At 38.6% G+C, this 55,951-nt stretch overlaps 3 protein-coding genes across 3 annotated transcripts; 1 reads left to right on the forward strand and 2 right to left on the reverse strand.

The window, feature by feature from the left end:
• Positions 1-3,427: 3,427 nt before the first annotated feature.
• On the reverse strand, positions 3,428-13,498 carry eef1g (eukaryotic translation elongation factor 1 gamma). The gene is made up of 10 exons (XM_066649714.1): positions 13,388-13,498; positions 11,977-12,135; positions 11,830-11,893; positions 11,477-11,619; positions 11,232-11,375; positions 9,830-9,959; positions 6,442-6,664; positions 4,297-4,469; positions 3,929-4,053; positions 3,428-3,765 (listed from the first exon to the last, which is right to left on the reverse strand). The coding sequence occupies exons 1-10, from the start codon at positions 13,397-13,399 to the stop codon at positions 3,607-3,609; spliced, it is 1,332 nt and encodes a 443-aa protein (XP_066505811.1). The 5' UTR covers positions 13,400-13,498; the 3' UTR covers positions 3,428-3,606.
• A 1,713-nt stretch (positions 13,499-15,211) lies between these two features.
• On the reverse strand, positions 15,212-18,779 carry polr2g (RNA polymerase II subunit G). Its single transcript, XM_066649523.1, has 8 exons — positions 18,653-18,779; positions 18,136-18,245; positions 17,880-18,039; positions 17,652-17,702; positions 16,899-16,964; positions 16,706-16,777; positions 16,546-16,579; positions 15,212-15,670 (listed from the first exon to the last, which is right to left on the reverse strand). Exons 1-8 carry the CDS (start codon positions 18,662-18,664, stop codon positions 15,657-15,659), a joined length of 519 nt encoding a protein of 172 aa, XP_066505620.1. The 5' UTR covers positions 18,665-18,779; the 3' UTR covers positions 15,212-15,656.
• Positions 18,780-32,359: 13,580 nt separating this feature from the next.
• Positions 32,360-33,001, forward strand: neurog1 (neurogenin 1). Its single transcript, XM_066648529.1, has one exon. The coding sequence runs from the start codon at positions 32,360-32,362 to the stop codon at positions 32,999-33,001; it is 642 nt and encodes a 213-aa protein (XP_066504626.1).
• Positions 33,002-55,951: the final 22,950 nt, after the last annotated feature.

The following is a 55,951-nucleotide window of genomic DNA, read 5'->3' on the forward strand; positions in this document are numbered from 1 at the left end:
TCATAGTGCTTTGTACTCATTAGGTTCAGGACATGTGATTTACCACAATAATCATCATCACATACGGCTGACATATTTTACACTGTTTAGCCTATATGTATTGAGGCATTATAAGTACATAACTGACTAACAATGTGGGTGGCGTGGTAGTGCAGCAGGTAGTGTCGCAGTCACAAAGCTCCAGTTGACTGTGTTTTGGTGAGTTTGGTGTTTGGTTACCGTGTGGGTTTCCGCCAGGTGCTCTAGTTTTGTCCCACGTTCTTTAAATATTTAGCACACTTAACTAACGTGAGGTTTTTAAAATTGTAGTCCAATGGATAGAGAAAACACTTATGTGTGAAATATGTGCATGTGCACTATCTACAGACCACTCAGATATTATTTATTTGTACTGACTTTAAATGCTAAAATTCAGTTTACCTGCTGCTGTGCATGGGGTAAAAAATCTTGCTCCATTTGGGGGTGGGGTGGACATGGCTAGGTTCCAGAGCACCTGTCAATCAGTGATTAATATAGATTCAAGGTGAATATCTTCTTCTAACCCACCCTGTGCCAAAATGCAGAAGCAAATGAGAGAATCCAAAAGCAAAAGGCCTTATCAGCAAAATCCACAAAATCAACATGAAGCAAAGACTGGCAAAGTCCAAAGAGTAATAAAATAATCAAGTATCTTTTAAAATTTGATTTGATATTTTTCCTGTTTTGAGTGCTTTTCCTCTTGATTTTGATTTTTTTTTTTTGTGTAGAACTGTTCATACATATGGTACTTTTAAGATAAATTTTTACAATATCCAGAGCCTACACAGAACCACTGGGCACAAGGCAGGAAACACACCCTGGAGGGGCACCATACCCTCGCAGGGTGACACACTCACTCACACCTATGGATACTTTTGAGTCGCAAATCTACCTAACCGTGTGTGTTTTTGTACCGTGGGAGGAAACTGGAGCACCCTGAGGAAACCCACATGGACACAGGGAGAACACACCAAACTTTTGACACAGAGTCACCCAGAGCGGGACTCGAACCCACAACCCCAGGACCCTGGAGCTGTGTGACTGCAACACTGTTGCACAACCATGCTGTCCCAGAGTTTCAGTGCAATGTTTTCAGTCCTGCAAGAAAACTAAAAACACACACTTAACTCAAAATATTCACAAATGTATTTACTAAAATATTTTTTCTATATTACAGACACATGGGTGTGGACGTGGAGCACAGCATTGGCCAAAACTACAATAATAAAAAACATCATTCCTGATTTTGCACAGTATAGTAGACTTAAATACAAGGCTGTGTTTAGTGTTGTGATAATTTTGGGATTGTGGTCACGAACCAGGTGAATTCCCACCTGGAACCAAAGAACAGTAGGTTCTGTGTGTTTCTGCGGCTGTGACTGGCGCCACACCATGTGCATTGGCCAGAGCCTCAGCTCGCCATTGCTTATTTCACAAGCTCAGCAGAACCGTTCGGCAACATTTATGCACATATCTCACAGAGAAGAGGACTTCTGAGTTTGTCTTATTTCATGTGTGTCTCATTGGCTGAAATATTGTAAAGGGAAGTGGTGGGGAGATATTTTGTGGCATGAGTGAGTTTATAAAAATCCATATAACTACGCACAGCCTCCTTCACTTCCTTTAACCTGTTACATTGAATAAATGAGTAATTATAATTCTTAAAATAAACAAAATATTCTTGGCCTTCTTTGTTCTTTTGGTGGTAGATCTAGTATTTATTTTGAAATAAAATTAACAAGAAAAACACTGATGCCGGTGTTATATATTATGAACAAAGCTTTCAGTAACACAATCACATAATACCACATGTAAACAAAGATACTAATATGAATCACCAAAGCTTCTCCAGACCTTCCAATAACAAGGGTATGTATTTTGGGCTTTACTCTTTTTAAAATGGCAGAAACACCTTGATGTCAGATTTGTGACAACAGGTATATGGCGGTCTGGCAAAAATAAGCTTGCATGGTTTCTTTTATAGGATGACCAACACCACAGACACTCTTGAACATGGCCATTGTCATCAAGGGAGCAGTGGTAATGGTAATGGTCTTTGAATTCACCAGTCTTCATGATGCTTTTTGAACTGTTGTATACACATAGTTTGAAATATCCAAAGGGACCAAAATAAATATTTAAGGCATCTTTGCTGGACTAAGAGACAAGTGCACCAATGGAGTTCAGCTCTGAATGTTTCCTCATAGTCCTATAAGAACGTCACCTGTAACATTTAGTCGACCCTACAAACCATCCATGGGACGTATACAATGTTGGTTCTGGGGATGTCCTTGGGACCTTACATTTTATCTGCTGGGACCTTCCAAGCTAACCACAATTCCTTTTCAAGTGGCGTGTTCACCAGTTGCCTACATTACATTAAAAGGTGTTAACGAACTAAAATCTTTGAACAAAGGGAGCAGACAAAAATAAAACTGCCTCACTTTTAGCTCATGCTAAAGGGGAAGTATTGAAAGCATGTGCCACAGGCATACAATGAGGCAACACCTGTTTCTGCCGACCCCTAGTATTTTGGCATATTCAGAACATGCCTAACTACACTTTAACAAAACATAGGACCACATTCTACAGCACAACAGAGCAGTCTAACCTTAAAATCCTGACTTTGACACTTTCAGAGAGAAAACACAACAGAACATTTGGGACCTCAACCTACTAGAACACCCTGTTTCTAACCAGACACTTTATGAAATGAAAGGTTACTTTGCATTTAACACAACCATCAAATGACTTCATTTGTTCCAATAGCAACTTTCTTACCAAATCCACACCAAACATCCTCACCAGATTTTTACTTCCTACCCAAAATGGCCTGGCATTTGTTCAATATTCACAAGAATGAAATGAATATGCCTGCACATGAATGACTAAAAGGAACATGGTTTTTAAGGAATTATTAAAGGTCTGGATATCACAGCAATGCAATCCATTTCATGATCGTCATCCTCAGTAACTAAGTTTTTGGAAGTCTCCATTTTAGGAGCAGCAATAACTGCTTGTATCTGTTGCGTTGACTGCCCTCTGGTGGATGAGAAAAACATTACTACTTACATAAGTCCATGTGAAATTAGATTAAAAGTCCCACATTAAATATAAAAGCAACCATCTTGTCTCAAAAGCAACCAGTTCCAGATTTAGGAAACACTGTTGTCTGTTAGTGCTGTTTGGCCTACTACAGCCTTATTCACTGTGGAATAAATACCTTTGTAGGCCTCCAAGAAATTGTTAAATATATGAACTTACTGACATCCTTAAGTATATGTTGACGAGCCCACAAGTTCAACTTTTATTTTATAAAATGGATGAGTTCATTTTTCCTTTCACTAATAGGAATAAAAATGTATAAATGGGATAAGATTTCTCACAAAAAATAAAACAAAAATAAACTGAAAACACCATGTGAGACTGTGAAAAACCATTTTATTCATTCTCAACTCAAAACCTCTTCATACCATTTCAGCACGCAACCTTCTCCAACACAGGATTGAAGTTTGTTTGTTTTTTTCCCCCCACACAGTGATCGCATGTCCTTAAGATTTTGAGGCTCATAGTTTTAAGTGCCAATGCTCACTTGAAGATCTTGCCCTGGTTAAAAGGTTTGCCTACATGCTTGAATTCACCCTCCCATGCAAAGTACTCCTTCACCATGGTTTTGCATTCCTCGCTGTCCACATCCAGTTTACGCCAACTGTAGGACTCGTAGTCAATCTGCCAGTCCTCAGAGAGCTGAAAACCAAAGTAAAGAATTAACTGTACAAACTGATAACCATCTTACCCCAATTACTTTGTCCATTAGTTAAATAATAAATGCCAAACAAAAATGCACTTAAGCCCACTAACAATAATAGTTGTAGTAATAATTAAAATCAGCAAATCTGAAGGAACTTACAGTAAATGCTAGATCCTGCCCTCTGAAGACCCAGATGCCAGAGATGGAGCTAGCATTGTTTGTGCCGAAAAGGATGACACTAGCAAATGCATTTTTGCGTAGTTTGTCAAGTCGTTGGAACATACCTAAAGCGAAAGTGAAAGCACAATAAGAATCATTACCTTCAACTTTTGAGATATGATTTTTTTTTAAAAGAAAGACGAACATACACAGGAAAATATTTACCACAACTGTCTAAATAAAAGGTAGAAACGTCTAAATCATATGATCACTTAAGTGTTACTAACTTAATAAAAGCAAAAACCTCATGCTTCAAATTATGGACATCATGAAAACATTTAATTGATGTCAGTATGGCCTGCTCTTACCTGTGATAAGATTACAGCTCATGAAGGTCATGGTCAGTTCCTCTGGAAAGCGGTATTCACCATACCAGATAGAGTAGCCTTCACGGTCAAAGTTTTCCCAGAAGTAGGGGACAGCCACAGTCAGTGTGTCCTCATTAGAATATTTTCTCTTGAACTCATCCAAAACAAATGAACTGAGGGTAAAGTTTAAACAAAAAATAAATTATCAAGTCAGTCTAGCAGACATCTTCATATTAAACACATAGCATGGAGGTTCTATAGGTTGAAGACTAGCTGTATAAAAAGGAAATTTGCTGAATATCAGAAATGGGGGTAAGACAGAAATTATATATAGCATTTCATGCTGAACCTGAAGTCACTTGATAACACTGCACATGGACTCTGGAAATCTGCTCTGCTTAAATATTTATTTATTTATTTATTTTTAATGAACAACATATCTGGGCCAGCCTTTCCAATAGTTGTGACAATTCAAACTTGTTCTACTTCCCTGGCACACAAGTCTTTGAACCAAGCACCACCCCCACCTGAGGCAATATATTAATTGCCCCCTCCCAAGTCATTTCTTAAATATATTTTCTTTGGCACCAGAGGCTGTAGAAGTAGAATTAGCCTTGGAGTAAAAATGCCAGTGACTGAAAACAGGTTTTCAAGTTCAAATAAAGTGGTTACAAATCTAGCATCTTCCATAACATTGAATATAAAGTTTAATAGGAACAAAAAAACTCACTCAAATACAGGTGCACCTCAAATTAGAATTTCATCAAAAAGTAATTTCAGTAATTCCAATTCAAAAAGTGAAACTATTATATACATTCATTACCAACAGAGTGATCCATTTCTAGCATTTGTTGATGAGGTTACAGCCAATGAAAACCCAATTCATTATCTCAGAAAATTAGAATAATCAACACAACTCCTGCAAAGGTTTCCTAAGTCTTAAAATGGTCCCTTAGTCTGGTTCAGTAGGCTAAACAATCATGGGGGATGACTGCTAACTTGACAGATGTCCAGACAGCAGTCACTAACACCCTACTGCTGTATCCAAGCATATTAAAGGAAAGTTAAGTGGAAGGAAAAAGTGTGGTAGAAAAAGGTGCAAATGAAACCACAGCCTTGAAAGGATTGTCAAGAAAAGGCCATTAAAATATTTGGGGGAGATTCACAAGGAGTGGACTGCTGCTGGAGTCAGTGCTTCAAGACGTACCATACACAGACGTCTCCAGGACAGGGGCTACAACTGTGGCATTCCTTGTGTCAAGCCACTCATGTCCCAGAGACAACTCCAGAAGTGCCGTACCCAAGCCAAGTAGAAAAAGCACTGGACTTTTGCTCAGTCTTGTTTTCAGATAAAAGTATATTTTGAATTTCACTTGTAAATCAAGGACCCAGAGCCTGGAACAAGAGTGGAGAGGCACACAATCCAAGATGTTTGAGGTCTAGTGTGAAGTTTCCACAATCTGTGATGATTTGGGGAGCCATGTCATCTGCTGGTGTTGGTCCACTGTTATATCAAGTCCAAAATCAGCGCAGTCATCCACCAGGAAATTTTAGAGCACTCCATGCTTCTCTCTGCTGACAAGCTTAACGGAGATGCTGATTTCATTTTCCAGCAGGACTTGGCCCTTGCCCACACTGGTTATTAAACTAGGTATTGGTACTTTTGGCACAGTTTCACTGTGCTTGACTGGCCAGCACAAAAATGGAGACAAGCTGAAGGCCACTATCAAAGCAACCTGGGCTTCCATAACACCTCAGCAGTGCCACAAGCTGATCGTCTACATGCAATGCTGAAATTCGTGATGCTGTAATTCATGGAAAGGAGACCCGACCACGTACTGACTGCATATGCTGTACATACTTTTCAGCAGGCCAACATTTCTGTATTAATTATTATTGTTTATATATTTTATTTGTCTTATAAAATATTCAAATTTTCTGGGATAATGACTTAGGTTTTCACTGACTGTGAGCCATAATCATCAACATTAAAATAAATGCAACTTGAAATAGATCACGCTGCTTGTAATGCATCTATACGAGTTTCACTTTTTGAATTACTGAAATAAGTTAACTTTTTTGATTATATTCTGATTTATTGAGATGCATCTGTATTTGGACTATCCCTAATAATACTTTAAATACCTCTTTGGAAGGGGAGCAAATGGGTCCTTGGTTTTGGGTTCAGAGGCCAGAGCAGCTTCACACTCATCCATCTCCTCAGCTGGAGGAGCAGCCTTCTTTTCCTCCTTTTTCTTCTCTTTCTTCTCCTGCTGTTGCTGAGGCTGCTGCTTACCAGCATCTTTGCCACCTTTCTCTTTCTTGGCAGGTGCCTCCTTCTTGGGTTGGGTCTCTGCAAACTTCTTGGCTGCAACAGTAGCATAAACACTAATCAGAAAACAAATCAGTAAGGGCTCATAATACATCATGATTGGTGAAGATTCTGCAGGCTTGCTAAGTAAACCCTGTAAAATCAAACAAGCTTAAAACCAAACATCAGGCATTATATAAACACAGAAAATACAGATTAGTTAAGTGTAAAATTATAAGCTAAATTAGGATGAACCCAGTAACCCATCACAGTTGTGAGCTTGGGTTAAAAGAGGAAGAAAACTGAAAACAGAAGACACGCCCACGACTATGTCGCAGTGTAATAGTTTCCTTAAAATTGTCTGCTTTACACAATTGTATCCATGGTCACAAACATGCAAACCAAGCACTCTGATACCAAATATAGCTGAGCATATTAAACATATAAATGGCCTAATGGTTAGAGAAGGCGGCTTAGGGCTGAAGGGTCAGTGGTTCAATTCCTATGACCCACAAATGGCTGTGGTGCCCTTGAGCAAGGCACTGAACCCAGGGGCTGGGGCTGTCTGTCCTCTGCTCTGGGTGTTGGTTCATAGACCCTAGTGCACTTGGGCTTTGTGTGTTCACTGACACAGATGGGATAAATGGAAGAGACATTTCGATGTACAATGACAAATAACTGCACGTTATTATTACTGTAATATAATTCTAAAAAATACGTAATTTTGCTTGCCTTATATTATTAGGCAGTATATTGCTCTCTTATTAGGGTTGGGCGGTATAAACCCCGATGTATCACCCATGATGCACCTGAGTCTTGCAGAGTCTCGCTTATGACTGGATAGTTTTCCTTACAGTTTTGGCACTGTTAACAAACAAAAATTATAGAGTCTCACGTGACAGCAGGGAAAAGGCACAGCCAATCACAGTGATCATGTGTGTTATTGGGAGGTAGGACTCAAGTACAGAACCTGATTTAACCCTTTCTGCACCTCTAGATTAATGACACGTTGACAGATCTGGGGTTTTTTTTTGGAGGGGATCAAATTATTTGAGGTCAATTCAATAATCGCTAGATATCAGTGGGACGTCACCTCTGTCCATGCTAGTTCTATTATCTTGGGTGTGTCAAATTTATTTTCTGTGTCTTCAAATGCCAGCTAAAATGTTCATGCGCATTTAAGAGAGCCACAGGGAGGGAGCATTGTTGGAGGCCAAAGACTGCTGATGTCACAGGTGGAGAAGAACAAAAACCCAGTAGCCCACCACAGTTGTAAGTTTAGCGATGAGTTTGGGTTAAGAGAGGAAGATAGATGTTAACAGAAAATACTCAATTCTTCACTCGACTTTGTGCTCACAGGTATATGGCTTTATCCTCTCAATGTGTTTTGAGCCTCTGCTGTGGTGTGCTAAAACACAAGTGTGTTGTTAGCACAAGCTGTGCTTCTAAACAGTGTAGAACCATCTTATTTCGCTTATTTTCAAAGTTTTATGTTCCTTCAGCATCACTTGCTGAAACTTGCTCTCAGAAATGTTTGTTTTTTTTGCATCAGCACGTGTCTGTGTGCACTATCGGGCTGCGTTTAGCTAAATTCACTTGACTTTGTGCTCACAGATAAAAGGCTCAGCGCAGCCTGACATCATCCCCTCCTCACAGTAATTCTGTATATCGCAATAACATTTTAAGACAGTATGAAAAATGCCACCCATCCCTAAATTTTATTAGAAATTCACCCAGACAAGCATATAAAACTTAAATGGCAAAAAAAAAAAAAAAAAAAAAAAAAAACACTAACTGTCCAAGAACTTAGCATTTTAAGCCACATGGTCCTGAAAAGAGTTTTCAAAGAAACCTTAAAATATTCTACCAACTAAAGCGTCAAATATAAAACGTAACCTGATACCCAGCAGTCTGGACATATAGGAAATTCTGTACCAAATCTATTTTGAACATGGCTGCCCTCATTGGGTGGACCCACAAAGTATAAACTGAATTATTCAAGAACAACAAACCAATTGGATGCTCATCTTAGTGAACATTATGTTACATTTTAGAGAGAGAAGATAAGATGATGATAAGATACAGGTTCACTTTCAAATGTTACTACTATGATGCTACTTTTTGGGGGGGACTATAAAAACACTGATCCTTTAATGCAAATGTCCTCAAACATTTTAATCAAAGGGCGTTTGATGTTGGTTGTTTGTCGAGACTAAAGTAATAATACTTTGAAAATGTAAAGTCACTGTGTAGTACGTCATGGCAATTCATTCCGCTTGCACATCTAAATTGAGTTTTACAGTACACATGTAAGCGGGAAAACTTCTTGCTTACCATCGCAGATATTGAATCTCCAAAAAAAGCTGGATTTAATTGTGGATGGTGTCACTGTCCTTTAATAAATACAAGACACAATATGAACAGTGTCTCCCACACAGTCACTTGTTTACAGTGTTTTGTCTCCTTCCAGCCACAGCCTCTCACGCGTTAGAGAGAAACAGCAAATGCAATCCTGTTAGCGGTGTGGGCTCCAGAGGCGGGACTCGGAGTAGAGAATGAAACCTTAACTTCTTGTACGAAATACATTGACTAGACACCGATGGAGCACTGTATTGTGATTTTTCACCCAAAATGATTATGTGGGACAATGCAGTTGTTGCTGGATTGGTATAGAGGTGTCCATTCTGTCTCTACCCAAATCTATGCCCTTGGCCAAGCAACACGCTTTGCTGCTACAGTTAAACGGTCCAGCCAAATGAGAGCAGTGGGCTGTAGTTTGAAGACCCCTGCTTTAATGTGAAGTAAATGTAATGCAAGAAATTAACGCTTAATTGTAAGGCTACAGCCACAGTTCTTCATATATGAAAGGATTTGATTTGCATGCTAGCTAATCACAGACTATTGTTTAAGATGTTTAGAATGATTCAGTCATGTTACATCATTAATACGACATCACAGGCAGGAAAAATTAAACAAACCAGGTTTCCATCCAAAATCTTTGTAATTATGCAGAGGATTTTTTATATATAACAACAAATTATATACACATGAATTTTTTTATATGAAAAACCATTTCCACATCTATATCTCATTTTAAGTGCAATAAGTAATTCACTTAGCCACAATCCACTTATCCAAGGGAACACATTCTGTGAACTGGGGGCAAAATTCAGTCTGCCTAGACTCAAGGGCTCAAAATACTGAAATATAATCCCATCTTACCGTCAAACTGTGCCATCTTCTCACAGAGCTTGACCTCCCCAAGGACAGCCCTAAACTGCGGTTGGTTGATGCAGGTCACAAACCAACGATTGACATTGGGGTAGGGTTGACGGAAAGCAGGCTCAAGAACCTAAGTATAAGAAACATTGTTTATTTGTGGTACGGTAAAACATTGCAAAATTGTTCTCTGGGTCAGTTTTCGTTACAGAAAATTGTTTTTGTTTAGGAGCATTAACGCAATGCTCATTAATTAAGAAATATGAAGATGTTTCAATGTGTGAACTGTGAGCATGCTGCAATTTTCTTTAAGCTTGTGTCCGATATTAACTTTCCCCAAAATGTTTACTCAACAAATTGAGATAATCTATTATCATAAAAACTACACTGAAATGTTATAAAAGTAAAATCTAAAAGGACTTCCTCTAATAAGTTTGTTGTGCATATAATTACACTCAAATTCCTTCAAAAAAGATTGTATATCCCAGCAAGTAACTAAGTATACATCAGATTTTGAAATGTTTGAACATCACAAGTCTACATTATCTAATATTTATTTTCCAAATTTTTCTAGAAAGTTAATTTCTACATTTAGTACTATTTATTAATTTATTTGTTTTAAATTTACTTGTGGGAACTTTTCAGACCTGTGCAACAAATGGGAAGCATCAGGCCCAGCAGTAGTCCTTTTTAAGCCTTGTCCATAAAAACACTGAAAACGCCTACATAGACAGCTGAAAATTTATTGTATAAAAACCATTTCTTATGTTTACTGTATAAACTGTACAAAAATTTACAAGTTAATGATGTTAATTACTAGACAGCAATTCCTCATATGTACAATGGTTATAAATATAAATATAAAAAACATAGCACCTGGCACGTGATGTATTTAATAAAAAAAAAGCGCATAAACTCAAGCAGGTAAACCTATAACAAACATCCTCCCAGCTAATCAGACTATTAGTTTAATTTTGATCACAGTGAATTTAGTTTAAGTAAATGTTGTAATTTCTCCCCATAAAAGGCACAATCTCTCATCACTGCTGTAAGTGTACTGTTAATTTCCTTTGGAAACAAAGATTCTATGCAACTTGACCAAGCTACGCCCAGTTTCACCCATGAATTCTCCACCCAAAAATGCATATATATGTGAATATTTTTACATTTACATTTATGCATTTGGCAGACGCTTTTATCCAAAGCGATTTACAAAAGATATACTGCTGCGGTCAGAAAACATGTATATCCTCAAAATACATGTAAAGAGTAGTTTGATCTCATCTCACATTACAGCTACTTTTCTCAAAAAGTAGATCAATATGTGATTAACAAGCAAGCAAGGTCAGGCTCAGACACTCTGTAAATGAGATACCTTATGCTAAGGAATTCACTTTAAACTCACCTGCTTGTAAAGCCAGAGCAGAGAGCAGACCACCGTGATGTCAGCCAAACTGACTCTCTCTCCCACCAAGAAAGTACGAGTGTTTAAGTGCTGGTTGAGTAAAGTGAGCACACGCTTCACCTCCTCCTTAGCCTGCTCTGTGGCCTGGAACCAAACCCAACATCACAACCATGAAACTGATTCAAACATACAATGCATAACACTTATGATCAAGGATGTCACATGCCTGGGGCAAACCTACTGACCTGCTTGTTGAACTGCATAATTCCTAAGGTTGGGAAGACCCAGGCACTGGCAGGAGGGATGATCTCAGAGTCAGCAAAGTTGACCCACTGCAGCACCTGAGCGCTGGCTTGAGGGGTGCTGCCACGGAGGGCATCATTGCTCACTAGCATTGGAAGGGAAAAAACACATATGAAACTTCTACATTTTTAGTGCAGTGTAAATTAAGTGAAGACTGACAAAAAAAAATAAAAACATCAATCACATCCCCATAAGGATATTCTAGGATGCAATCATAATATGGTCTATCTAGGGTGTACATACAGACAGCCACAGGCAAACTTAGTCTTTGTACAAAAACAAAGATCATGCTTACGATAGTGAGCAATGGCATTGCTCTCGAACAGACAGAAGCCATCATCACCCTGGTAAGCAGGAACCTAATGAGAGGAGAAAGTGAAAGCAGTGAAGAAAAAAAAACATTTATTTTTATTTATTTATTTATTTTTAAGTATTTACCAACCTTGCCCAAGGGAAAGTTGCTAAGGAAAGCAGGGGAGCGGTTCGTCTGCCCAAAGGTGAAGGCAGGGGGGGTGCTCGCCACCTTCAGACGAGCACCACTGTACTGGGCTGCAATTTGAGCCTTGTAGGCCCTCCAGTTCTCTGCATATGTGTAGAGTGTCTGTGGAAAAACAAAATCAAGGAAATTTGAAAAGGGGGGAATCCTTGATGAAACACTCTTTTACAACATCAAAACATCCAACAAATGTCAAGTCAAAGCCAACAGCAGAAAATGCTGGAACTTTTTAAAGGAAAACATTTATCCAATCTTGCGACAAATCTAGCCTGAAACTGTATTTCTTCCTATGGGACGGTATAGTTGTTTTACATTATTGAACATGATAGGCTACTTTTAAATGCATGTCTGGGGTGATGCCTTCTAGCGGAAGGGCTCATTTTAAAATTACATTCATCAATACCAGTTGATTTTAAAATCTTTAATGGGGGTTTCTCAAAAAGGGATATTGTGCTATGTTTAACAGAACCTACAGCCTTCGCGTTTCCCTTAAAGATCATGATGCAGCATTTTACCTGAAATAATTTCCTATCAGCAGATAAACACACAGCAACTCAGAATTCAGGCAGTGTCTCATGTATGTGTGTGTGTATATATATATATATATATATATATATATACACACACACATATACATACATACACACGTACACTTTTTTTAATCTACTATAACGGTAAACCTACGTGACTCAAACTCAGAATGAACCAAAAACAAAAAAGGTTAAGTAAATGCTTTGTGTTGTGGTGTTTAAAATTTTAATAAAGAAACTGTAACCTGTGAAAGCCCTTTAAACAGCGTTCTTGCTGTAAAGGAGCAACAAACTTAGAAAGATTGACATAAAACAGAACCAGTTTCACGTGTCCCCCTTTTATTTATTAAAAGCGAGACATAAAGGCAAACAGAAGGGAATGTGTGCAGAATACATGGGTTCGGAATGGACGTACAAAGCCAGTATAGATTAAACTAAAAGAGCAGCTTCACAACAGCTGCCTCTGATGAAGCACTGGGGCTTTATCGCAGAATTTCTACTTCTAGAACCCTTAAAAGTCTCAGAAAATACCCCGAAAAACCACACAAAAAACTCAACGGTCACGACGGGACGTTCCCCGTTACACTAAAAAGTAAAACGTGGCACAAACGGAGCCCGAGCGCTGCTCCTACAGCGGCTCATTCAAACATAAATTATGGAGATTGATTTCTAATCAAATAAACATCAGAATGACTCCGACACAAGTCACAGAAGTATACAGTAGCAAAATAAACACAAAAACAACTCGGATTGCTACGATAAAGATGGATTGCCGGCAGAGAGACTTGACTGCGGTGAAAATCCATCCCTTCTTCCATCTTACTCACCCCTGTCGCCATCTTTAGGACGAGAGAAAGGAAGAGCACAGGCGCGCGCTGCTGTCGTAAAGAGGAGGGGTGTCGCACAATTACTGCGCCACAGAATGTCGTCCAAAATATTCCCTCACTCCCTACATAGTGCACACTCTTCATAGTGTCTTGTCAAAGCCAATTTGCTGTTCCCACTACACTCACTTTGACAACAAACTTAAACTTTGTTTACAATATTTCCTTTTCCAGAATTTTATTTAAAATAATTGTTGAAAGTTTCTTTTTGTTAGTGAACAATTTCGAGTCAGAGTACCCTGAACACTGTAACTCATTTTAGAATTATTGTAAACAATTTAAAACATGTCTAAACAGGTAGTGTCGCCGTCACACAACTCCAGGGACCTGGAGGTTGTGAGTTCAAATCCTGCTCCGGGTGTGTTCTTTGCGTGTCTGCATGGGTTACCTTCCACAGTCCAAAAACATACATTGGTAGGTTGATTGGCTACTCAAAAATGTCCGTAGGTGTGTGTCACCCTGTGAAGGACTTGTTCCACCTCCAGAGTGTGTTCCTGCTTTGCACCCAGTGATTCCGGGTAGGCTCCAGACCCACCGCAAGCCTGAACTGGATAAACAGATGCACACATTCATGAATGATGATCTGGGTGTTTTGTTTACATATCTGATTAAACTCATTAGCTTAATGAGTAAACCATCCATTTTAAACACCGCATTAAACCTGGTTATGGGTTATGGTTATGAGTTGAATCAGTTGTAGGAGGTAAGTCACCAAAACTAACAGAATTTAACCAGATAGAATTAGACAAAACAGTGAAAACACTAATCAAACAGGCTGCTACATTTTAGAGAAGTATTTATCCATCTAAAAAGTGTGCCAGAAACACATTACAAAAACAACTTATTCATTCATTCATCCATTATCTGTAACCCTTATCTAGTTCAGGCTCACGGTGGGTCCAGATCCTACCTGGAATCATTGGGCGCAAGGCATGAATACACCCTGGAGGGGGCGCCAGTCCTTCACAGGGCAACACACACACTCACACATACGGACACTTTTGAGTCACCAATCCACCTACCAACACATTTTTTTTTTTTTTGGACTGTGGGAGGAAACCGGAGCACCCGGAGGATACCCACACTGACACAGAGCGGGAATCGAACCCACAACATCCAAGCTGTGTGACTGCTGCACCACAAAATCAACTTATCATACACATATTCAAGACACCAAGAACCAATTTTTTATAAGCTTACACTTTATAGTTTGAAATCTGTGCTGCTGTATATTTCATTTGACATATTCTTTTATATGTTAATGTCTGTGGTTTTCTACCCTCTTTATAAAATCCATGCAAAATTTAATTTTGCATACACTTATGTACAAAGAATGACATTAAAGTTTGTCTAAGTTGAAAGTCACTTTGAATCAACAGGAGACAGAGCTGCATGGGCATCTACACTCTCTGATAAGGACATACATGCATGTAAAAGCAACCTAGACTGTAAATATTATACAAATATATGAATACATCGCTCAGTGTTAAGTGTGTGTTCACAAATGTGAAAGTTACCCCTGGCAGAACTGGACTTTTAAACTTCATACAGGTAACAATCTAAATGGTCTTTTTCTTGTTTGGCTTGGAGAATATAATCATTTGTTTAATAATCTGAAATGATGGATTAGTCTGACCACAGAATTCATTTCCTTTTAAAGTCAAATTCAGATTAATTTATATCACTGTATTTCTGTTGCTCAGCAATGAAACTGACATACACACATTAAATATTGTTTGTTTCTTTTACAAATTTATTTTTTTAAAAATGTATATACAACAATCTCTCTTTTTTTTCGTATGAATATCCACTACTGAAAAAAAAAAAAAGAAACTCAAACAGAACACCTGATGTCACAGCCAGCTGGTCAGTTTTGAAGAAGTTTTAATACTGACCAATTATATGGAGTCTTCAAATTGCACAGATATTTTGTAAACACAAATCTGATGCTCTCATAAAGACACTTAAAACAGCTTATATTTAGTTCCGTCTTCCTTACAGTTACACAACAAAAAAAACAATCATGTATATGTAGATAAAATACAGAAAGTATGGCAAGATGAAATGAACTCATTCTAAACATTAAATTGCAATATGTGTAGAAGGAGTAAATATTATATACAAAATCTTCCAAACAAAATATTCTGTGAGATGTGAGGATTTTTTTTCAAAGAAAATTTCCACAAGTCCTCTGGAAGCCTGCACAACTAGCTCAGCTAACAAGACCTGCAAGCATGAAAATAAAATTATTAATATTTTTAGAGGCATGTTTTTAAATGTTTGATAAAATACTATGTCAAATAATTTCAAGGATCAACTATTAAAATCTAAATTCTTGATTTGGCATTGATGGTGCAAAGCCAATTTTTCTATACACAGTTTACAATACAGTGATCCCTCGTTTTTCCTGGGGGATGCGTTCCAAAACCAACCGCGAAAAACAAATTTCCGCAAAGTAGAGGAAAGATATTTTTTTATGTATTTAATGGGTATTTGGACTTTTAAAACCCTCCCTGTACTGTTAACAACCCACCCTTTGCATTAAACAGTCATTCTATAATGTTTTTCAGCTGGAACTGCATGTGATATCCTACCAGTTTCTTTAATAGAGTAATTCCTAAACTGTATTTAGTATTAAATGTATTAAGTAAATTTCACTCAGATGTGGACGTGAAAAATACATGTAAGAAATACTTAAAAATGATATATTGTGTCACCTACAGGCCTAGTCTAATACATGTAAATAATTAAAACAAATATTGTATAGCGGCCATAAGCCCCCTTGAAAAAACCTGTGAAGTAGCGAATCCATGAAAGATGAACCGCAAAGTAGCGAGGGATTACTGTATATAAATTAATTTAATTATTTTTTTATATTTCTGGGTAGGATTATATTAGTTCAAATATACAGAGTCATTTCCCAGACAGGAAATTAAGCCTAGTCTTGCACTACACAGCATTTTGAATTGTGATTTTCCATTGAAAGGAGGATTACAGCCCAGGATTAGGCTTAATCCCTGTCTGGGAAACCATCTCTATGTCTTCTAGAAGCACTTCTATTAGCATGATTACTGAAAATTAAAAGACTATCAATAAGTTACCCAAGTAGTCATCCATGAGAGAGCCAATAGCGAACTGGGGGGGAGAGAAAAGATATCTTTATTAGATATTTGAATAAACAAATGTTAAGTATTTGACCAATTGTTTACTATGGTTGTGAACTGCACTAAAATATTTCAAAATCAAAAACCACAGACTTACAATATCATTCTTGTCCACCCGAGTACCCACAATCTTTAATCGAATTTCATCATCTTGTTGGATAACTATGTCCTGGGATGTAAAAGACATTAAACAAATAATATCTGTTTGCAATGTAAATGACATCACTGAAGTAACAATTATCTTTTACAACTATATACAATGAAACTGAAGGTCTGCTACATCACTATACCTCGTCCACTGTCTTGTAGCAGGGAGGATTGGAATTTGGGTCAAATTCCATTTCAGAAGGAATAGACTAAACAGCAAAACATAAAAGAAAGAACAAACCCATCAGCAAATGACAAGATTTTATAGGGCCCATTTCCAAGACGCAAATTACGCCTAAGGTAATACTACAGTTAATTCAGGTCTGGGAAACTGGCCTGTGATATTACTTTGGCATCTGGAACACTAACCATCTCAGAAACTGTGAGATAAACCAACCCAGTCAGTTTTTTAGTGATCTGACAACATGGGATAAAATAAGTCATTCTTGTGTTTTGCTGCATTATATGTAAACAACAAGCACTTTAGAAATGCCCCCCTCCTCGCCTGTGTCCCTCCGATCACAACATTGTATTTTGTGCTCTTTAGGTTAGACGGCAAGTATACAATTTAAAATCAAATACAAACACAACAAGTGCTGAAAAATAGGTTTACTGATTAATATGTTGAAAGTGGGAACAATAAGAGAACTAAACAAAAAATTAATAAAACCAGAATATCTGCTCTGCTGCATTTGGAGTTAAGAGGCTCATTCTCAACAGGCACGGTAACAGGTCCTTCTGTACATGGCTGTTTAAGCAAGTTAAGGAAAGTGCTGTCTTGCTTGATCTTTGTAGAGCAGCAACCACCACATGTAATATATGCTTTTTTAGATGTGACCAACTTGCATGGGACAATGGGACAGAGGCAGACACCATACACAGATTTATGAACTTACGTGACGAGAAATAAAGCAAGACATTGGTCCAATTTCTGTAAATAATCCAACCTGTAAAAAAAAAAAAAAAAAAAGTATTTAAAGGGTTAATAATCATATAACAAAGAGCAAAGATACACAATTAAAATCAAATAAAAAAAATAGAATAACTTAAAAGTCACACAAATGCCTAATAAGCACTAAAGCCCTAAATGTATATCTGACATCATTTACATATGGAGTTCATACCTTGTTAACCTGCGTCACAACTGCGTCCACTACCTCCCCTTTAAATGGTCGGAATACAATGGCCTTGTATTTGACAGGGTACAAAACGAAGCCCCTGCCAGGCTGTATAACACCTGCCCCTATATTGTCAATTGTGGTCACTGCAATAACAAAGCCATATCTACAAAGATAGGAAAGAGTGAAACATGTCAGCAATATTCAGCTTCATAGTTTGTTTGTTTTTTTAAATGGTACGGTGCTTTTGAGCTGAACATACTTTCCTGTGCAGGTGCCTTCAACCTCTGTGAACAGCTTCTGTTTAACTGTATTCAAAAGATTTGGTCCAAAGTATCGAGGATGAAGGAGAATCTCGTGTTCCAGGGAGATCTATAAAATAAACACAGTTATGAAATGAATCAAAGACTGGAGGGGAAACTAAACATATTATCTAATTATATAATCCTGTGAAGTAATCACAAAACGGCCAACGTTTCATTAGCCTGGCCTCTTGTCCTGACAGTGAAAAAATAAAGCCCTATATTGAGATATCCTGTTGATCCTGGTAAAATGATGTACCGTTAAAGTCAGCGTTAAAACCTGTTAAGAAGGAACCATTAGATACTTTTGTATGTCTGAATTGGACCCGAAAGCCGACATAGGCATTTACTGTTATTCAGAGCCTCCGTCTGAATCCAGAGTAAACAGTTTAAGGAGAATGAATGGGGTCGAAAACAGCAACAAATTAACGATCCATAAAACGCACTCAATTTACGATCACACAACAAGCAACTTACGTGATAAAACATATTCGTTGTTGTGGTTTATCTGCGTTTCAAACTAAATTTCACTAAAAGACCGTACTCGAGCCTCAGCGCCACACAAAGCTGACATCTAACATCCGGATCCGGGGGACATTCATTTTCAAATTAAGAGCATGTTACAAGAAATTAACTGTTACATTTAAATCACATTATAACATTGGGAAACTAATACAAATATGTATAATAATATTTCTTAAGGTGTAGGCGTGGTCATTATGCCTGTGACGTTTGCATTTTAATTACAAATACTGTCTAACCCAATAATTGCATATTCCTGTATATAATCCAGGGCATTTTCATTCATTTCTGGGTTAAAAAAAAAAAAAAAAAACATAATTGACGTAATTTAAAAACCTTGCATCTATTTTTTTTCTAATTCATCATTTTATAACAACACTTTACAATTCATAGTACAGTGATTAAAACAAAATTAAAACAAATATTTCTCAATTTTCATTTAATTAATCGAAATTTGACCTCATTCTTTAAGCTTACTGTTTCGATGACTTTATGCCGTTGCTGAAATTGTTCTTGAAAAAAATGACTGGTTTTCCTAGCTTGTATTACAGTTTATAACCAGCAGAGGGCAGTATAGTTTCAGGTGTATGATCAAAACATTCTCAGAATATGCACAGGCAATGTGGTCAAAGTGCTGTTATTTATTTTGTGCATGGGTTTTGATGCTTTCTGATTTGTTTAGGGTTTTTTCTTGTTTTGTGAAGTTGTTTTTGAAAATTCTGCTCCCATAGACAAAGTAAGGCAACATGTAAAGCACCTTTCGTACACAATGGCAATAAAAGTACATAAAAACTACAGAAGAACGGAAAAATATAATAATTAAAACTATTCAATAAAAGAAAATACACGGTAAAGTGGAAAAAAGCAGCTTTAATTCATAACGTCATCCCTTAAAAAAGTAGAATGATTAATATTTGGTTGTGCTGTAAGAATGTTATAGCATAATGATCAGCAACACCTGCTCTTGAATGTTTTTTTAAATTTTACTCCCAAAGTCACCATCATTAATAATAAAATGTTTTCGTGGTAAGGTCAGTAGGAGGCGGTATACGTTTTTTAAACACGCTTTGCTATTTTTATGAAGGTGACTAGTAAATCAGAAATATTCAGCAGCAAAATCACAGTAAATATTAAAGAATGTTTTTAATTTAAAAAAAATATCTAAAGATTTCATTTATAAAACACACTGCATGCAAAGGTGCTTTTTATGCAGCGTACACATTGAAAGCATTTCTACAATGCAAGAATCAAGATGAGTGTCAATATTTAATATTTTCTTTGTTATCATCCTACCATAACTGTTATAGCACTCCATTAATTCTCATGAATGTAAGAAAATGCCACCAGGTTACATAAACCAGCTGACAGAGCAAATACATTCCTAGAATGTTGATGGGAATTAAAATGACATGACACACTAACATTATAGGTTGCCGTGTGTACAAGAAAATCACTTTAATAAACAACATTTTTATTAAACTAGTGTGAGAATAACTCAGTTTTATCATTTTTTCTCAATATTTTAATATAGTGGCAACTTAATCAAAGTATTGTATGTATGTAGCTTAGTCCTTATAGAGAGAGAAAGAAGATAGACCAAAAAAACCTGTGCTTTGACAGAATCTCAAATTAATCATTTTTTTATGTTTCAGGTCGAGGTATGCACTCTAAAAATGTTTTGTTTTTGTTGTGGATTTAATATTCTGCTCTGCATTCTTTGTGGCAGGCAGTTTTGGCATTTAGTGATCGTTTTAACCTGAGCCACAATAACCATCAATTTGCCAAATGCATGTGTTGTAAACGGACCTCACACCTACAGCTCTGTTTGAGCAGGGCCTCGGCAGCCTGCTCTGCCCTTCACCCCAGACGTTACTCGCACTCGTCTATACACACTTCTCTTCACTGGGAGATGCTGACAAACAATGACAAAGAGAAATTGCATGTGGCAGAGTAAGAAAGAATCTAGAGAATAGGAGAGGAAACATGTTTCATTGCTGTAGCCCCTCTGAAATGGGCCCTTGTGGTTCTGTAGCTGTTTTTGTGGCTTTAAAGGCCATTTTTTAAAGCTCTTCTTTGACGGGGATATAAAGGCCGAAGCAGCGGTGTGCCATAGATCAGACTGCCTGACCATTGTTGCCCGGGCAGGTCAGATACCCCCAGACTGAGGCCATGCATGCTGATGAGACCAGGCAGATGTCCACAAATATCCGAGCACAGTGCATGGTGTTTGCATCAAAAAGACTCATCTAAACTGATGAAGGTCCTTGGGGACTTCCTCATTTTCTCCCTGCTGCATTCTTGCAGAGCTGCTGGCGCTCACATCATTAACCTTGATATCGGAATGGGGCCAGAGCAGGCATGCAGATGTCTTTGCAGCGACAAGTTCATGGTTCTTGTGGACTGCGCAGAGCACCCTTCATTTTGTTTCACCACCTTTTGTCTCAGCGCTGGTTTTGCTGCTTTTTCTTTCTTTCAAATGAGTTATAATTGATTTCTACATGAAGATTTAGTCTTATAAAATTGAACATCTGTTGTGGCTTTAGAATTTCAACTGGAGCTAATACAATATGCAATGTATGCAAATGTGATGGGTGTTATGACATCACATAACTGTGAATTCAAAATGAGCAATTTTTAGGGGACAAGCATCAAAGGTGCTTAGGCCTTCCTTGCTTTTGCTCTGATTTTTCTTCCTCTTCTTCTTCTTCTTCTTCTTCTTCTTCTTGTTCTTCTTCCTCTTCTTCTTCTTCTTCTAGGTTACAAAGGTTTGTGGAGCCCAAACCATAAGTCATCCAGACCTCACATTTGGAGGGTAGGGGCAGTTGGTTATCCACTCAGGCAAGTAAAATTACCCCAATCAGCCTGATGCTGGCACTGTAGAGCAAAGTTTTGCCTTTTGACCCATATCTCTTTAATTATGGCACCTAGACTGAAAATTCGTGCTGCATTTTGTTCAGTAAAGTTTCGTTCATTTTTGGCCCATTGGGTGTGTTTAGCTCCTCCCACGTGCACCACTGCCATTTTCAGCGAAACCACGAAACCATCATTTTTCTACTAGTCTGAGATATTTTAAATATCCCAACATATAGATATCAAAGTATTCAGGGGAGTCTCCTGATTAGTAATCTTCAAAATAAATTAGAAATTTGTCAACAATATGGCAGCCACATGCCAATTAGTCCCCCCAGGGTGGAGCTCATTTTACGAAAATGGCTATAGATCAGGATCGCTGGCACATATGCTAATGAAATTTAGCATTCTTGTTAGGTACGTGACTCTGTGTAACCCATCCAAATGCTATGTCAATTAATCTATAGAGGGCACTGTAAAATTCAAATATCAGTTTCTCAGCCCCTGGTAGTCCTACTGAAATGAAATCTTGCATGATTCATCCATGAGTTACTTGTTGACCAGTCCATTAATGTCAACACGTTCAACTGAAAAATATGGCCACCATTAGCCAATTAGTTCATTACAGCCATTTGGGAGACTTAACATAGCCCAGTCGTCATAAAATTTGAAAGGTATGTCCTCATGTTTTTAGCCTGTAAAATGTCATGTCCATCAACCTCGGTGGTGCTATTCAGAAAAACCAAGGATAATAACTTATGTCTTTACCTTGTGCACAAATGTTTTATATCTTTTTATACAGTGCACCAAGCCTGACAATTTTGTAAATACATGTCCATTATAAAAGTGGATAGTTTTTGTTCAGCTCATGAAAGTTTGAAAAATGCCCATTTCGAACTAGTCACTGGGCTTTCACCACATATGTTCAAGCATGGTATTAAAATATTCTGTGGCATCTCAAAGTAAGTAATTATCAAACAATCAGATTTTTCAAACAGATTTTTGCATCTTTTGGCTGGAGTACAACAATCAATCCATGTGGTGCTGGGTGTGTTTTTAACTGCTTCAATAACTTTATTTTGGATGTTCAATTTGCAATGAAATTTAAAACCCATTTCCCAAATGTCAACCTGAAACAGAATGTTAAGTTAATTTTCATGAGAATTTTTGTTATAATGATAATAATTCAAAGTATTTGAAATACTCGCAACTATGGTGCTTGATTCCATATTACTCCACCATTTAAAGAGGCTCAAGATGTGATGGGTGTTCACAGGTCCCTTGTGGTGTAACATGCAAGCAACTGACTCCTTGACCCTTAGGTTCAGTTTTCAAATCCTGAGATGGGCTTCAGCGACTGTGAATGCTGTAAGAACCTTGTACACAAACGTGAGTCAATCTTCCAGTACAGTGTTTTATTTTTGCTAATAATACATCAAAACTGATATGATTAGTATAGATTTTTTCCCTTCCATAAGTACAGTTTTGCACAGACCAAACCATAAGATGTAGAGACATGAAACATGGTCAACTAGTAGTACTCTTCTCCCACTACTCAGGCAAATTAAATGACCCCAACCAGCCTGAAGAATGGAAAGACATCTAAAGTTCATAGGAACTGAAAAATCTTAAAGAATGATTCAATTTGTGCTTGATTTCTTATTGAAATTCAGTTTCAAACAGTGTAATGAATGATTGTGGAAGGCTGTGGTGCAGGCTTTCAGTGCTTTATTTTGAATGCAGATAGTCAGGGGTTTGAAGCCTGTGGCTGTTTAGTTTGGTGTGTTTTATGCATGATTCATTCACACTCATTATTCATATCAACATTAAAAGAGTGCAATGAAAATGTGTCCAACCACATTCCACAAGTGGAGCAATCTGTTAGTGATTGACCTTGGAACTAGAACGCTTAGGGTCAAATCCCAGAGATGTTTAAGTGGCTAAACTAGAATGTCAAAAATGTTCTCATTTAATATTATTTTACAAATTGAACATAGAATAAAGTACATTTTGAAAGAACTACTTCAAAAATTTCCACTCTGAAATGATGAATATATTCATGTATGACTAAATATTTACTAAAATTTTTAATAGTGTAATGAATGCAGTGAAACACCAAAAATGCAAGTAATGGTACCTGATAGCATTTGGCCTTTGTAATTGAATGGTCTTGGGTTCAAACCCAGCAGCTGATTTATGTGCTGAATTGAAGCACTTTCAATGCAAAATGTCAGATGTTTAAAATTTCACAAGTGTATCCAAATCAGGAAAAAATACAGTTAAAGCAAAAAGAGTTGCAAAGGATCCCATGGTGCCAAGGAATGCCATTTCTTGCTTGGTCCCCTGTAATTGCTGTTTGCGGCTATATTTCATCTGGTTTTGTTTTGTTTTTTTTTTTCATATGAATTTCATATAAATATTCATATACATTTTTTCATATAAATGCTATGGACAAAGGAGGAAATTTTGATATTTCGATAGGTCATTTATAGCAGAACAACTTTCACAGGTATAACCCAGAAGTAATTTAATTTGAGGACATATATTATGCAAGACATTTATAGATATTGGAAATTTAATGTTCAATATTCCACTTCACCATTCACCGACCTTTTTCAGCAGTAGTGAGAGTAACCTCTCCACTCCTCTCTTTCACACCTGTTCTAAAAGACATTATGCTGGGTGACTATTACCATTCCAGTGGTCAGTAGTGTGCCCACTGACTCGGGGGAAGCCCTACTGCTTTTGTCCGGGCATAATTGCACTTGTATAGTTAGCCACTGCTCTTTCATTACATGGTGGTCTATGTTCACTAGTAGCGACACCTAAAGCAGAAGTGCTGCCATTGTTTCAAAGCTCCACATTGTCCAGCTGCATTCTTTCAAGTGGTTCTTGTTTCGCTCAAGGGTTAGAATGTTTATGTTGTTATTCTTTAAAGAATAATGTAGGTTTTGATCAGTTGAGGATCACAGTGAAAGCATTTCCTTCTTTTACAAAAAAAGTGGAGAACATAGATATTCCTAATAATATATATTTTTAAAAAAACACTTTAATAACATTCAGCAGCAACAGCAGCAGAAGAAGCAACAGTTTTACACTCACAGCAATAAAGTCTATTATTCTTTCTGCAGAAGGCACACTGAATTTTCTTAATATTTTTTATTCATACTGCACCGTATTTCATTTGAAAAATGAAATATTTCAGATCTTCAAATTATATAATTATTTAAATTACAATCAAGTTTATAAAATACCATTGTCTATTTCGTTTATACCAAACTTAAGCTGCCACTATGGCCCATTCTGGATGTACAGACTTTGTGATCTCACAAAAGAAAAAAAAATCACAAATCTGCATATGTATAAGGAGTATTTAACCAGGAATGTTTCAAGAATGAGTGCAGCCAATCAGAAAACATGTCATTTGCACTTGTCAATTTTAAAAAGCACAATAACAAGAACTGTATGTTCATCTCCAAGATGTAAACAGACATTGGGAAATTTTCAAGTAAAATACATAGAAACAATAGTCACACACAAATCTTATGGAAGTACTAATGCAAAAAAAAAAAATACTTGTTTAATAATAATGCAGATCATGTACACTTTAATAACTTAGTGTGTGGTGATATTAAGCTAATTATAATATCTACATCAATATAATGGACTGGTTATAAGTTGCAATGAACAATACCATTTATTATTGTTGTTGTTGTTGTTGTTGTTGTTAGTGCAATTTCCAATATTTCATCTTTAATATTTCATGAATCGTGGCCTGTGCATTGGTCTACTTGTCTTCAGGACTAAAAAACTGGCTTATTAAAAAAGATGTGTATTATTGTGATCCTTCTGTAAATCTAAAACCCAATAATATGTGCAGATAATCCATGGTGTGTTGTTTGGACAAAATGTCCCAAAATATGAAATGGTAAAGACATCAAGCTTCATGTTGTGGCATTGGAAAGTAAAACATATCTGATGTTGGTTTGTTTTGCCTGAGCAGACACAGAAAGAGAAATCCTGGTCCAGTGCCTCAATTCACTACTTTTCCTTCCCCTTCTCTCTTCCCCCATCTCCACCCGCAGCTTTCAGATGCAAAATAAGCAGACATATGGAGAGGAGGTCTTTCTCCGGCCCTCCTAAAGATTCAGATTGTATGACAAATCACGTCCACCACCATCCTCCCAGCCCCACACACAATCTCCAGACAACAGCTTCATTAGAGTGAAAGAGGGAGTTTTTGCAGCTTTGCCGAGTCAAGCTCAGACCTCTTCCCCTTCTCAATTACTCCATTGTTGGCTCCAGATTCAAGTTATCGCACTCAAAACCATATGGCCTGCTCGAGCACCTACAAGTGATGCCACCACCCAACTCCATGCCTCGGGTGCTCCTTAAAGCGGGCATCAGATCTCTGTCAAGTCTCTCTGAAAATGAGACTATTTAGACAGTTATAAATATGACCAAATTCAGAATATGTTTACTACATTGACAAGGAGTTTCTCAGGCTGCTGTAGATTCCTGTGAGTATTGAGACCAAATAAGGAAATACACAACATATAAAATAATCTTTAAGTTACACAAAGCTTAACAATAAATTAAGATGCCTTATGTTTGGATGAAAAATATTGAGTCATTTTTTCAATGTTCTGTTATGAATCTTCTTAGGTGTGCAAGCACTTAAAGATTACTTCATAATGTAGTGATTTCTGCTTTATATATTATCATTCTTTTCTGAAAACAAGTTATAACTACCATACTTGTAAACAATTAAATGTAAAATTGAATAAAAGTACATTTTAATGCCAATAAAGCTAGTTAAAAAAACATTAATTCAAAACTTTTCCCAAAATCCCAGAACAGACAAAAAGAAATGACACTACTACAATATAAAGAGAGGAGCACAGAGCAGAATTCAAGTACGTTAAAACAGGAAGTGCAGAACATACGGCTGGATTCACATCTAGAGTTCACAAAGCTGCTGAAAGGCTACTGTAATGCATGTGCTGGTGCTGTAAGGTCAGGTGTGTGTAGTGGTCATTAATCTGGGGCTTGTGTTCTCTTTTAACTATGGTATACCACAGGCAAAGCTTCTTCACATTTTGCCAAGGAGTTGCCCTGGTTACTGTGAATGATAAAGTCTTTAGAGACACAGGTCTCATTGTGAGGGCTAATGTAGGGTAAACTAGAGGTAAATTATGCACTTGCACAAATACACACAGACAAGTGAATGCCTGGCTGCAGGGTCCGTATTTAAACATTTGGCATCTGATTGATTGTACAAGGTTCACGAACTGGTACATTTTGTGTCCGGTTCACAATGTGGGCCTGCCATTTGCATTTACATAACCTCTAATGAGATTCCAAAACTATTAATAATAGCACCTGTTTAAAAATCCTGTAAACACACAAAATGTATTTATAAACTTTTTTTCCAGTGTAAATATCTGTATTTTACTCTACGTTTGAAGATTTTCTTTTCATTGTTGTATTGTTTTGTTTTCATCAAATCTCAGATCTAATCTGATTTACTAATATTTTGATTGTAACATAAATTTTACACCATTCAAATCAGCAACAGGTTGTGATAATCAACAGCAGCGAGTCCCAGTTCTGCTCTAAGGACTGTACTCTGTCAGTTTACGAGTCAATACTTTGAATTTACCAGTCTCTATGGACACAGTATATGACATACAACCAACAACTGCCAACAACACATAAGCAAGGACAACAAGATATTGTTGATGTATTATGTTCATTATTCTAACAGGGTAACAATGTACACATTATTTGCTTTTAAACACATCTGTAGTTGAGGATAACTATAAAAAACCTAATTTTGAATCTAAGAAAAACATTTTAGTGAATGATAATTTTAGACAACTTCTTTTGTAAAGGAGATACACAAGTGTGGAATTTTATTTTTATAAACGATGAGAAAAAGACTGCAACTGCTAAAGTAACTTAACATTATGTCGATATGTTTTTCATATCTTCATGTATATGTAAACAGAAAAAGAAGCAAGTAGGTAATCATACCAACAAATGCAATATAAAAATTAATGTATGCACAGATTATAACAACGTGGACCAGAATTATTCTTACAGGTTACTATTTAATAAAGGTTTAATAGATGTGTAAGAAATGTGTAATGAAACTTAATGATAAAACTAGTGTACATGTTTTGTGTGTGTGTGTGTGTGTGTGTGTGTGTGTGTGTGTGTGTGTGTGTGTGTGTGTGTGTATGTGTGTGTGTGGTTTAAGCATCACATTTTAGGGAACAGAATCTGTACACACACTCACAGAGTTGGGGATTTCTCTTCCTTAATGAGGGCAAAAATCATGTCCCTGTTGCATAATAATTTTAAGGTGAAGATTTGTTAAGATTATAAGGTTGGGAACCGGTTAGTGTTGAGTTAGGCTGGTAGTACTTTCTCTCTCTCTCTCTCTCTCTCTCTCTCTCTCTCTGTGTGTGTGTGTGTGTGTGTGTGTGTGTTGAAGGGGGTGTTTCTTTTCTGCTGTGGGGAGTGCCATCTCTCTACAATTGAGGCAGTGGAGTAAGGAATTAATTATCATTGAAAAGTAATGGCCCCCTTTCTGACCGTGGTGCGCGAGGCTCGGAGAGAAAGCCCCGCGAGCCCCGCTGCCAGGGGAAGGGATTATTCCGGGGATTACCATGTGAAAACTTCTATCAGACTTTCTGACTCAAAGATCTTTTGCGCGCGGTAATCGCGTTAATACCCGCGGATTAATGCTGCGCCCAAACACGCAGAATTGCATTTGAATTCGGGGTTGCCTTGGTCGATATGAAATAAATTGAGCAGGTTTTCTGTGCGAGAAGAAAGCGCACGTCCCACACATGCACACGTCACAGAGTCGGCCTTCAATAAGGGCTTTAGAAAGGACCTCAGGACAAATACAGTCGTGTGCTCAGGGACTATTTGATTTACTAAGTAAAAATAATCAGCGCACAACGCGCAATTTAAAGCACATTGTCTAACGATCTGTTAAATTAATTGCAAGGTGTATATGACCCGTTATACTATAAAAAACACACAATTACAGCAGAACAGGGATGTGCCATGTCTCTGTTTATTCGGTGAGAAAATCAACAAAACATCCCCAGTATCTTATAAAGCGTCTATGTTCACCAAAGTGTCTGGGTCGGTTTTGTGCCACTAAATGCATCCCAGAGTCTACAGCTACCAGCTACATCTAACCCTAACCCTAACACATCCCCATAAACTTAACCTTACCACCCCACATACATCACGTGTATAGTTTTACTGTGCATTTTAGTTGTAGTGCCCCAGAATATATTACACTATTGGTTCAACAACACACGTGCATCTCTCATGTTCATAGTTGTCCTCCTGTCTGGTTCGGGGTTGTTGCTGCTGCTTTGTTTTTCTCTGCATGCTCCTGAGCCCCGAGCTGAGAGTGAGTTTGCCGGGTGAGAAGCAGCTCTTTCGCCTCTTTCGCCTCTTTCTCTAATACGCTTGTTTCATTTTCTCACGTGTTGCTGCTATTGAAATGCAATAAGATCCCGTGCACTTGGGCCTAATCCTGTCAAAATCACCTTGGCAACCCTTCTCAACTGTGGGCAAAAAAAAAAAAAACACCCCCGCCCCTTCTCCTCCACAACCTCCTCCTCTTTCCATCCATCATTTCCATGGAAATAAGTCATATTGTAAAAGCGTTACTTTTTATCACTTTATGTGCGCAATAAGCCCACGGTTCTATCTCTAATGGCCTGAGTGACGAAAGCCCAAATGGGAATTCAAGCTGTTTCTGGGCTTTGAAGTTATTGCTGACAGGTTGGTGCTGTGATAATAAAATCCATGCCCCAGTAAAACTAGAAACAGTCGCGTAAACAAAGCGCAGTGGGGCTGGAGTGTCGCCTGAAGCGCGGCCGGGTAGAAAGAGAAAGCTATTCACGCCGTGGAAAAGAGAGAAGTTTTGAATTTAGTTGTTGAAAACATGAAAGTAGAGTTTAGAAAAACAAGATCCTTGTCCATCACATCTTCATGTCTCAGCAGCGCCGGACGTGGTTCACTTGAGGCCACTAACGTGCGCTTTTGTTCACGCTGCATGCGACTATTTGAATGAGAATGATGCTATTGGAGTGTTGCAGGCCGAGGAAAAAAAATAGAGAGTGAGAGAGAGAGAGAGAGAGAGAGAGAGAGAGAGAGAGAGAGAGAGAGAGAGAGAGAGAGAGAGAGAGAGAGAGAGAGAGAAATGAGTGACAAAAGGCGCATGAGGCGCAGAGTTTGGACGGAGGACAAGGCGATGGAGAGCTGAAAAGGAGAGAGGGGAGAAGAGCACAATGGAACAATTCACCTTCTAATCGCTTTGATATATTATACATGCCTGAAGACTCTAAACATTGTGTAATTATTTATAAATGACTGTCTCCCTCTCCTCATAATGGCGCGGGGAGAAAGGCCCTGCAGGTCTCTCCTCCAACTGGCCCTCACCACTGCCCCCTTCCACCGCACTCCAAAGAGCTGCATGCGCGCGAATAAATGGAATAATTAATGGTCAATTGTACGGCTGTCTCATAAAGATGTCTTTAAATAAAACTGAAGAGACGCTGCGCTGCGGAGTGATTTAACGCAGAGCTTCATCTGCTTCGGTCAGAGATGAGAAACGAGCAAAGAGCAACAGTTGGACGAGTTTAGTCTGAGGGGATGAAAACAATGATGTTGGTGATGATGATGATGATGATGATGATGATGATGATGATGATGATGGTGATGCCGGTGATGATGGTGATGATGATGACAGGCTTTGCCTTTATTTTCATAACCTTTAAACACTACCTCTCCTTCCGTGTAAATGTCGCTATAACATTTAAAACTTTATGACAACTCAGATAACTCTTTTATCTAAAACATATTCACATATTCTGGTGTGTTTCACACTTCTTTGTTTACTGCGTACCCAGTAAACAAGGAACGTCCCTGGACATTCAAAATAGATCTAAAAGTAGTCTGTCCGCCAAGGGCATATTTTAAACGTCAATGGACGTCCAAAATCCATCTTAATAAGTTAGTTAAGTGGTGACCAATCGATAACGTCAGTGGACGTCCAAAACGCGTTTTATACAAGCAATTTATTTCGGGACCAATTAATAACGTCCAAAATACGTCTAATAGTCATCGCTTTAATGTTTGTGTTTGGACGTCTTTTCAACTTTCATTTTCAACCTTAAAAGAACGTTGATTAGACGGCAGTCATTACGTTATTTCAACGTTGAATCAACGGCTAATTGTTTACTGGGTAATACCATATGTGTTCCTTCATAGTTTTAATGTTGATTTACAATGTAGAAGAAAAAACTGCTGAATGAGAAGATGTCCAAACCTATGACTGGTGCTGTACATTCACAATATGTGGAAAATGGCCAAAAACAAAAGAAAACCTCCCAGAGTGGGCGTGTCCAAATATTTTACGGGTAGTGTATACAAAAATGATAATCTTTTTTATTCTATGTGACATACTCTCAAGTGCAGATCTTCAGTACCTTTCATTATTGTATTATGCAAATTTCTGAATTGTATGTATTAAATTTTCATATATTCCTATGTTCAACTTTTTTACTTTTTCTTTCTCAAATTCGAAAAAAATGTATGCATTGTGCATTTATATATATATATATATATATGTGTGTGTGTGTGTGTGTGTGTCCTTTAGAGTGCAACTAGAACATGTTTTGCTTATAGAACCTGCAGGAGTAATTGCAAATAAACGTAAAAAAGATACTGAGGATAATAATTAATGACGGAAATTTAGCGAACCGTTATAAATGTAATAACATTGCTTTTTTGGGGGGACATTATTTGAATGCCTGTTTTTAATGAATAAATATTTATAAAGATAAATAAATGCTTGTCGAGCAGTCTCCTAACTCTAACTCTTTCTCGGATGGTAATAAGTAATATTCTACATCCAGCAGCAGCAGTAGTTTTAGTTGCAGCTATAGTTTTTTGAGACTTGGTTGGAGTTTATCCGGATAAAGAAATTAAATGTACAGAGATATAGACCCAGAGAGAGAGAGAAAGCGAGAGACATTTAGGCAGAGTGTGCCTGGCTTGAGGCGCTTTTTTTCTTTCATGGTTTATTCTTTCTTTCTTTTTTCTTTCTTTTTCTTACTTTCTTTCTTTCCTTTTAGAAACTCTAAGCGCTGTGTGCGATGCGCGTGGCTCCGAGGACGCTCGAGCGCTCCGATTGGCTGGCGGTGATTAGAGGCACACGCTCTGGAGCGCGAGCAAACAACGGGCATAAATTATGCTAATGAGATAGTCGCGCGGCACGGGGCAGACCTGCTGCAGCCCATTCATTCATTCATTCATCCTCCAGGAAAATGCCGCAGGAGGAGGGGGACGCGCGCGGGGGGGCGCGTGCATTGTCTCATCGGGGTATATAAGGTAAGTGAGGTCGGTCGTGTGCCAAGCTCACCGGCTCACGCGAGCTGATTGAAGAACGGGAACGACACGGGCGCGTGCCGACGAGATCAGAAACGAACTCTGAAGCCATCTCTAATCTGCAGGGACACTCCTTTGACTCTTGCTTTCTCCGAGTGACCGCAACTTTCAGCCACAGGTAAACGAACGCTCACACTGCAGCTTCACGCGCTCTTCTCATGCATGTTGTAAGGACTGCTTCAGGGAACACCGTTAATTCTTTACTGGCTGAATGTAACGCTAAATAACTTACGTTAGGAACAGTGTGCCCCAGCTCTATCCATCCATGCTACTTCTCTTCCCTCGCTCACCGGCTGTTTCCTCCTTGTGTTCCGCAGATCTTCAGCCATGTGCACCGCGATGGAGGGCGCCTTCTCTGACGTGGACTGCTCAAGCTGTGACTACTTCACGTGCACTGACGACGAGGACTCCGCCACCTCCCCGGCGCTTCTGCAGCAGCATCAACTGGAAGAGATGCACGACCTCGAGCTTCAGCAGCCGCCAAAGAAGAAGCAGCGGCGCGGACCTCGCGCGCGCACCGACGCCACCGTGCACGTGGCCAAGAAGAACCGGCGGCTGAAGGCGAACGACCGCGAGCGCAACCGCATGCACGCGCTGAACGGGGCACTGGACGCGCTGCGGAGCGTGCTCCCCGCGCTGCCCGACGACACGAAACTCACGAAGATCGAGACGCTCCGCTTTGCGCACAACTACATCTGGGCGCTGTCCGAGGCTGTGCGCATGCACGACAGAGCGCGCGCCGTGGCCGCCGCCGCTGCCGTAGAGCCTCCTCCACAGAGCCCGGGCAGCGACGCGCGCTCCTGGGTGTCCAGCGCTTGCTCATCCGCCTCCTCGCCGTCTTACAGCGCCTCAGAGCCCGGAAGCCCAGAGGCAGAGACGGAGGCGGCGGAGGAATACGGCTACGTACAAGCGGACGTGCTCTACCGCTACAGCCACCACCACACCTTCCTGCCGTACGACTCATACTAGCGAGAGCACAAACGAGCGGAGAGTCGCGTGCAGAAATAGACCACCCTGATGAAGTGACATTTTCAGAAGTGGGCTACAGGATTTGTAGATTATTATCCCGCAGAGAATCATCTACAACGAAGATATGGCATCTGAGCAAAGTGGGAGGGGTGGGGAGGGTGGGGGTCCAAACTTGTGCACGCGACTGTTCTTTCCAGATGCAAAGACTCAGCTCAGAACTTCACTGCTTGCCTTAGGACTCCCAAACTCTCGCGAGAGACTTCTTCGACTCATTCTGTTGACTCTTGCTGTTCCCACACGAACCGTTTCTTGCACTTTTTTTTGGTTCGGTTTGATTTCGATTTGTTTCTGTTTCCCTTTGTCCAGCTTCCACTCAGAGGCCAGCTATAGGGCTAGGTATGTCCACTAACAGATACAGTCGTGGACAAACTCATGGGCACTCCTGCTCCTGAAGGTCGCACAGCCTCCACTGGGCACACACTCAGTTCTGCTTTAACAGAAAAACAAAAATTGTGCCTTCACAAGCCGTTACTACCCTTACTTCATTGTTTCTCTTTTATTTATTCAACTTGTGGCTTTGATATGATTGTATTTTATTGTATATAAAGAGATTTATTCTATTATGTATTTACTTAAAAGTATAATTTTGACCCATTTTTATACGAATAAAATATGTTTTTTTAAAAAAAACTGAAGACATTTTCTTTCTTTCTTTCTTTCTTTCTTTCTTTCTTTCTTTCTTTCTCTCTCTCTCTCTTATTCTCTGTTTTGTGTTTGTGTGATTGTTGGGGTGTGTGTGGAGGGTGTTAGGAAGATCAGCAGATGAAGCTCTGGGGATTTTTGCTGACTGATGCTCATCCATCAAACAGAATGTGTGTATGAGGGCGTAGGGGAGGGGGGGGTGCGGTTGGGCAGTAAACACACACTGACTGGATTTTATAATGAACCACATTCAATTATACAAGAAAAAAACGGTTTGATGCGTTAAAGCGTCCCTCCATTCATCCAACACCTCCAGTGACAATGGCAGAAGGGACAGTACACTTTTAAACCAGGACATAATCAACTAAAGAAACAAAGACTCAAAATATCAAAATAATTAAAATGAAACAATAATAATAACAACAACAACAATAATAATAACAGTAATAATAGTAATAATAACAACAATAATAAGATTAATAATAATATTACAATAACTTTGTAAATAAATATGAAAACAAACATCATCAACTGTTACATTTTTATTATTATACAATATTTTCTTTGTCTTAAATCTAAAATAAATAACAAAAATATACAATAATTGATTTATAAATCGATGGGAACTTACAATAAACAACAATGAAAAGTGAAATTTTTGTTTTTGCCATAAAAATAATTTGCTTGTATGAAATTTTTTGCAGATAATTTACATATTCCCAAGAAGAGGATGTGGAGATGGTTCTATATCTATGAATGTGTCATCTCTCTTGTGTAAATCTATTTTATATTAAATAATTTCAGTTTACTTATACCTAAATCTGCTGATGTGTACATTTATGTGGCCTTTATGTGGCCTTTATGTGGCCTGGCCCTTCACCACTTGCCAGTTGCTTGAAAGCCCAGCCCTGTATGTATCTGTGATTACTTCCCATGTATATGATGTAAGTATCCCTGGCTCTCTCATTCTGCCTGCTTGAGACTACCTTTAGGAAACTGCATTTGCAAAGTGGAAATGCTTAGCCATGCATTGAGGGGTCTTGGTTTGAAAGTTTACATGAGTTGGAGTCAAGGCTTGGTAAGTGTTTGTGAGCGTGTGTGTGTTGAGGGTCGGACCTCACTGGTCCAGCAACACATGCTCAGAGCCTCAGGCAGGGGGCAGATAAAGGGGGAACCCCAAACCTGTAGCCCTCAAGCCCGCCCCCCATCACCACACACACACACACACACACACACACACTCACACACACACACAGAGTGTAGGACTATACACAGGACAGTGCCAGTGCCACCGTCCTACCACCTGTTGTTGTTGGGCTTTTATTCTGTTGTTAAATAATGATTTTCTCTGCATGATCATGTGTGCGCTGATAATAGATAATAGAACCGAGCTTTATGAATAGCTCTGCGTGTCTTTGTTTTCCAGCACAGCACCACGAGCAGTTGGCAGCACAAACCCAGTCCACTGCACCTGCAATCACATTACTCTCAGTTCAGTAGCCCCTGCTCATTAGAGACCACCAAACATCTCTGAGGTCCAACATACCCCCCCTAAAGATCTAAGAAGCTTATTTAAAATGACTGAGCAAAGACTGAATTTCATTGGTATAGAAGTGTTAAGCTTAAAGCTGCGTTACATCAATAACTTGTTAAAATGAAAATCAAAAAACACATTATACCTGAAATATGTGAAGATCATATTTTAAGGTTATAACTGAAGAATATAATTATTTAATTCTTTCTCTGTTCATTGTGAAAGATCAGTTTCATTGTAAAAAAAAAAAAAAAAAAAAAAAAGGAATGCAAGTAAATAATGATGGTCTTTTATTTTTATATTTATTTTATTTATTTTTATTTAAAAACATTTATGGGAATATTTCTTAAATGATGAAAAATAAAATAATAATGGCATTACATAAGATATTGAACACGTGACCATTCATATTTATGGTTATGGTTATAGTTATTTGTGGTTATGGTTATGACCATTCAAGAGCTAGAAATTTCTAAACCAATGTCCAAATAATACATTGATTATGGACAAAGTTTTGCAGAATGAGTTTAATATTAAATAATATCCCTCTCAATTTTCCACTAATACATTAAGACATTAAAGCATATGACATTTTTCCAAAATATAAGAAAATAACATAAACATTGAAAATAAAATACATTTATTTAAGGCTTTGTTTTATGATACAGAATGCACTCAGCTGTGCGGCTCCTGAAAGGTCCAGCAATTCATCTCCTGTTAAGAGGTTCATTTCTCAGTTTATAATTTGGCCACACTCTCAAAGCAATGCCTACAACTGAGGCTTCTAAACGTATCCCCTCCCCCTGGTCCCCTCGGGGCTGAAAGCCAGTATCGGTGCACCAGGACTCATGCAGGTCAAAGGTCACTCAGTGGCAAAAGACCCCTCACCTCCCAAGGAGATGGCCTTCCATGTCAACGGGCATAAAAACATCAAAACACCCTTCATGTTTGTACAGCCATGAGCACACAGCTACACCTCCCACTCGCTCGTATGGGGCTCTGGGTGGGCATTAGGCCAAAAGATCCACATAGACTTGACCTCCTTCTGTCTTAAGTATCTCCATTTTTCAAAGAAGACCCTCATTGATCTCAAGACTGTAGATGTTTGAAGCAGCTCTTTTAGTCATTTCAGCAAGGGTGGCCAACCTCAGAGGGTCAGAAGCGTTAGTCAAACATTTTATTCATGTATATGAAAGGGAGGGAGGGGGTTTGCATGGCGGAATATATTTATTGGCATGTTATTGAGCTTAGTACAAAAAGTGACCATCATGAAATAGTAAATGTGAATGGGAGGAAAAGGGCTTTCATTCACTCTAGCCCAAACTATAGCGGAAGAGGAAATTATAATTAATGCAGTATATATATATATATATCAATTAATACCTGATATATAGTGTCCATATTTGAATGCTTCATCTTTTTTAATGATTTTTTTTTTCATTTCAAAGAGCACTTTGAAATTGTGTTCTCTTTCCTTTTCTTTCCTCTAAAGGATCACATTTTCTACATAGGCCATGACTGAGGAAAAACTTTGTGAATGTCTGAAGTTAATATTCATTCATTCATTCATTCATTCATTATCTGTAAGCGCTTATCCAGTTCAGTGTCGTGGTGGGTCCAGAGCCTACCTGGAATCATTGGGCGCAAGGCGGGAATACACCCTGGAGGGGGCGCCAGTCCTTCACAGGGCAACACAGACACACACACACATTCACTCACACCTATGGACACTTTTGAGTCGTCAATCCACCTACCAACATGTGTTTTTGGACTGTGGGAGGAAACTGGAGCAACCAGAGGAAACCTGCGCAGACACGAGGGAATACACCAACTCCTCACAGACAGTCACCCGGAGGAAACCCACGCAGACAAAGGGAGAACACACCAACTCCTCACAGACAGTCACCCGAAGCAGGAATCGAACCCACAACCTGGAGCTGTGTGACTGTGACACTACCTGCTGCGCCACCGTGCCGCCGCTGAAGTTAATATTAAAGGGCTGAAGTGCAAGTGGAAGAAAAAAAAATCCTGTTCCCAAAAAGTTGGTCCATAGTAGAATAACAGTGAGTAAAATGACAGTGATTCTGGGTAGACTCACCGCAACCCTGAACTGGATAAGTGGTTTCAGATAATGAATGAATGAATAATAAAAAAATAATAATAATATAATATTGTTGTAATAATAGTAATATTATAATAATTAATAGTCATCTCATAGAAATCTCTGTATGCAAGCTACGAGGCCAAAAATGAATAGGGTATTAATATTGGATGGGTGTGATTTCTGCACTGCATTCAGAACAGACATGACTCTATAATGTAAACAATTGCATGGGCTCAGAGACACTTTGGGAAAACAATTATTTGTGCACACAGTGTCTCTGTATTCACAAATGCAAGTAAAATTTCTACAATTCAAAGATGAAACCATATATAACTAGAAATCTAGAACCACAGCTGCCTTCTCTGGACCTGAACTCTACTGAGATGTATTAAGGTGAAGTGAAAAAGTGCCCTATGGTCAGACTAATCAAAATTTGAAAAGGTTTATGAAGTTATGGACACCATGTCCTCTGGGCAAAATAACGGAATGGCCATATATTTTGTTATCCAGCCCAGACCTGTCACCTATTAAAAATATTTTGTGCACTATGAAACAAAACATAAAATACACTATAAAATGTTAAGCTGCTGAAATCCTATATAAAGCAAGAATAGGAAACCTTTCACTTTCAAAACCACAGCAATAGTTCTCTGCAGTTCCCATACCTTTACAAAGAATTGTTCAAATAAGAGATGACCCAACACAGTTTTATAAATGTCCCTGTCCCAAATCTTTTGGAAACGTCTTGCTGATACTCAATTTTAAATAAATATTCTCAACAAAAAAATTTCAACGTTTTGTCTTTTTCCCATTAAATTCAGATTTAAATGATTTCCACATCATTCAAAATGGTTATGTTTTGTAAGTTTTTACATGAGAGATTAGATCATGTGTTGATTGTTCCGAAACATTCATTAATAATGAAGCACTATGTACTCCATTCATTCACTTTGGAGCTTGAAATGTGGCGAAGGGAGTTCTGGGAGAGTGAGAAGAGGAAGGAGAATGGACAGAAGACGAACGAGCTTTCTCAGTCAAGACTCCCAGAGAGCAGCATGGAAGCTCCTAGAGCTCAATACACAGAGCAATTAAACAATAACTGCAAGTTAATGACCAACAGAAGGTGGGATGGTAGGGGGAGTATTTGATGAGAAAGAAGAGTTAATGAATGAGTGGCGGCCAAGAGGGTCCAGCACAGAAACACATGGGACAAAAAACACCCATTGCTATCTGTTTAAGAGACTAATATAAATTCTCACAGAAATGACATTCCTCATATACTGTCAAGTTATAACTTTGTGTAGTTAATGTGTTTTTCTGTTGTTTAGTTTTAGACTACTTATTTCACATAGATTTGATGACATTTAGCCAAACATTGGCGAGGTCGATGACAGGAAGTCATTCATCCACTCCTGCACATCCCAAAGGTACGAAGGATGTTCCAAATGAATTTAATTTATTTATATATTGACCCTTACAATAAAATCATGCATCTCCAGAATTGTAAATGCACAGAAAGATAATTATGCTTTATTACTTTCAATGAAAGTCAATATATATAAAATGTATATAAATTAAATGATTTTTAATGTATAAATAAACGAGGCTGACTGTTGTAGACAGATGTTTCTCAGTTCTAGATGTTAGAAAAACAGCATCACAGCCTGCCATCACTGTTGCATTTGGGCTGCAGGCTTCATCCCTGATCCCTGGAGTTTTGAGCCTAATTCTCTGGCCTTATCCCAAACAGGGATTAGCACATGAGTGTTGACAACTGCCCAGCACTGCCCTCTGTAAAAGCCCACCTTCAGATCAGTGCAATCCTTCCCCTTAGCACCCAAACAGAAGGGTTCACACCTTACCTCCCGAGGAGACCTGAAAGAGCCTCTGACAGCAGCCTGGGTGATTAAGGTGACTAATGATCTGTTGGGGAAATAGAGGCTTATTTCTAATGTAATTGGGTACAGAGGAAACACAAGCTATCCGGCACAGGCCAAGCAATTAACCACTCATGAGGCTTTAAGAAATGGCTCTGTTTGTAGAAAATATATTATCACTTTGAAGATAAGGAAAAATATCCAGGATTTCTGTGGGAAAAAAAGAGAAAACAAGTATACAGAAAAAAAGAAACAAGTTAAATAAAACTCAATACTATATTTCATGATTTGATATATTTCTCTGTTGTCTCTGTTTAATTAATTTTAATTATCTTTTCTTGTTTCCTGAGGCATTAATACTTAATTAATAGACATTAATAATTGGTAGTTGATTGGCCTTTTCGCTTAACATTAAATAAACAGTTTGCTGTCCCTTATTTCTGCACAGTGGATAGTGGACAACCTACATTTACAGAATAAACTTCTGTGGAGGCTAATATTGCACTAAGAAGTTGTGAAGGTACACTGAAGCTTAAAGCTTTAAAGCAGCTGTCCTATACATACATACATACATACATTTTCTTTTCCGCTTCTCCATTTCATGGTCGCGGTTATATATATATTATATATATAGATTTATTTCAGTAATTCCATTCAAAAAGTGAAACTTACACACAGACAGATATATTTCAAGTGTTTGTTTCTTTTAATTTGATGATTATAACTGACTTCTAATGAAAACCCCAAATTCATCAGAAAATCTCAGAAAATTAGAATATTACATAAGACCAATAAAAAAAGGATTTTTAGAAATGCTGTCCAACTGAAAAGTATGAACATGAAAAGTATGAACATGTACAGCACTCAATACTAAGCTGGGGCTCCTTTTTTCTGAATTACTGCAGCAATGCGGCGTGGCATGGAGTTGATCAGTCTGTGGCACTGCTCAGGTGTTATATGAGAGCCCAGGTTGTTCTGATAATGGCCTTCAGCTCTTCTGCATTGTTGGGTCTTGCATACTGCATCTTCCTCTTCACAATCTATGGGGTTAAGGTCAGGTGAGTTTGCTGGCCAATTAAGAACAGGGACACCATGGTCCTTAAACCAGGTACTGGTAGCTTTGGCACTGTGTGCAGGTGCCAGGTCCTGTTGGAAAATGAAATCTGCATCTCCATAAAGTTGTTCAGCAGCAGGAAGCATGAAGTGCTCTAAAACTTCCGGGTAGATGGCTGCATTGACCTTGAACCTCAGAAAACACAGTGGACCAACACCAGCAGATGACACTGCACCACAAAACATCACTGACTGTGGAAACACTGGACCTCAAAGCAACGTGGGTTCTGTGCCCCTCCTCTCTTCCTCCAGACTCTGGGACCTTGATTTCCAAAGGAAATGCAAAATTTATTTTCATCAGAGAACATAACTTCGGATCACTCCGCAGCAGCCCAGTCCTTTTTGGAAGCGAGACTCTTCTGATGCTGAGCCTTGTTCAAGAGTGGTTTGACACAAGGAATGCGATGCTGCGAAACCTATGTCTTGCATCCGTCTGTGCATGGTGGTTCTTTAAGCACTGACTCCAGCTGCAGTCCAGTCTTTGTGAATCTCTCCCACATTTTTGAATGAGTTTTGTTTCACAATCCTCTCCAGGGTGTGGTTTTCTACCACATCTTTTCCATCCTTTTGCCTCTCTGTTAATGTGCTTAGACACAGAGCTCTGTGAACAGTCAACATCTTTAGCAATGACCTTTTGTGTCTTGCCCTGCTTGTGTAACGTGTCAATGTTCATCTTTTGGACAACTGTCACGTCAGCAGTCTTCCCCATGATTGTGGAGCCTACAGAACGAGAGTGAGAGACCATTTAAGGGCCTTAGCAGGTGATTTGAGTTAATGAGCTGATTACAGTGTGGCACCAGGTGTCTTCAATATTGAACCTTTTCACAATATTAAAATTTTCTGAGAGACTGAATTTGGGGTTTTCATTAGTTGTCAGTTATAATCATCAAATTAAAAGAAACAAACACTTGAAATATATCAGTTTGAGTGTAATGTAATTTTTATGGAATTACTGAAATAAATAAAACTTTTTCATGATATTTCACTTTTTCACTATTTCATGATTATATATATGTGCTCAGGCTGCCTCCCTAGCCCCAAAACACATGTTTGTAGGTGGATTGGCTACTCAGAATGTCCCTAGGTGTGAATGAGTGCATGTCGCCCTGTGAAGGACTTGTGCCCCCTCCAGGGTGTGTTCCCACCCTGTGCCCAGTGACTCCAGACCCACTGCGACCCTGGATAAGAGCTTACAGACAATGAGTGAATGAATGATCTGTATGTCTTTTGGTGAATATTCTCTGAAATGGCACTGAGAATGAGGCAGGCCTTTGTTTATTGAGAATTTTGTTAGATTGTTTTTTCTGCAGTTTGCTTCTGATGAATTGTAGTGGGCAGGACGTTTGGCTTACATTATGTCAGGTCTCCCACCAAACGAATCAGAGTTAGCCATGCATGGATGTCACACTAATAAAGACAAAGACACTGATAAAGACACTGCCTTCCAGTGTATTCAGCTACTCAAGTCCTGCTGGAATTGGAGTGGTTTATCAGATAGGATTGTTGTGAAGAAACATTCTATATGTCATCTGTTCTGCATGAAAATTACTACAGAAAAAGTTTCCCAAAATGTGCTGCAGCCTCATGACCTTTACCAGCAGTGCAGCTGCAACATTCACAAAATGCCTTATGGGCTTTCTCACCATCCACCACTGATGGGTTTCTTTTGGCCTGCCAGCATTTGGTGTACTGGGGCAGTATAAAACACAGGCCCTCAGTACAATTTTACTGATGCCCAGTGTATGTCTATTCTCCATACAACACACGACAGTCTCTAAACCTCTACCTTTTAATATGTCTGCAATTTAACTGCCTTCAGTTCTGAGCAGACAGGAGACAAAAATGTGGAGATTTTAACTGCCATTAGAATACATTACTATATAAACAGTTACTGAATATAACATGAGAAAATACTTATTGGCGTATCTTTAATATAAATTTTATAATTTTATATAATTTAAAACAAATGAACGGTGGCCTTAAATGTGCCTTAATCAAGATTCAAGATATGCAGCCTCTAGTGGCTAAGTATGTAAACTACATTAACACCAGGGCAATTTTTACCCAATATTTGGAGCCATCTCCCGAACCTGTGGTTAAAGTTTGCTATAATATAACTTAGATTCAAGCAATAAGTTAAGACTTTTTACTTCTTCATTTGTCTTCTGTAACTGCTTCCACCTGCTCAGGCTAGCGGTGGATCTTACCCAGGATCATTTGGTAAAAAGGAGGAACACACACTGAACAAGATGCAAGCTTATGGTAGGGTATCACACACTTGCCCAGTCACTCATATCTTTGAGCAGACAGGAGAATAAACCAACCAGTTCATAGACAGTAAGCTGTGGCAAAGACTGAACCCAAGACACAAAGACCCAGGAGCTTTGAGAAATGGAAAACACCTGAAGAACCACCATGTCACCCAGGCTGTAAATTAACACTTCCAAATACGTTTTGTTTCTTTTCTGATCACCAGCAGAACATACCCTTTCTGCTGTAAAGTAAATATTTAGTTTGGGCAAGACATAAAAATAAAGTATTATCTTTCCAATATGATAAACTTAGCTCAGAGTGAACATATAAGGGCTAATGGATAGAAATCTTCTATAAACATTTTATATTTATTTCAGTATTATGATACATGGAGGTCAGACATCCCTTTACAGAGTGCAGTTTTCTAAACAGATTTTGTCAGGCACACAATGCCCTTGTGCTAATGCCATGGCTAAAATAGCTATTCTAATAATTGTATTAATATTTTACACTTTATTTGTGTCAGTTATCTTGTACCAGCTGTACTACATATTGCTGAGAGTTGGCACTGAAAATGACTGTGTGTGTGTGTGTGTGTGTGTGTGTGTGTGTGTGTGTGTGTATGCACCTGTAACCATCTGAAGTGCAAAATAATCTCCTCTCATCAATTTTGAATTATGACGGAGGGGAGTATTTTCAGACATCTTTTATAACACTAGAACTCCAAACTGTAACATCACAGGGTGGGGGAAGGGGAGGGCTAAGCTGGGCTTTCAGAGGGTACAATGATACGGTACTGATCTCATTGTAAATTCCTTAACATTGTTCTCAATTTGTAAACCCACTTTAAATTCTTTGTGTGATGGGACTAAAGCCCTCCTCATCTAGGACCCCTCCTGCACAACCCTCCTACAGTCAGCTTTACAATACACCAAGCTTCTTTGTGTGCTCTCTTGTCCATGCAGTGGAACCACAGTGCTTCAGGAACATCAGGAGAAAAGCCCATCTTCAGACCTCTTCAGTGGGCTGACAAGGGCTTCCTCCTCCACAGCGACTCGTGCCTGACCAGTCAAGCTTTTCTTTTTTTGGTCTTTCTTTGGCCTCATGTATGAAGGTGGAAATGAGTCAATTATTGTTTTACACCTTGCTTAGAGCTAAAGGTGTTTTCTCATGGATGTGCAACCATTGTGAGTTTAGCCTAAAGCACCACCTTCTCTCCAGGCCAATGCAAGTGTTTGGTGTGCTAATATTTGTATGTTTACATCTCAACTTTTAGCAAATGAACCAGAAAAAAAACATTTGTTTCACAATAGTTTATTTTTACTTTACAAGTAACAACTTGTTGACAGGACAGTATGCTGGTGTCACAGATAATGTTGCTACTGCAACAGGTACACACTCTTCAAAAAAAATGGAACATGAGAGGTTCATTATTGGTCACTAAAGGTACAAACTGTGTAAAGGTACCTTTAAAGACACAACAGTGATTTTAAAGTCCAGTTGTGTTCCATAAATGTACATTACATACTCTTCTCCAGAAGTTTTTGGAGATGAAATTGGGCATTAGAAATCAACCCACTCTAAAAATAATATAGAATATGGCACAATTATGTCTCCTAAATAAAGTACACTAATGTACCCTTGAAGGTACCACCACAATGACTGCAAAAGGTTCCACCACAGTGACAGTTTTTTTCTGACAGTACAGCGTTCTATGGTCATTGGTTTGATATTCAGCTCTGCTCATTGTCCCTGAAAAGTTAGGTCTGTACTCACCATGTGTGTTTGAGTTTCCTCCGGGTGCACTTATTATATTCACGTTTCTAAATCACATGGTACATAGATTGGGTATGCAACATTTTCCACAGGTTGAGTGTGGAAAGACACACTGGCACCCTATGCAGGGTTTGGTTAGGAATACAGAAAACGAATGGATGAATCAATGGATGAACTTTATTAATAATTGAGCTGTCTTCTCACAATGGAAGGATGGATGGGGGCACTATAACTTTATTCACCACCCCTTTATCTATTCATCCAGTTATTCATCAGTCTGATCAAACATTATTTCCTGGAACTAACCATTTTTGGTTCCCCCAAATTCCCCTTTGATGGTTCTGTAAATAAACTTTAAATGAGGTAAGCAATGGTGGAGTATCTCTTTAATGTTAAAGTTTCTTATCACAAATAAAACCATTAAAGAAACATGATGTTTGAAGCTATATCTGACTGAAAAAGAAAAGAGCCTCTTATGTAGCACTTGAGTAAACAGAGTGATTTGATTATGTGTCTCGGGGGTCTTTGGGGACGCTGTAACGCATTCCTCCACCAGCCGCATCACTGCTTTGGTCATTTGAGAAGCACCTACACCTGAACTGAAAAAGAGACAGTGCAGATGTTCCTGTGGCAGATTAGGCAGTCATATGTCGCCAATAACCTGAGGAAGAGGCCAGCCCTCCGGTCTGAGGCTTAAAAGTCCACTTTAGAGCAAGAGGCAGACAAAGACACACAGGGCACTTGCCTGAGGGGCTGCCTGTTCCAAGCGGCTGCCTGCAGTATGTAAAGATACCTTGTCTTCATTTGTAATGGAAAGCCGCCGACACACACCTACAGCCAGCCTCCGCCTCCAAACATACACTCACACACACACACACAAATACACACACACGCGCACTTTTCAATTGTTCAAACTTTTCTTTGTATAACTGCCTATCATCTGTGTAGATAGGTCTACTAAACTTACTCTTTTTTGAGTAAGAGGACAAGCAGAAAAATCCACTTAGGCTAGTCAGCTTTAGAGCAAAATGCTTGTTCAACATAATCAGCAAAAACACTTTAGTCCTTTAAAGTGCAAGTGACTACGTGGCCCTTACTTCATACCCACATCACACACATTGTGTAGTGTAATACACGTTTAACTAGTCACAATTCTTAATAGAGTTATAATTCTTAAAATAATGTATTCTTATTTTGATCTTGAATTTATGTTACTAGGAAAAATCTTCTGCTGGTATGGGAGTTTAATTGAGGAAAATTAAAGGGTACCCAATTAAAAGGTTCTAGCATTTATTTTTTTTACGTTAACATAGTAATGTATCCACGTGAAGAGGTTTTATTCCTAATTATCTTGGAGCATTTCTAATGGTGCATTTTAGATGTATTTTTCACCCAATAGAAAGGGCACTGCTTTGTATGAATGATTTGGAAAAACATATTAAGTGACTGAAAATGACTGATCAATTGGTCAAACCTTTTTAAGCACTTTTGATTTTGAGAGTGTGAGAGCAAATCATTAAAGTAGTTACTGAATCTGAAGTGTTGAATAACTGAATATGTCTGAATATAAAGTGGATTAATCTAAAGAATATAACGAGGATTAAACTCTACAGCACTGCACTTGGACCACTCATTCAAAGTGTATCTAATCTATGGCATTGTTCCGAGGAACACTTTTGGTCCAGTTACCACATGTAGATTCTGAGGGGTTAAACTGTAAGCTTACTGTTGAAGTATTAAATAACTTGAGCAGCACATGTGGACATGTGGACATGTGGACTTGGCTGTAGCTCAGCTATCGATTGCTTTAATTGCTGAGGTTAATCTGTGCCCTCTCCCCTAGAGTTGTGTATGCAACATCTTTGAAACGGATGCTTCTGAAAGTGGCTTTAAAGTGGCTGGCAGCAGGTTACAAGTGCTGTGGAGCATGTTAAGTGGCGTCTCATTAGGCCTGAGAGGCTGGAAGAGCAGTGTGGCTGACAGAGGTGGAGCAGCCTCTACCTGAACTGCTACGCACTGTCGCCTTCACGCAGTACACTCCCTTAGCCCACCCCACCCCCAAAAAATCCTCACCTTTCTCTAGGGCCAAAAAGGAACAAGCAGATGCCCCAGCGATCGCAGTGGCAGGAAAGTGTCAATCAAAAGGGTAGCCATGCAGTTGCCCATAAGCACGCTACCCCGACTTTGATTTCCTCCTTAAATAGATGGCTTTTTTCCACCCCGCTCCCCACTCTAGAGGCAGCTCCTCAGAGACAGCTGATAAAAATCAGGGAAATTCAATCCAAGCCAAGGGGCTTCAGATAAACAGATGTGATTTCTCTCCTCTCTACGCCATCCAAGATAACCTTTTCCCCTACTCTTCCCATATCCCAGCGACTCTGCACCTGTAGCGACACCGCTGGCAGCAAGACTGATGGCAGTGCTTTCCTTTGCACTGCTCCGGTGACCTATAATTACAGCCAGATAAATATCCACTTGATTGATTTCAGGGCAAAGAAAAGCCTTTTCGATTAGGTTGCTTATCTGCTATTAAAGGCTGGGTTAGAAGAAAAATTATGAACACAAGTTCTGGTAATTATCTTGAAGAAGGACTTAATCAATTATAAAATGTATATTAATTTACTAATGATTATATTTGTTAGTGAAGAGTCTGATGCTGTGAGATGAATGATGTAACACCCACTGAAATGAATTGCACAAAATCATAATTCATACAGTTTGTTAGTATCATATAATGAGGTCATAGGATGGTATTGTCATTCTGGTAACCCTTTAAATGCAGACCATGGTTCATAAAGCTGCATGACACCTACATAAGCCAGACACTATGGAACCGATTCTCTTTATTCTGTAAAATATTGACGGTGTGGTTTAGTATGAACAGTTATATACAACAGAGGTAAATAGTAATTAATTACATCTGTTTAGATTAATGTTAATACATTTCATCATCACTATGACATGAATTTATCTTACTTTTAACTAATAATCCCTTTACTGATACATTTCTGATATATTTTTCAGGAACGTTTTATTTGGTTTTGACACAGCATGTTTTGCTCAGGTTTTTCTCTGGCTAATTTATTTAATTTTGACCCAATTCCTGATTGACTGAACTAGGATTTACATTGCTCTCACTATCTCTGCTCTACACTGTGGGTCTAATACAACCTGACCAACCTCAGAGGAGCCATCCCTCTTTTACTGTCTGGGTCATCACTGGGGCCAGGCCATGGCTTTTTTTTTTTTTTTTTTTTTTTTTTATGAGAACTTAATCAGGGCAGTGGAGGTCAAGCCCTCCTCCTTGTCTTCAACAATTACCATGAAATTCTAAATGTCCACACAGCCGAGGGATCGGCAGATTTCGGGGTGTCATCCAGAGGGCGACAGCTCCGACTGTGCATCTCTCTCTCTCTCTCTCTCTCTCTCTCTCTCTCTCTCTCTCTCTCTCTCTCTCTCTCTCTCTCTCTCTCTCTCTCTCTCTCTATCACACCCCACTCACTCCTCCACCCACTGTGTTCAGTCCAGAGTGGAGGGTGAATGCAGCTGAACCCCTGACCCCTGTAGACTACAGCGTTCAGGAGCAATTTCCAGGGCAGTAAAAACCACCATGGCAACAGAGATGCTGCCTGTGGCTCTAACTGAGTGGTTCTTCAAACTTTAAAATCCTTCAAGAAGCTCAAATCTCTCTGAGAAGCCAGGGGGCATAAACTCTTAAACACTATTTCATACTTTGATGCACATTTTGTATTAAAATGTTTGAATCTGTAAATAATAATGTTTGTAGACACATTCTATCTGTGCAATGCAATTATATATATGAGCTATATTAGCACTGCAAACTGAATCAGTTCTGTGTTTATCTGTGTAATCTATTTAACTACATATTTTTAAAAATATAAAAAAAAAGTGGGGAGAGTATATATATATATATATATATATATATATATATATATATTTTTTTTTTTTTTTTTTTTTTTTTTTTTTAATTGTTGGAACAAAACAGACAGCCATCAGCACCATGATGAATGCAGCTTTCTGCTTTATATAATGGGACTGAATGCCTCCCATTCATTTCTCTTTAAGTTTTGGAAAGTTTTTTTGTCCAAATTCACCATGAAGAAAAGTATAAATCAGACATTTAAGTTGGCCTGCTGCACGGCCAAACAATGCCGTGTGGAGAGGAGAAGAAGAGGGTAACGCCATAATGTAAAATAGTTAAAAGCTTATTAGAGCCATTGAAAGGCAGCGTGATTTCCACTTTGTTTCGGAACACCCTGAGCTCAGCCTTTCAAGTGATTGTGAAGGGGGCAATTCAAATCTCTTTGGGTCCATATGAATGAGGGCCTCTTAAAGCTCTTTTATAAGCCAGCAAATTCCCCACAGGCGTATGCCCTTTAGCTCCATTACTGATTTACCAAAAGCATTCATCTCCAGCCTTCTGCTTCTCCTCTCCCCATTGTTCTGCACGGTTAGCCCAGCACCTGACAACTCTAGCACCAGGCTCTAGGAGCTGCTTAAAAAGTGCAGGCCCAAAAAACAACTGAGAATATTGCTATATATCTTTTTACTTCTTCTCCCAACCTTGCATTTTACTAGAGCTAAAAGAGGCTGTGGGCTGAAGTAACGTGATTGATTCCCTTCACCCGTGGGGGATAATGCTGCGTAATGTTAACATAAATAGTGGAATGAGGCGGACCTTTCTCCAGACAAAAAAGGGAGGCTTGATCCCTTTTCATTCTTTTCGCCCATAGAAAGAAGTGAAAAAATTCCAAGTGGGCCCTTTGCCTCTATACTTAGATTAATTAGGCCCCCTTTAAGAACCATTCAGGCCAGTCCTAAAATGGGGGTCCAAGTTACATTATGTAAAGTTTTCGAGGTGATTTGCATTTGTTTGTGTGGCCGAGGCCAGTGTGGAGAAGCACTCAGACAGAGAGAAATAAAAACAAAGAGAGGGGGCGAAATATTCTTTTAATGGCTTTTACAATGTTCGCCTCTGTTTTTCTTACTCACTGAAGTTAACAGCCCTCCAAAATAGTGTGAAGGCATTGAAGGAAATGAAAAGCATAACAATGCACTGAAATTATGCACTCAGACAATGCTTTCAGAGACATAATATAAAAAGTATAATATCCATCCAGGAGATCAACACATTATTTTACACACACCATATTTTTATTATTATAGGAGCAATATTAAAAAGAAATCAAACATCATTATCTGGAGATATCATTAGTAAATTTCATGTACTTTAAAAAAACACCAACACAAAAAACATTGTGTGAATGATTTCAGCTTCCAGTTAAAAAGATAAAAATAAATGTTATCAGTCAAAATGTAAATCATAAAAATATAAACATGAAACTATAAATGTAAACATTATTAAATTATTATATGAAAAATGATCTCATTAAATAACCCCAATATATACTTATTACCTATTTTCTACTTAATATAATTATATATTTCTTCATTCATTCATTCATTGTCTGTAACCGTTTATCCAGTAGAGGGTTGCGGTGGGTCCGGAGCCTACCCGGAATCATTGGGCGTAAGGCAGGAATACACCCTACAGGGGGCACCAGTCCTTCACAGGGCAACACACACACTTACCCACACACACACCCACATTCACTCACACCAATGGACACTTTTGAGTTGGCAATGCACCTACCAATGTGTGTTCCCACAGACAGTCACCCAGAACGGGACATGAACCCATAGCCTCCAGGTCCCAATATATATATTGTAGTGCATTTCTATGTAAAATTAAGTGCTGAAATGTCCAGCATATTATACTTGTAGAAAATTGTGTCATTGAACCGTTCTTTAAAGAGCCATATAAACAGGTTTTGCATCCCTGAAAACAATGTAACCCTGTTATTAATCATATAATAATACATAGTTCTGTATGGAACCACTGCTAAAGAAACCCTAAGAGATTGTTTTTAATACTATTACACTGATAAAATGTAAATGTATGACAAGACAAGCTTTCGTACCAGTGATGGAATGACACTACTTTAATTTTTGCATTCATTTTTGCAACAAAAATCCCATCTAGCCTTTTCTGCTTATCAGATTATCATCATTATTATCAAGACCTGTTGCTATCTCTGTTAAAGACTTACATTTAGTTTAACTCTTTCAAAATAGTGGTTGAGGTATCAGTCAGAAAGTTGTCATTTGTTATTGTGATATAATTATTACCCAGAAGAAAACTCATTGATGGCTCTGCAGACTTATATATCTTAAAATACCAAAGGAGACATAGCATTAAACAAAAAAATGTGTATATCACCAGACACTTGTGGCAAAGACACAGTACCATATTCAGTGCTGATAAGAAAATGATCTGTTGCTGTATTTTGTTCAGTTGCAGAATTGTTACATCATCAAATCTGAGCTCAGTCTGCGACTTTGCTAAGATATCAACTAAAACTCAAGAGGAGGCACATGACAATCCTGAGCTCTGTTTCACAACAGAAGCATCTGAGCAACAGAAAACATTAACCAAAGGTTTTTAATCTCTTTTACTTCTGTTTTGTTGTCCAGGAGAACCTCTCAAGATTTTAAGAAGACCCATTTCTTGTTTGTGTGCTGTATCAGCCAAACTAAACTGTCATGCTTTATTACCAAATGAATCACTGAGGGGTTTATGTGGTACAGCTATCATTATAATGTGGGTTTGTTCCCCCATGCCCCCTTGCAAATTACAGCTATGTTTACTCTGAGAACCAGCTCAGTAGCAGCAGTTGAGCTGATTTGGTGCAGTGTCAGCTCCCCTTGAGGGTGCGTGCTGGTACATGGCTGGCACGTGAAGGGACATGAGCCGAGCTGTGAGGCCTGAAGAAAGGCCTCTTTGCTCAGGAAAAAGACAACAGAGAGGCAGTGTGCAGCCACAGTGTTGGGGGGCTGCTGGAAGAAGCCTGGCCTGCCCCCTAACAAAGCACCATGGCAGAGTGTTAGTAAGGGGATTGGGCTGCCAAGGCTGCTTAATACCAAGGAACGATTAAGGACACAAAGGAGCGGGATGAAGCAGTGTGAATAGGAGCCGTGTGCCCCAGATCACATAAGGGTCTTAGAGCCGAGGGTTTGGATTAAGCCCCCTGAGTGAAAGTGTCTGGGATGGCCTAAGAGAAGGCAGCCTCTTTTAATTGCATTTTGCATTCAACCAAGCCTGTGTCCAGAGATGAACCACAAACTGGTCAGCATGTGAAAGCAAAGGTTAAATCAAAGCCAAGAGGTGGCAGGACACAACTTTTTTTTCTATTTCTCGTCACCTTTCTCATGAATGAACTCTAGCACTGGGGGTTAGGTCCAGCATTCAGATTAAGAACTTTTCCTTCTGTTGCGCACTCGCAACTTTGTGTCTCAGTGGGGTCTGAGATTGAGTGGTAATTTGCATCAGTGCATAATGGGAAGTGTGCAACACCTGCTTCTTCCACCATCCTCTATGAAAAACCGTTCAACACAGCCAGCCATGGCCTTGATATGTTGTAAATAGAGCTGGATTAGCATAAGCCTAAATAGAATATATCATCCAGAATGTTGTGCTGAGATTTCATTTGGCATCTAAACTTGGAATTACTTCTTCCTGATCTCTCTGATCTCCACAGTAAAAGCTAAAGCTACTAATCTCGTCTATGTGCATTGTTTATAGGTAACTAAGCTGATACCGCCAAAAGAAAAAAGAAAAACAAGATTTGTGTTGCTATAAAGTAGACATTTAAAAGGAAAATGCAACTGGCAGTGGCAAAACAGAATCAGTCTCAGTCCTGTCATACATATCACTAATGGTAAGTTTGTGTAGAGTTTGATATCTTGTCACTAACGTATTAAAATAGTATGGTGTTGCTGCCTGAGCAAGGGACTGAACGCTGCAAAAATATACCTTGAATAATTTACTGATACCAAAATCACTTCATCTGGGCATTAAAGGTAATAACATAATAAAAAATGATCACGTGTTCTATATGTGTGTTTTATTAAGCTTTTATCTTTGTACAGTTGATTATGAAGGTAGAAGATTTAAAATAATGCCTGGCATTTTGTAGTAGATTCTAGTTTTTTAACCTGTTTTTAGCGTGTGGAGTTGTTTACACACATAAAAAATGATTTGTCAACACAATAACTCTATAATTAATCATTTCTATTGCATCAAACAGGCAGATTTAGACAACCAGGGTTTCTTACATCATAAACCTAAAGAACCAAGTCCATCAACTGTTGGAGCAAGGCTCTTAAGTTGCAGGCCACCAATGGAACTGTGGGTAGAGATAGAGGCAGGTATGAAGGTAAAGATGTAATGATATATTTAAAATTCATTAAAGGCATTAAGGGATTTTTTTTCTTGAAAATATTGTCATAGACCTTTTCATCAAGAATCTTAAAATCTAGGGTTCTGTTGAGGTTTCTAAAGCTTTTTGCTAATTCAGTAACATATTTGGGTTGGATTTGTTTTTCAAACAGTATTGGGTACATATGTTAAGAATATTTATTAAGCAATATATTGACAACACTCTTATATTATACAATGCAAATTAATCCATCCATCCATCCATTATCTGTAACCGCTTATCCAATTTAGGGTCGCGGGGGGTCCAGAGCCTACCTGGAATCATCGGGCGCAAGGCGGGAATACACCCTGGAGGGGACGCCAGTCCTTCACAGGGCAACACAGACACACACACACATTCATTCACACCTACGGACACTTTCGAGTCGCCAATCCCAATGCAAATTAATGTATTAATTAAATTAATGAAAATGTTTCATCATTATTGTAACAGCATCCTGAATAATCCAGCAACCTAGAAAAATATTATATAGGAATTGAGTTGTATCAGTTATAGTGTGTTTTGTTATGAGAGGGGTTTTGTGGTTATTGGCATTTTCACTGTGTGGTGTTGGGTTAGTTCATCTGATCTTTCAAATGATATAAAATGCCTCTCAATCAGGCTTTTTCACAAGCACATGGTGTTATGTTTTAAGAGGTATTTGTAAATGTAATGTAAGAATTAAAAATACATAAATATATATAAATGTGAGCAAGGAAGTTAGTGTTTATTAAAGGAACACTATAGCTTCCAAATCATTGTGATATTCCTGTAATTGGAAGAATAAAGCCTCTGTCATTGCTAGGCTGGGCTTAGCACTGCAGAAACAGCACTATATAAATTTTGGAGGAGGGTAGAGAACCACCTCCCATTCCCCTTGGTTTCAGGACAGGGCTCTAAAGGTGAATGAAATTCTGCAACTGTAGGAGGAGCTCAGGAGCAAAAATACCAAATCTAACCTAATGTTCCTTTAAAGAGTTTGTACTGTGCCATTTTGTTAATATTGCTGTTGTATATTATTTGATGTCAAATTTATCAAAGGACTGTTATGCTTTTGTAAAAAGTGAAATATTTTAACAGGAGAGGGCTTCTTCTTCATTATTCAATACAGGGTAACAGATAAATTATAGTGACTAAAATATGACCACTGATTTCCATTCCACACACAAAATGACCAGTAGAGGTACTGCAGGAAGAGGTACTAAAGTGGATATTTTAATATTCATATAATATTTTAATAACCATAGCCTTGGCTAAGAACAAATTGTAGAAAGGGTATAGGCATTAATCTGATTTAGTATGAATTAAGAAAAAAAAGATACGGGTTCCAAAGTGATTTATGGCATTGTTGAAGAGACACTTAAATATTATATGGATGTCTTTAACCTTTAAAAAATCCTCTTAATTCTGGGGTTGAACGCTTGTTGTTGCAACCATACATAGAAGGGTCTGTTAATATTACATTTCCCAGCTTTCTCTATAGTAAAACCTGGTTTTGTATAGAGATTTCTTTTTTGCACTGCCTTACGCTTGCTATTATAAACAGGAGAGCTTATTACTGCATGACTGCAAGAAAGAAAAACAAACAACTAATAATCCACCAAAAAACCCACTCAACACAAAAATGCAGGTGCAATGCTCCATGGTGTTGTTGTTGTTGTTTGGAGCAAAGGCAATCGAAGGCAAGATTTGACCCCAAAGCCAAAAAGCAAGACAAAGACAAAGAGAGAATAGGCACTGTGTATTACAGCCTCGCAAAACAAGGAGGTCGTCTGTGGACATTAAATCTCTCCACATCTTCGCTTCTCTCGTGTGTCCAATGACGAATCCTCGGGTTCACCTTTGTGCTGGGTCTTCACCCTTACCGCTCCTCTGGGAATGCTGGTCATGTGCGTTTGAACCCTGCTTCCCCTGGACTACAATACAGCACGCCCGAGACCCCTCTCCATTTCCTTCAAGGGCTAAGCACGTCCACTCTGAGGTCAGAAGGGGCAACCCAAAGTGGATAACAAAGCTTTGAAAAGCTTTGCCACTTGAAGATTGTCTGACAGACCACTGCTCCCCCCAAAAGCCCACAGACTCAAAGTGTGCTGTCAGATTTGCCCACCCTCAAATCAAGCCCTGAAGCCTTCTCTCTCTCTCTCTCTCTCTCTCTTTCTCTCCTTTTCTCTCTGTCTCTCCTTCTGTTGTAGCTGTTTGAGAACACAAAGGAGCCCCTCACTGCAGAGCATACACTCATTTGTCAGTGTACAGTACACATTGTAATAGAGTTGGCAGCATAGAAAAGAGAACAAGTGCACACTCCTAACACAGTTAGCAGGACTAACTAACAAGCCTGACCAATTCTGGCCATCACCAGTGTAAATCTCTGCCCTGACATCATTCTGATTAAGTTACAGGTCTTTACAAAATGATTGTTATCATGAGTATCACAAGCTCTCATGTTCTGACACAAATTCCTTTAATTGATTCAATTATTGGATATAAGTGAGATTTGTTAAAAGACACACTAAATGGTACAATAACAAATCAAGTTGTCCACTTTTATATTGATTTATTTTCCAGCAAGATATATGAAATGGAATATGAAATCATCCTTTATGGTAATAGTACAACGAGCAAGGACACACACACACACACACACACACACACACACACTAGTGATTAGGGGCAGTGAACACATACACAAAGTGGGACCAGATCCTACCCAGAATCACTGGGTGCCAAGTAAGAGCACACGCTGGACAAGGCATCTTACAAATATAGGACACCACACACTGAGCCAATCACATGCTCACAGCAATGGACACTTTCTGAATCACAAATCCACCTACCAACAAGACACCAGTGAATTATTTCAGATTTGAAAATGCGTTAATGCTTTACTTCTCCTAGACAAAAAATAATTTTTTTAATTTGATGTGGTCTGCACAGTGTCTTGCAGAGTGGTGATGGCATGGTGGTATGACAGGTAGTGTCACTGTCACAGAGCTCCAGGGACATGGGGTTGTGGGTTTGAGCCCCGCTAAGAGAACTGGCTACTCAAAAGCATCCATAGGTGTGAGTGTGTGTCGTCCTGCGTAGGACTGGCTCAAAGTGATTCCGGGTAGGCTCCGGATCCACTGCGACCCTGAACTGGATAAGTAGTATATATATATATATATATATATATATATATATATATATATATATATATATATATATATATATATATATATATATATGAGGTCCTCGGGTTAAGTCAGTCCCGAG

The sequence above is a fragment of the Hoplias malabaricus genome, chromosome 17, assembly GCF_029633855.1.
Source record: "Hoplias malabaricus isolate fHopMal1 chromosome 17, fHopMal1.hap1, whole genome shotgun sequence".
Taxonomy (NCBI): domain Eukaryota; kingdom Metazoa; phylum Chordata; class Actinopteri; order Characiformes; family Erythrinidae; genus Hoplias; species Hoplias malabaricus.

What these genes read in the sequence shown, in the direction of transcription:
- neurog1 (XM_066648529.1), top strand. Translation starts at nt 32,360, where the DNA reads ATGTGCACCGCGATGGAGGGCGCCTTCTCTGACGTGGACTGCTCAAGC.
- polr2g (XM_066649523.1), bottom strand. An exon ending in CTTGCTTTATTTCTCGTCAC is followed by an intron (nt 16,965 to 17,651) that starts GTAAGTTCATAA and finishes TTTGCTGTTTAG; the next exon opens with TCTATTCCTTCTGAAATGGA. An exon ending in GGGTGGACAAGAATGATATT is followed by an intron (nt 16,580 to 16,705) that starts GTAAGTCTGTGG and finishes TCTCCCCCCCAG; the next exon opens with TTCGCTATTGGCTCTCTCAT.
- eef1g (XM_066649714.1), bottom strand. An exon ending in TTATGCAGTTCAACAAGCAG is followed by an intron (nt 11,376 to 11,476) that starts GTCAGTAGGTTT and finishes GTTTGGTTCCAG; the next exon opens with GCCACAGAGCAGGCTAAGGA. An exon ending in GAAGATGGCACAGTTTGACG is followed by an intron (nt 6,665 to 9,829) that starts GTAAGATGGGAT and finishes CTACTGTTGCAG; the next exon opens with CCAAGAAGTTTGCAGAGACC.